Source organism: Humulus lupulus, chromosome 6 (genome assembly GCF_963169125.1).
Source record: "Humulus lupulus chromosome 6, drHumLupu1.1, whole genome shotgun sequence".
Taxonomy (NCBI): domain Eukaryota; kingdom Viridiplantae; phylum Streptophyta; class Magnoliopsida; order Rosales; family Cannabaceae; genus Humulus; species Humulus lupulus.
This window is the reverse complement of record NC_084798.1, coordinates 159,485,592-159,557,680: the sequence shown is the minus strand read 5'-3', so window position 1 is coordinate 159,557,680 and position 72,089 is coordinate 159,485,592. Positions and strand designations below refer to the sequence as shown.

General features: G+C 37.6%; 1 protein-coding gene and 2 non-coding genes across 3 annotated transcripts in view; 2 read left to right on the top strand and 1 right to left on the bottom strand.

Annotated features, from left to right (window-relative positions):
* Positions 1-53,603: 53,603 nt before the first annotated feature.
* LOC133787282 (small nucleolar RNA R71) lies at positions 53,604-53,710 on the top strand. The gene has a single exon (XR_009872312.1). It is a non-coding gene; the product is annotated as a small nucleolar RNA R71 (small nucleolar RNA).
* Positions 53,711-56,908: 3,198 nt separating this feature from the next.
* LOC133787657 (small nucleolar RNA R71) lies at positions 56,909-57,015 on the bottom strand. The gene has a single exon (XR_009872663.1). It is a non-coding gene; the product is annotated as a small nucleolar RNA R71 (small nucleolar RNA).
* Positions 57,016-71,240: 14,225 nt separating this feature from the next.
* The window catches only part of LOC133785606 (uncharacterized), a 2,455-nt gene continuing 1,606 nt past the window's right edge, over positions 71,241-72,089 (top strand). Inside the window, exons 1-2 of the mRNA XM_062224823.1 lie at positions 71,241-71,553; positions 71,834-71,935. Of these exons, the coding sequence (XP_062080807.1) occupies positions 71,241-71,553; positions 71,834-71,935 (415 nt within the window). The remainder of the gene's footprint in view (positions 71,554-71,833; positions 71,936-72,089) is intronic.

Below are 72,089 nucleotides of genomic sequence, written 5' to 3'. Positions count from 1 at the left end.
TTCAAATTCGAGTTTAAAACCAAAATAATAGTTTCCATGAAATATAAAATTGTCTTACAACTGAAAAAAAAACATAACATGAAACATAAAAGGGTAGGTAACCATTTGGTACCTTGTGTTTTTGTAAAGTATCATTTTGGTACCTTGTGTTTATAATAATGTTTATTTTGTATCATGTATTTTGAAATCGTACTTATTTAGCACCCTCTATTTTAAAATCATACATATTTGGTACCATAAACTCAAATTTAATTAATAAAAGGGTAAATACTCATTTGGTACCCTGTGTTTTATCAAAATACAAACTTCGTACCATGGGTTTCTGATAATTATCAATCGATACCCTCTGTTTGCAAAATTACATAGTTTGGTACCCTCCGTGTGTTTAAAATTTTAATATTCCCATAATACCCCTCATTCAATGATTTATTTGATTTTCGATTGTTTTATTAGTTTTAAATGATTTAAATATTTTTTTAGAATTCATAAAATAAAATAAATGTTTAATTAAATCTTTAAAATAATTTTAATAAACAAGATTATTTTAAAAAGAAATTTAATTAATTAAAAAATTAAAAAACTATTTAAAATCCTATTAATTAACTTTAAATAAACCTAAATTTTAATTTAATTAACAAATCAATCCAACTTTGAAACAAAAAAATGTGGGTGAGATTGGGAGGGTGGGGAACTGAGATGGTGAATGTAAGATTGGGAGCATGGGGAACTGAGATAGTGAGGTGAGATTGGGTAAAATATGAGTTTTTTTCATTAAATAAATTAAAATTTAGGTTTATTTAAAGTTAAGTAATAAGATTTTAATTCTAATTTTTCATTGTTTATTAAAATTATTTTAAAGTTTTAGTTAAACATTTATTTTATTTTATAAATTCTAAAAATATATTTAAATCATTTAAAAATAATAAACACAATTAAAAATAGAATAAATCACTAAAATGAGGGGTAATCTCGTAATATTAAAAATTTAAATGCACGGAGGGTACAAAACTATGTAGTTTTGGTAAATAGAGGGTATCAATTGATAATTATCATAAACAAAGCTATGTTGGGAGAGTGAGATTACCACTTGATAGAGTTCAATAAAATATTAGAGTGGAGAAATGCAAACCCTAGTTTTAGAACAAACTCTTTCATCTTCTTGCAAACTTCATACCCTGGATGGAATACCACTTGAATCCTTTTGAAGAAGAAGAATCAAAACCAAGGCTTATACATGAAATGTATCATTGTCCAAATTCTTGATTTCTTAACCCTTCATGGATTCTTGTGGCTTTCTTTAGAAGGAAAGGAAATTGAGGTTGAACAAGCACTTTCATGAAGAATTTCCTAGAGAAATCTTATGATCTTTGAGAGCTAGAGAGAGAAAAAAGGGGTTAGATAGAGAGTTGAAAAATATGATCAAGGTTTTACAACTATAAATGACCATTTTTATATTGTAGGCACTGTCATTAAGTCTAACCAATAGGATTAGAACTATTAAACACATCAATTTGGAGCCAAAACATGTAACTTAAAACTTGAGACAGGCGACATGTTGTCTGTCCTCTGTCTCGAATTTGTTCTTAGCTATGTGGCAAAATGTTACCACTTGGGTTGCGATATGTTGCCTCCCCACTTCCTAAGGTTCCCAAACTCACTCTTAATTACCTCCAAATGATTCCAAAATTTTAGGGTAAGCTTAAATACCTCATTGTAGGGGTGGACATCTGATCCAATCCAACACTTTTGTATTACTCCAATCAACTGCAATTAAAGGTTCGATTTTGAAAATCATCATCCAATCCAATCCAATTAAGCATCAAGATCCAATCCAATTAGTAATTTGATTGGTTCGGTTTTTTAATTGGATTTCGAGTTGGAACCTAATTTTTTTTTTCGAAACTGAGTTGGAACTTGATTTTTAATATTAACTTAAAAATACACAACAAAAAAATCACATAAAACTAAACAATACCATTCATTTAGGTTAAAACTACATAAATTTGTCAACTTTACAAGTTTAATCCAACTAAAAACTTGAAGTAGTATTGAAAATGAGAGAGAATGAGGTGAATAGATTCATATGTTTAGTGTTTTCTCCTCTAATTAGGTGTGGAAGTGTATAGGGGAAGACTAATAGTAAGCCAATAATAATGAATTAAAAGAAATATAAATATTTTTGTAATATATTTAAAAAATAGAAATTATTAAATATATTTAAAATATTTATTATATGTTATTGGATTGGATCGGATCGGTTTTTAATTGGATTTTGACAATATAATTCGCCATCCGATCCAATCCAATTTTTTGTAATTGGATTTGTTTGGTTTAATTGGATCGGTTTGGATGTTGCTCACCCCTACCTCATTGTATCACTTTAGACCCATAAAAATCAATTAGTAATGCCTACAACAAAGAATCATATTTTTACTTTAATTTAAGTGAAAATTTGATAAGGGTATTTTGGATATTATATTTGTTATCCTTTCACATTTAGATAATGTTAATTTCAAGTGTTTTTAGGTGTTCTTAGCTTTGTTGTACAAGTCTTTGATTTTTAAGCCATAAAATATTTTATATGGTATTATTGATGAATTTGATATATTTTTGTGGTTAGGAATGGATGTGCAATGATATGACTCGAGAAAATGAAGTTTGGGACAAGTTTGAAGTGTATTGGAAGTCCCTAAACTTGAGGTTCGAGCTTAAAGTTGAAGATTACGAAGAAAAATCACGCAAGCAAATTTTGGGATGTGGCCGCAGTGTAACGTCCCCAATTTGATAATAGGGCTTAGTGCGTCGATTAGCATGTCAGGAGGGCATAAATGGATAGATATGTAGATTTAATGGTATATATGTGTTATTATGTGAAATATATGAGTTATATTAAAATATAATTTTTTATGCATGTTTATGTGTATTAAATGTGATTGTGGGCCCATTTATGTGAAAAATGACATTTTCATAATTTTGACATGTTAAGGGTATAATTGTAATTATATGTTGCATATGATTGGAACCACATCATTATGTGGATATATTTGTGATGACAAGCTTAAGTTAATCCTTTAGAGCAATTTGGCGAAAAAGTCACAACGGGGATTTATACCCGGCTTAGGGTGAGCCAAGAGGTATTTTGGTAATTTTGCATAGGTTAGGAATTAGTGGAATATTATTGGAGGAAATAATTGTATTTGTAGGGTTAGTAGCTTAATAGGGAACTTAGGACGTTAATTTAGGTTTAGCGGGATTAGTGGTGAAATGACTGATTTGCCCTTGGTGTGTACCTTGGATTAGGCTTTAGATTGAGGGTATGGTGGTCATTAGACCAAGGCCGCAGCAGCCTAAGGCACCCAAGGTTTGGTACTCACCACTTCACTTGGTTCTCTCAACATTTGGTGTTAGACTCTCAAGCTTTCTCCCAAAAGATCAAGGCACTTAGGCTTGATCAAGAACTTGAAGGATTTTGGGTGAGGATCAAGGGGATTCAAGGCCACAAGGAAGGGATTGAGCTGCCAAAACCTTCAATTAGCTGCTTGGAAACTCGAAAATTAGAGAGGTAAGGACTTAGATACCCCATTTTTCATTTCAGTGTTGTGTTCTTGAGCTTTAGGGAAATTGAGTTTGGATATATGGATTTTGGGGATTTGAGGTTACTTAGGTCATAGAATGACATTAGCAATTGGTATTTAAACTAAATTGACAGTTTGTTTGCTGCTGGAAGTCTTGATTTGTAGAGTGATTCTTAGATTTTGGAGAGAAGCTTGAGTTTGAAACTCAAGAAGTGCAAATTATGTTTTAATTTTTTTTGATATGTTTCTAAGTTGTATGAAGGAATTTGTGGCCTTAAATCTGCTGAAATTCTGAATGGGTCAAGTTTCAGGTCTGATTTTCAGGGAGAAGTCGTAAGTATGAAATTAGGGGAAGTAAGCTTCGGGGTAATTTTTGGGTTTCTGGTGACCTAGCGCGACCGCACTAGTGTCCTAGAAACCAGGGGATTTGATTTTATAGTTTTGATTTCTGGGTTTCAGAGTTAGGGGTGTGACCGCGCTGGGCTAGGGCACGACGATGCCAATACCTCAGAAAGCCTAAACTTTCTACAATCATGACCGCGCCAGGTTCCCCCAAAATGTGGTTTTCTTGTTTTAGGTTTAGGACTCGAGGAGTCCGGGAATCCATTTGATGGCCACTTGGGGGCTCGGGGATGTTTCTAATGTCCCGACACTAGAGAATTGTAATCTTAAGGATAGGTTTTAGAGTGAGGCTCGGGATTTGAAGTCAATCCCCAATAAGAGTGTGTTTATGTTGTGAATAGATTATCTCAAGGCTCAGGATCAGGATCGCACTTGAGGCCTTATAGTCTATCACACAGAATTTGAGGTAAGAAAACTGCACCCTGTTTGTGATTGGGGCTTGGACCCCTGTAAATGGACTTGACTGTGATTATAATTGTGATTTCTCAATTAGGCATGCTTGCATATGTTGTATTTGGTTGCATGTTGTGCAATACATATACATATATATGTGGTTATATTTGTGCTGAAATTCCGGCCTAATGGAGCTGGCACTGACATTAAGCGTGCGGAACGCAACCCGGCTTAAGTGAGTCAAGGTCGGCCAAAAAACCAAAGGACTCGTGCTAAGGGCACCGAGTCTAAACGTCACTTAAATAAATATAAGTGTTGATTGCACTTAACTAATTATACCGATTTTTGAGATTGGAATGTGTATTTGATTGTGCAGATTGTCATTGCAAGCTTGTTGCTTATATCCCATTATTTATGGCATGTTTGATTCAATTAAACAACTTATATGTTGTTGCTCCTTGTATTCGTTGATTTAAGTTTTCTTGCTGAGCCTGGCTCACGGATGCTATTTGGTGCAGGTAAAGGAAAGGGAAAGTTGGACCAGCCGTGCATTGGAGAGCTTTAGGGGTGGTGTGTACATCAGCAGCTGCTCGACCGCCACGGCTGGGGGATTTACATGGACAAGAGCCAAAATTTTATATTTTCACTTAGTTTGGCTACAGTTGTAATTATTTTGAGGGTTGTAATTGCCTTGTAAACACTTTTTTGGGATCCCGTGTACAAACTCTTACTTTTTAATGAAAAACAACTATTTCTATGATCAAAATATTTTAACCCTAACCCATTAATTAATCTTAGTAACACATTTATATCCAAACAACTTGATTAGCAAGTCTTGCACTATTTAAAATACACAATGTAACGGTCTTGGCTATTTAGGACGTTACAACTTGGTATCAGAACAATCTAGGTTTAAGGGTTCCTGAAGACTGGCTGGGCATGTATACTCGCCGCTAAAGACAAGATCGACTCATGGTTTGGCAACTATATATGTGATTATATGTTTGACTATTTAAATGAAATATGAACGCCTTATCTGCTTGTTTAATAGGAAGTGTTGGCGCGGTTTTTCGCCAATAGTAGATTAAGAAATCAAACAAGAAAAATATTAGTGCTTATTTGTAAACCGTAGGGAACTATGTGAACAGCTTCTCACACACACAATTTTACGTGGTTCAATGGTTAAAATCCACCGAGTCCACAATACAATATTATTACTAACTCACAATTTCTGCAGATTTTCTGTATTACAAAAGGCAGACCCCTTTCCTGTCTATGATCCCTGATATTTATAGTGGAATTTCTTGGACAAGTTTGGTTAACCGTGTGCATAAATATGGTAAGCATTTAATTAAGATAATTACCATTTACACAGGGATACGATTGCCTATTTAAATTACTCATGTTATCTCAGACAATAAATGTGCAATATATACTGGACATTAATGAGTGTATAAAGAGCCTCCAAGTCTTTCAGGATCCTTCACTATGCGTCATGACTAGGTTTCCATGAGCTAAAATCTTCATCAAGCTGGTGATTGAAGAGTATCTGAACCTTAGTTCGGATTAAGTTCAGAGCACCCTAAAGAGGATCTGGGCACTACATGTCTCGAACTAGATTATCATCCTGTGAGGCGATCTAATAATTATCTGCATGTCGTACTGTCAATTCCTAATTCAAGCTACTCACATCATCATTAGCTAGATGTTCTACTAGCCAACTTTTTCCACATGCTTATCTGCCAACTGTACCCCTAGCTGAGTGGTTGAATCCATGCTAATTTTTAGGGTACAACATTTTCCCCCAAGTTCCTACTCGTGTTTGATGTCATCATTTTCTGACATGCATAGTAGGGGCTTTTAGGCTTCTATCATGTGAAATAGTGCCTGCCCACCACTCGAGTGTTGAACACGTGGTCACATGTAATTGGCGTCTATTCGGGTTTCGAGGACAGTGACAACTGTCCTTACAACTTTTTTCCACCGCACGAGTCATTCAATCTTAGCCTTTGGATCCTGAGCTGACCCGATCGAATGGCTTAAATTGATTCCCAAAGCTTACATAACTATCTCCTCATCTTGTTTTAATCTTTCACTCTTTATTTTCCAATGAGTTGTTTTTACTTAGAAAAATATATATTTTCAGTACCGTTTCGTGCTCTAGCCATGTCTTAGTTCAAATAGGGATCATTTTAGCTAAAAGAACATATTATACCTATTTAGAAATAAGGTGCTTGAACACTGGGAAAATTTTATGGGTTTTGTAAGAAAAGTTTTGCTAATGAATCGATTAGGATACCTGTTTGGATATAGAAGTTGAGAGGATTTTAGGTTTGGCTCTAGGTAGCGTAAGGGTTACGATTCCTTAAGCGGTTTTTCATTATACCACTTTCAAAAGAAAAGTAGAAATTCTAACGGGTCTGACATGCAAATCCTGAAGTATCAGGGAATTTCCCAATTCTATAGCATGTGGCTTAGGACTACGCGTGGAAACACGCATTGATACTAGGACATAACTTATCTCATGTAATTTTTGAATCGCCAAAAATAAACCACACTTAAACCCTTAGGTCATTGTACCTTTATTGTCATAGCTAGTCATTATTTTAGTCCGCCACTAATAGGCCGCTTTGTTGTCAGGCAAGCTAGATCATGGCCCCACAAAAGAGAAACATTGCGAGCTCCTCTACCCAGAATAAGAATAAGGACAAGCAGATCTCGTCTAAATCTTATATTCCTCACTTTGGCCCAGTAGTGGAAAGGGAGACTGTTGTCGACCCTGACGCCTTTTTCAAGGCCGAGCAAATCGTGTCCCAAATAACGACACAGGGGAAAGTGAACAAGATACTGCTGAGCCATGGATCTAGATGGGGATTGACATCCTTATTGCCTGACCTACATTGGAAGGAGAGCGGAGCTGCGCCTCACTTCAAGATGACGGCTTGGAGTGATGAGAGCCTGAAGGCAGGTACTTTCCTCCCCTTAGACCTATACTTCGCAAATTTCTTGAACTACGTCGAACTGGCTCTGTTCCAGCACCCCTCAAACTTGTATCGACTTTTGGCAGGGTTAAAATATTTACTCTTGAGGCACGAGTGGGAGGTCCCTACTTCGATTGATATTATGTACTGCTTCTGCCTCTATGCCAGTCCTGATCAAAAGGGGTGAGGTGACGGCTTTTACTACCTCACTCGCATCCCAGACTCGGTCTCCGTTATTGACCTCCTCAGCCATCCAAATGACTATAAACACCAGTTCTTTATGTCAAATGGGTTCAAGAACTGCAATTACTGATATTTCAACCGCCCTCGTAAGTCTCCTAACTTTTTGAACTACGTACATGAACTCCCTTATCATTTTTTTATTAAGTTTCATCCTCCTAACCGAGTTCGTTCTTTGCGTATCTATATATCAAGAGGATAAGGCGATCTGGGACCCTTGGAGGTCAATATGAGATGATGTCCCATCTTCCTTTGAAGGAGAAGGAATTCTGACAGGTAATGAATGATGCTACCATGTGTTGGTATTAAATGATCAAATCAAATGTACGCAACGAAATATATGGACCCATTTTAATAAATATTAATACTGGCCAGGATCATACACATATATAAATATTAAATCACATACAAATAGATCAGGGATTACGTCTTGTATCCTATCAAGTGTTCTTGAGTTTTTTGGTATAAATCAACGATCTTCATATCCAGTGTTCTGAGATCTCACACCCTGATCTTCTAGACCAATCCTCAAACACACAAGGACGTGTGTGGGCACGTAGGATTCAAAAGGTTGATTTATGTGACTCTCTAGATGTACTCAACACATGAGATCTAGAGAGTTTTGAGAGAGAGAAGGTTTAAAATAGTTTTCAAGTTTAGAGAGAGAGCCTGATTATCTTTCTGAATATCACGTATATCAAATTTATAAAGATATTTAATCTAATTAAATAATCTTTATTTAATTCAAATTAAAACAGATTATATATTTTTATTTAATTATCTATTTAAATCATATTTAAAAAGAATAATTAAATAACTGATTAAAAAAATTTATTTGAAATTCAAAATTCAAATCCCAGGGATAAAAAACCCTGATGCTAGGCGCCACACACTCTACTGTACAGTGTGTGTTGCCCAGCCCTATTAGGATTGCCCCAATTTTCTTATTTGTTTATTTCATCAACTTTTAAGACAAGACATTTGTTCCAACATAAATATCAGTTAATTCAAAATTAACTTTATCTTAAAATATTAATTATAAATTAAATAAATAAACATCATATTATAAATAAGATATTTATTATTTCTCTCTTTATATTAATCCAAACCAGATTAATATTAATTTTAACCTTTAGTTTTCAAAATAAAAACTATATAATTAAATAATTCATAATTAATCAATTACCCATAATTATCAAATAATTATTTCCTTGCCTTGTAAAATTAATTCCTTTGCAATTTAGTCATTTCTCTTAAAAAAATATTTCTTTTGACATCCTTACCCTTGACAGTGTAGGACAGAGGTGATATGGGGACTATGGACCTATATTACGAAGCTCGAATAAACCAGGTTATTAATTAAACTCTTAAATCTAATAATCTTATTTATTAATTCCATGATTACTCCACTATAAATATGGAATCGCACTCCAAGTCTTTATAGAATTATATTTACAAAGTTTTCTCTAGGAGTCCATTGATATAATCAATATATGTAGTTCTGTCCTCCATTATTAGTTCGTTAATTAGAGTTGGTCAAAATTACCGTTTTACCCTTCTAATTACCTCGTGATCCTTAAGTACCATTAATTCACAAGCGAATAATTAATCTATAATCTAATTATAGATGTGAGCTCAATAACTATTCAATTCCAGAATCAACCCTTAAGGGAACCAATATTCGACCCGTTTAGGAAAGCATGGATTCCATTATTGTAATTCATGTTCCCAGCCATCCATGATATTGAATCTCCAAAACAAAATTAATTAGCCTCATTATTCTAAGAAACCTTAACGAGTGAATCAAAAGATCCAATAAACATAAACAGGAGTTCATGAATACTCAGGATTTAGACTGATCTACAAATGATCATCTATTATGACAATAATTAAATATTTACGTCAAACGGAAAGTTTATAAAGATGATTAATTCTCATCGATCTTGTCATACATAATCTCTATTATATAAAACAACTTTACTAAGATGTCTATCCACATCAGTAATCCGAATCTAGATTACTTGCATCTCGTATGATTAGTAAACCGTACTAATAACCATTCATTAAAGATTCATTACTTTAATATATTACTGAGTATTTTATTCATTATATATGATCTTAATTCTTTTGTACTAATACAAGATCATATTCTCATGAATGAATATTGAATTTTCTTGATATTATTATATAATTAATTCAAACAATAATTATAACATTCAAATATAATAAAATTATACTTTTATTTAAAACCAATAAAATGTCTTTACATGCTTTTAGGGCATTAATCCTAAAAATCTCTCACTTGCCCTCAAAGCAAGTGAGGCATTTCCCTTAATCCCATATTGTGCACGTGACCCATGAACGACTTTGCAGGAAGTGTCTTGGTTAACAGGTCAGCCAGGTTCTGTTCCAACGCTATCTTCATAACAGTCACATCACCTCGGTTTACAATCTCTCTTACCAGATGGTATTTCCTTTCTATATGCTTCCTTCTCTTGTGGCTTCTAAGTTTTTTGGAATTAGCTACTGCTCCACTGTTGTCAGAGTACAAGATTAGTGGCTTATCCATATCTAGAACAGCTTCCAGATTAGTGTATAACTTCCTCAACCAAACCGCTTCCTTAGCTGCTTCATGAGCTGCTATGTATTCGGATTCCATGGTTGAATCAGGTATGCTGGATTGCTTAATGCTTCTCCAGACAACAGCTCCCCCACCAAGAGCGAACACTGACCCAGATGTCGATTTTCGACTGTCTTTGATTGGAAATCAGAATCAGTGTATCGAGTAGGGTTTAGCTCACCCCCTGAATATACCAGCATATAGTCTCTCGTTCTCCTAATATACTTGAGAATGTGCTTTACTGCAATCCAGTGTTCCAAACTAGGATTTGATTGATAACGACTTACAATTCCAACTGCACAACATATGTCGGCCCTAGTACACAACATAGCATACATCAGACTCCCAATTGCTGAAGCATAGGGATACTTTCTCATATCCTCTTCCTCGTGAGGTCTCTTAGGACATTGTTCCTTGGAGAGAGCAATTCCATGTCTGGTCGGCAATTGCCCTTTCTTGGAATTCTCCATAGAGAATCTTTCAAGCACCTTATCTATATAATTAGCCTAAGAAAGTGCCAAGAGCTTGTTCTTCCTATCCCTTAGAATTTGGATTCCCAGAACATAGCTCGCCTCGCCCAAATCTTTCATTGGGAAATTTTCAGCTAACCAATTCTTTACGTTTGACAATGTCTCTACATTGTTCCCAGTGAGCAAAATGTCATCAACGTAAAGAAATAAGAAAACCACCACTTTTCCTTTGATATATTTGTACACACATGTTTCTTCAACATTTTGTTCGAAGCCATACACTACACCAAATACCCCTTTTCATAACATATGAATATAAGACTACTGAAAAAGTATTATGATACTTAAAATAATAAGTGGCAAAGTAAAAAAAATGGCGGTAATAATTTTGGGAGCCCGCTATAACTTGTCAAAGTTATTTTTTTCCTCTTCCTTTTTTAATTACAAAGCTCGAAAGAACATACTCTGAAGAGGGAAAGGGGAAATATCATTGTTCGAATCCTCCGTCTATAGTGTCTCCAAAGTCAGTCCACTCTGTCTACAACGTTCAAGTCTTCGGCATTTCCAATCTTCTACAGAGTATGTTCTTGATTCTAACAGCTTGTGTTTGTGGTATTGTTTCATAAACCTTATTTCTGATTTTCCCTTTTCCCTCTTCAGCAACCCAAAGCCTTATACATTGAGCTAACTTCTCTCAGTTTTATTCATCTTTCTCTTACTTGGTCTGAATCGAAAAAAACAGAGTTTTCTTATTCTGTTCAGCTTTTTTGGGATTCTTTCTTCCACAATAAAAAGGTAACACAACCACAAATCTTTTGTTCTTTTGTACTTGTACTTAAGTATGTTTTTCTTTGCTTTATGAGAATTTTTGTTATTGTGATTATGATTTGTTTTTAAATAATATATTTCTTTTAAGTTGATCCCTAAGATTTATTTTTTGTAGTGTGATCAGTCTTTTTTTGTTTTGTGCATTGTGTCAAATACGCTTCACCAGTACAAATTTGTTATGATGCCTTTCTTTCCACTCAAGAGTAAAAAAAAACATTCAGACCATAAGCAACTTCTGAGTGCGAACTCCACCGCTCACTACGGTGCCACTCCTTTGGCTTCTAATTGTTTTATCTAACAACTTCTCAGCACTCGCTCCAAGTTTTTATCTGAATATTTTGGTCTTTAACCCCTGTTTGTACTTTAAATTTAGATAAATCTATGCATTCATTTTCATTGTCTATCCTACTTCAAATTCTTAGGCCAATTTATCTTTTAGTTGATAAGATGATGCAGTAGCTTTGATATTTAGAAAGTAGTTTGATAATCATATATATTCATATTGTTGTTAGTTTGTAAATTATAGTTCTATTTAGAAATAGCTAAAATCTGTTTGAAAAATATCCTCAATGAGATGGTTAAAAGTTTATGGGTATGAATGTTATTTATAAATATATATATATATATATAAATTCTAATAAACCATGACCAAAGGTGAGTCTAAGAATAAATTTTTGTAACATTTTCGGCTGAGTTTTCATGGAAGAATTTATGGAGCTTATGTACATAGATAAGAATTATAGGATTCGACTATTCTTTTAAAATTAATTTATGTACAGCTTGAGTATCATAAATTTAATTATTTTTATTTTTAAATATGTTATCACCTTCTAGCCAGATTTTATTACAATTTCTTTTGAGGAGGAGGCATTTGGTTTCGCAAAATTGGATATGACTAACAATAATCCCCATGGATGTTTATATGATTTACCATGTGTTTCTTTTACTTGTAATTCTATAGTTACTCATAGTTGAATTGTAATAGCATATTTTCAATCCTATATTTTCTTCATTATTTTCCATGTCAAAGCCAATACTTAATACTTGTGAAGAATTTAAAAGAAACATTTAATCAAAAGAAAAAGGCTTCTTGATTCAATATGAAAAATCTTTGGATTGTTCTGCCTTTTAATTTGTATTTGTTGTTATTGCCTTATAATAACTCAAACATCATTTTTATATGAAGGTTACTATTTATTTGTTGTGATTGGCCTAATATAAATCAGTTTGTATACAGGGTCATTTTATTTTTATTTCATTTATTGTTATCTAGTCATAAAATTACATGTAGACTTGTCTGCATATTAAAAAAAGTGAGTTAACTAGACAAAAAACAAAGATGTGATTTGGAGTAGCTTAAGAAATTGTGTGAATAAAGAGGTTTTATAATCTGTAAAGGCAAAAGTTTTTGTTTTCCAGAGTGTTGTCACATCCAAGGAAATTGTTTTATGGTAGAAACTAGTTGTTTTGAATTTATTTCATAAAACATTCCTTTTAACATAACACAAAAACCTTCATGCTAAATACATTATAAAAAATCCCAATCATATATTGTATAAAGAAAATGAGGATTTCAAAATCTCCATACTTCCATCTGCATGGTGAACGAAATTTAAGCAAAGAATATATTAATTTACAAGCAGTGTTTTAGGCCTTTATTAAGAGGGATCAAGGTTTGAAGCTTTGAAATCTATCCAAAGGCATTACTAGTATAAGTTGTAGTTGTAATATCCGATTATTATAGTCCTCTCTTGTAATGGTCATTGCTTGTTCTTTTTAGACAAGTTTTTTCATGTAAAAAAGTTTTTCAACAAAGGTAATTGTTTTCAACACCAAAATTTATTCTGCTTGTTTTGTATTGAAAGCAAAGCTTGTGATCTATCCAAAATAATACATGTAATTGGATAGTTATAATCCATCCAGAAGCCTAAGTAAAGGCAGGAGTGTTGTGAGTGTCTGTTACATGTAAAATTATAAATAGATCATCAACATTTGTAATATTTCCAATATTTGGCTTTAGATCTTTGATTTGGTTATGCATGTTTCAAACCTACTTTAAGCTTGTATATAAATAAAGATCCAATCTATTACCTCAAAAACTTCTAAATTTGATATGAGATCATATATTGCTCTATCCCTTCCTATATTCTTTTTAATTGTAAATATTTGTACAATCTAATAGTTACTAGCATACTTTTTATTTCTTTTTATAGTGTTGTTTCACAGAGTGTCATCCACACACACCCAGCCACTGCTAATTATTTTTTTAACTCATCGTCCTTTCCTTTTTTTATTTTTTACTGTTACAAGCCCAACAACCAAGGGATGAAGCCTTGTGGTTATGATAACATATGACCATGGACTATATTCTTAAAAAATTCATCATATATAGATTAATAATTATCTATAAGTTCCCTATGTTTTGTATTTTTTTAATCAGAAATAAAATAAATTAATAAGGGTAGTTTTCACGTCCCCAACGTTAGGGATTGAATAATAAAACATTATACATATGAGTTGTGATTAGATTTTTTATGTCTATGCTTATGATATGTAGATGGATAAAACTTGGATCAATCTTAACATGTTAACAAATAAAATTATATAGTTTAAGTTTAAGTTTTGGTATTTTATTATTGAAGTATCCTTCAAAATTGTAGAGCTACAAAGGAATATGAGAGAAAAGCTAGGGAGTTTGTGAAAACTGTAGTAATGAATGCTGGTTTTCCGAGTAAGATTCTTTGTCCATGCAACAAATGTCAGAATCTAAGACATCAACTTTCAGATGAAGTTGTAGAACACTTAGTTTTGTACGGCATGGACAAATCATACAAAGCATGGTTTCATCACGGGGAAGATCTAGTTCAAAGTAGCATGACAAAGACAAGTTCTACATATAATTTATTTCAAGCTGCTGGAGTATGTTCAAGTAATGTCAATGATTTGGATGATGATAACAACGATGATGATTTTCATAGTCTATTAGGAGATGTTGAATCTCCATTGTATGAAGGTTGTTTGAAATACACCAAAATGTCATCCATCGTTGAGCTACACAATCTAAAAACAAAGCATGGATTCTCATATGTTGGCTTTTGTGAGATGTTGGAGATGATCAAAGCAATGTTGCCAAAAGATAATCTCCTACTAACATCTATGTATGCAATTAATAAGTTTCTAAAGATGTTTGATCTGAACTATAAGCATATACATGCATGTGTTAATGATTGTTGCTTGTTTACAAAAGAAAATGCTAATGCCCAATTGTGTCCCACCTGTCAATATCCATGATGGAAGCAAAATGAACACACAAAGGAGATTCTACAAGGGCAGCCTGCAAAATTGTTAAGATATTTTCCTATTACACCAAGGTTTCAAAGGATGTTCAGAAATGAAGAGACAATTTCATGCTTAAAGTGGCATTCAACTAATAAAAGAATGGATGGGAAAATGAGCCACCTAGTAGATTCAGAGGCTTGGGCAAGGGCTTGATGACATGTTAGTAGCACATATGGATGTAGTTAGAGAAGGGAAGGCCACATATTTCTCAATATCAGGTCAAGGTTTATTGAGATATAAGGATCGGGTATGCGTGCCAAATAATCAAGGGATTAAGGTGAAGATCTTAGAAGAAGCATGCAATACCCCATACTCAGTTCACCCAGGGTCGACCAAGATGACTCACGATCTTAAGGAAATGTATTGGTGGCTAGGAATGAAGAAGGATATAGCGGAGTACGTGTCTAAATGTTTGGTATGTCAGCAAGTGAAAGCAGAACATCAGTGGCCTGCAGGCTTATTGCAACCACTTAGTATTCCAGAATTGAAATGGGACGACATAGCTATGGATTTTGTGACGGGTTTGCCTCAAACGAATAAGCAACGTGACTCAGCTTGGATAGTAATAGATAGATTAACCAAGTCAGCTCAGTTCCTGCCTGTCAAGACTTCCTATACAGCAGAACAATACGCAGACATTTATGTCCAAGGAATAGTAAGGCTGCATGGAATCCCTAAGATAATAGTGTCTGATAGAGGATTGGTGTTTACATTGAGATTTTGGGGAAGCTTGCAGCAAGCCATGGGTACCAAGTTAAGTCTTAGTACAACATTTTATCCACAGACCGATGGTCAGTCTAAGCGTACCATACAAATTGTAGAAGATATGTTGCGCGCTTGTGTACTTGATTTCGGAGGATCATGGAGTAAGTATTTGCCACTGATAGAATTCTCCTACAATAATAGCTACCACTCAACGATCGGGATGGCACCCTATGAGTTGCTTTATGGAAGGAGATGTTGATCACCGTTACATTGGGACGAGGTAGGAGAAAGGCAACTACTTGGACCCGAAGCTGTTAGAGAAGCTCAGAATGTTGTAGCGCTGATTAGAAAACATATGCTCACTGCTCAGAGTCGTCAGAAAAGTTATGCGGATACCAAGCGGCGAGTTATGGAATTCAAAGTCGAAGATCAAGTCTTCTTAAGGATATCTACTATGAAAGGTGTGAAGCGGTTCGGGAAGAAAGGCAAGCTTAGTCCCAGGTTTATAGGTCCTTTTGAGATATTGGACAAAGTGGGAGTAGTTGCATATAGATTAGCCCTACTGCCAACTCTAGTAGATAGTCACAATGTGTTCCACATCTCGATGCTGCGTAGATATGTGTCAGACCCATCTCACTTCCTCAAGTATGACACGATAGCACTCCAGAAATACTTGAGTTACGAGGAACAGCCGGTTAGCATCCTAGACAGAGGGATGAAGGAGTTACGGTCTAAGAGTATTCCGATAGTCAAAGTCCTATGGAGAAATAGTTTTGAACGGGAGGCAACGTGGGAGTTGGAGGAGGACATGCAAGCTCGGTATCCGGAATTGTTTGGTAAGTAAATTTTGGGGATGAAATTCTTTGTAGTAAGGGAGAATTGTAGAGTCCAAGAATGTTTACTTAGTTAGCTAGTTATTAGTAGTTGTAGTATTTTAGATTTCGTGGATTTTGGTTCAAACTGGGACTTAGTTGGAAACTCCTAGCAATAGTTATGGATTTTATAAGTTTAACCTATAGTTTAAGATTTTTTTTTTTTTTGGTAATTCAGATCTGTATATTGCTCAAAAACAAACACTTTACACCTATCTCAGCACCATATTAGGCCTGTCATTTCTCTATTACAACTGGTCAAACCAATCTTGATCTATATGTTGTATTTTGTTCGGCATATAACTCCTAACTCTACTTTTAATATTGCTTTGAATTCTGCTTACAACTATGCTCACTCTATACACTTTGTGATTCCATAGTGCCTCATTTCTACACCACCATAGGTGATAAACCAGAGCAGCAACTGTAGTTGAATACACTTGCTTTCTGAACCTTGTCATCCTTGCCTTAGCTACCCATCTCAGAATTTTCGGTATTGTGCTTGCTGCTGTATGCCATCCCAACCAGTCCTTGATTTGTTTCAAAGCTTGAAAACACAGATGGCATTCGAAAAATAGATGTTCTCTGGTTTCCTTTTTTGTTCCACATAGCAGACAATATTCATCTGGAACTATTTGAAATCTAAATAGCCTCTCTTTCAACTGCATCCTATCTAGTACCGCAAGCCATAATATAAACCTGTGTTTTGGTAATGCCATCCTATTCCAGACTTCCCTGTACCACTTCACCGACTGTTTAGCAGTAACCAAAGCTTGGTACCCTTCATTCATCATGTACTCTCCTCTTGATAAAAGTTTCAGCATCTGCAGATCCTTTAATTTCTCCTTGACTTTAACCAGTTTCTTCCAATACCAGCTACTTGTGATTGGTGCTTTATAAGTCCACCAATTGGTATCCTTGATATATACAGCATGAATCCATTTTACCCATACGGAGTCTTTCTTTACTGCCACTGCCCACACATATTTCCCCATTGCTGCTATGTTCCATTCCTTTATCTTCCTAAACCCCAATTCTCCTTCTCTCTTAGCTGTACACATGTCTTCCCATGATACTACTCCTGGACTTCTAAACTCAGCCCCTCCTTTCCATAAAAAAATTCCTACATATTGAAGCAATTCGTTGTAAGACTTTTTGAGGTAAGATCAGAACCTGTGCCCATTATGAATGGATGGTAAGAAGGACTGACTTCACCAATGTAACTCTGCCTGCATATGATATATTCCTGGTACTCCATATTTTGATCCTTTGAACCATTTTTTCCACTAAAATATCACAATCAGCTGCTGAAATTCTTGTTGGGCATATAGGAATCCCTAGATAACAGAATGGAACTTTGCTTCTAATAAATCCTGAAGCTGTTGTGAAGTTTAAGATTATTAATTATAACATAAGGTTTGATTAATATTGCTGGTCATAAATATGATATTTATTATAACCTAAGGTTTAGATAGAGCCAATAGGAATATGACACTTGTCATAAGCATGGTTATTAAGGAATTAAGTATTTTAATGATAAAATAAGGAAATATAAGCTTTAGTATTCACCAGAAATTGTTACGGTCGTAGTTTGACTCAGTCAAAGCAGTTATCCAACTTAAATTATGCTGAAAAAGTGCAATTACGTATTTAAGATATTCACGTATGCCGATATATCACAGCTAGGAGCCGATATATCACCTGATGAAGGATACAAAAAACACGTTGACGTTGCACGATTGTACGAATTGAGGCTCGGGACTAGGCCAGAGCTGATATATCGCCACATAGGGGCGATATATCGCTTGGAGTGATATGATTTTTGAAACTTAGTTTTTTTTTATTTTAAAATAAACCTTAACTACTTAGACCTGCCCCTGAATAGTTTTGACCAAGTCCTCAACCTCTGATTGACGAATATTCAAATATTTTCAATTATTTTTCATTATTTTATTCAAAGCAAAATAGGGTTAGTTTCACTCCTTACCTCTATAAATAGGACCTAGTACCCAACCCTTCCACTCACTCTTCAAGCTGTGATCAGAGACTCCAAGGTGCTAGTGATTCCATAGAATGATAAACACTTGGGTTGGAAAAAAGCTTTGCCATTCTTAAGCTTTATAAAATACTTGGGAAGTGAGGATTAGTGTATTTCGGTATTTAAGTCAGACCAATCCTTAAGGTCAATTGTAAAACGCCCTTAACTAGTACTTAATAAAACATTCACATTTTCAATGGTTTATAATAGAAAGCCACTTATTATAAAGGTTTCAGTGGGGTCTTGCTTAAAACATGGAAGTTGGGCCCAAAAGTTTAAAAAGAAAATATCAGTTTTATGTAAAGTTCTAAAACAAACAAAAAGTTTAAGTCCCACTGACAATTTTAAGAAAAATCTCATTAAACATAACATTATTAAAAATGGCATTTAAAATTGATGATTTCTCGTCCATAGGATGCCCCACACCATACACGCCAGGACAACAGAACTCCCCACATCACCACGCGTGCCATAGAGAAACCTATTTGCTACCTAGAAGGGAAAGTAAGGGGGTGAGCTAAAAGTCCAGTAAGGAAGTACAAACAACAAGCAAGTACGATACAACAAATTACAAACACTTTCATTCATCTTTATGCATCATAACATCATCATAAAAATGGCATCAATATCATAAACATATTCACGTCAACATAACGTCGTCATCATATCATAAACATCATAACATAACAAAACATTATAACATAATCATAAACATCACAAAACATCATAACATAATCATAAAAAATTTCTTGTGAACATGGCCCACTAACTTGTCCATGCCACCCTTTGAGGTAAACATGAGTCTCTGGTCCTTGAATAACCTCGATGCGTCCGCCCTTGGAGTTACGTCTTTATATCCTTAGTAACTCGGGTTACGTCTTCATATCCTTAGCAACCCATTTTGATGTATCTCGTTCATCACACTAACATCCATTACATAATACTTGGTTACGTCTTCATATCCTTAGTAACCTCTTTATTTGATGTGCCGCGTTCATCACGCTAACATCCATTCATATCATACAACATTCATACAAGCCAACATATCATCACATTATAGCATTCATAATTCTTAACATTTTCATTCGCACAACAGTCTTACCATTCATAGTATAAAAAATCATAAATTCTATCTAACTTTCTTACCTCAAGTTCAAGCTAAGTAAAACCACAACTTCTCAACGAGCCTATACCATAATCAAAACGACATTCCTTAGCTTCACATAATTACTATTTTGCCCTCTCATATAACTCATGTGTGCATGGGCCATGCACACATGGTAAGAGTTACACACAACATACAAATATGCTTAGTTACACATAAGGTCATAAAAAGAATAATGCTCATTCTACCTATATTGCATGCATGATCCTTCTATTAAAAACTACATAGTTGCAAAATAGATATAATTTTGGACGTAAAAGTGAATTTGCATGTAACATGCATACGTGGGAACGTTGCGTAATTGTGGCATTTAAAACGATAATTCTATGCGTCTTACTTCTATCGTTTTAAAAATAATAGACTCGTAACATCCTTTGTTTACTTTTAATTATCTTCTTAAAATTACTAGGTTGATTACATCTCTCAAGATATTATTTTTATTTCATAAAAATAATTTTATTTAGCCATTTTAAAATATATGTGATAAATCCATTTATTATTTTCAAATTACAAAGAAATAACAAAGGCTTGAAATTTATTTAAAATACCTATGATTATCATGTTTCCTTAGAAAATATCATTTTAATTTTAATTAATAAAATTACATAATTGATGTGAGAAAAATATAAATTTTAAGTGTGGAAAAAATATATTTTGCTTGAATTATTTTTAAGACTTAATTTTATGTAACATAAATTCATATGTGACAATCAAATAATTATTTTTAAGCTTATTAAACTAAACTTTCAGCCACCATTTTATTTAAAAATCACAAGTGAATTAAATTCAACATTTTTCTTAATCAAAATAAAGAAAAATCATAACTAATAAAATAAACACTCATATTATATTAAAAATACCACTTTTAATATTACCATAGTTTAGGAATTTAATTTATTTCAAATACTAATCAAATTCCTCTTATTAAAACACACTTCACATTTTTTTTTATAAAAATTCCAGCAATCATATTTATCATTAAAATCACCATTTTCATTTTTTTAAAACTCATATTTTCATTAAAATATAAAAAAAAAATCTGTGGGTAATTATTTGTGCAAAAACATCATTTTAAGTATGAATTAAAACACCATTTTATTTTCAGAAACACCACATATCATTAGAGTCATTCTTATACATACATATTCTTATTTCATCAATCTTTTCACCATTTAATCACAAAATCAGATCACCATAAATTTTATCTTTTACCTCATGCCTCATAAATATTCATACAAGATCATTCATGTTTAATTAACACAATAAATCACAAATCCTAACATGCTCTTATTATACAAATAATTCAAAGAAAAATAACTAACACATATTCAAATACAACCTTACAAAACCTTATTATATTTCCAATGAGTTCATACATGAAATCCAACAAAACAATAATAACAACATACATCAATAACATAAACACAAATATCCATATTTGCCTTCATATTAAACCTAACATGTTTCTATCATTTTTCATGCATACCATAATTTATTTATTCATAATATCATATACATCCTATCAAAATTTCATGGATCCAATTATCAAGATTCCAAATTATTATTATACTCAAATTACATAGGTCCTAGAATATGGTTCTAACATATTGAAAATCACAAAACATAAAACAAAATATAGAAGGGATCCTTAGACATGCTTAGGTCGAAATGTTCATGTATAAAATCATAAATTATCATTAATCATCATACATAGAAAATCAACACCAAAACCCCTTCATACATTAAACCATAAAACCCTTCATGCAAGATCAAATAACACATCACCAACAAAATAACAAGAACACTAAATAACATATTATTCTACCCAAAACACAAATCCACTTTCAACCATAGTCACTCTAAAAATATCATTCATCAAATACCAATAACCACAAAATTGAGGGAGGGATTTCAATACCTCTCTTGATATAAATCAAGAACCCAATCTAGAAGCACCTCCTTGCTCAAACCCTAGGGGTTTTATTTTTTTGAATATCAAGATGGAGAAGAAGATGAAGACCAAAAGTTAGAAACAACCCTAATCAATAGACTAAAATTAAAAGAAGAAATCCTAAAGTAAAACAAGAGTCATACCCTAGCTTGAACCCTTCTTCTTCTTCTTCCTCCTCTCTAGAAAATGGCAGCCCTTTCCCCTTTCTCTCTCTAGGTCGCCACTCTCTCTCTCTCTCTCTTCTCTCTATGGTCGATGGCACCAAGTGCTTGAAATGGCCTCTTTTCCTTTCTTTCCTTCCTTTTAATCTTAATTCCCTTATAAAACCCCATAACAATAATTAGTAAGTTCCCCAATCCATTCATTCTAATTAAGCCTAAAATCCATTATAATAAAAATGATTTTAAATAATAGAAAATGTCAAAATTCCCTTGCCCAAAATAGCTTCAGTCTCCCAATTTTAGTTTATTTGATTAAGAAAATAAAAGGAATAAATTCCATTTTCTTTTTCCCACTCAATGCCATCCACCTCCCTTGCCCCATTCTTATTTTATTATTTTTTTAATTAATTAATTCTATAAATCCAATAAAAGGCAACTTCAAAGTGTGTAGAAAATTCTACACATGTGCACCATGCTACCATGCACTTGCACACACTAAATCACTAGGGTGCATCACTACCTACCATGCACCTTAGTGCATTCAACCAAATCTCACATAATCACATTTTAAAAATAAAAATAATTACATATCATTTAACAATTTCACAAAAATTCTACCAACAATTCTAACAATTAAATAAAATAACCAACAATTAAATAAAGCAAACAAAAAATTAAATAAAATAAACAAATATTTAAATAAAATAAATTACTACACTTAACACTTAAATAAAATAAAACACAAAATTTTAATAACTAAAAAAAATATTTTGTGCACTACACAACTAAGGTACTCTCATTCTTTAAGTCCAGTTCTTTAAAACTCTTTAGTTTTCTTTAGTTCCTTTTATTCAGATCCTAACTTTTGATATTGGTTTTTGATTAGGTTCTTGAAACTTAAAGATCTTTCTTGGTAAGTTTCTTTTGAAGGTTTAGTTTCCACATTTATTCTTTACTCTTTAGAAATACTCACCATTCTTATTGTTGGTTTTAGGAGTGTTCTAAGTTGCGCATTTGTTCTCAAATATCCTGGTTTTGGTAAGGAAAATAGGATAGTTTTTATATGCTTATATGTTACGATTATGCTATGATATTTTATGATATATATATATATATATATTTGGGGCTTATAGTTGCTTAAATAGCAAACCCCAATACTTTTATGTTTCTTGGGGCTTATAGTTGCTTAGCTAGCAAACCTCAATGTATTTTGAGGCTTATAGTTGCTTAGCTAGTAAATCCCAATGTTTACCATGTACATGGGTTAGAATTATGATATATGTTTTATATTATATGTTTTTATAGTCGTATGTTTATGTTTTATGTTATATGTGTTAGTAGATTTTCCTTGCTGGGCATTAGGCTCATTCCTTTTTCTTTTAGTGTGATGCAGGAAACTAGATACGGAGGCGGAAGGATTCTTGGTGGCTTGACTTGTGTATCGAGGATGAATGGGCTGTGAGTCGATTGAGGATGACGTTATCTTTAGTTTTTTTTTTAAATTATGTTTCTATGTATTTTCCGCATTTAATTTTGTAAACAATTTTATTTAGTTTTAAAATTATGTTTTATGTTTTAAACAATAGGTACCCATACCAAAATTCTAATTTACTTTGTAATTTCCACAATATTATGTTGAAGTTTTAATAAAGTTGTCATTATTTCTTATGTATATGTTCTTCAAAGTAATAGCTATATTTAGTAGTTCTAATGGTCCAAGGTCTTAGAATAGTTGGGTCATTACAATCTGAACCTTCATCTAACATGTCATCATCTATTTCTTCGTAATCATCATTATCTTGAACCTCAAAATTACCTCGGGGAAGATTCATAAGGATTCTATGCTTTTGTTCATTAGTGAATTAAAATTCCAACTTAGAGGTGAACCTAAGTATGAGAAAATAATATCTCATAGTTACCGGTAAATCATCATCATCTATAGTCTCCCATATTTCTTCTAATGTTGAAATTACAAAAGGAAAATCTTTAAAAAGCCTAATTACTAAGACATATTGCTCCGTAGCTCTCATCATAATTTGCTTAGTAGTTTGAAGATGAACTATCTCCTTGTGGAATAAGATTAATGTCTGAGTGATTATTTCTAACACTCCTACAATATTCCTTGGCTCTCTAGTCCTTTTCAATGCCTTAATGGCTCGGATATCCTGATAGGTCAAGGCTCCATCCATTCTTAACTGAAAACATAATGGCTAAAACGTTAGCTAATAACATAAACATAACCATAATAAACATAAACACTTACATTGGCAATTAGATTCGGAGCTTGAGCGTGTGTATCAAGGAGAACTTCATGCATATGAACTATTTCTCTGATACCAAATATAATGACCTGACTATTTCTAAGACCTCGGACAATTAAACACCACTATGGCATAACTACTAATTTGAATACATACATAAGTAATAACATAACTTTATTTAAAACCCAAAATATTGTACCAAATACAAAATAAGGTAAAATATAAAACGTGATATGGATCCCATTGTTTATAAAACATAAATCACTTATTTAAAATACTAAGCGCCGATACATCAAAACATAAATTTAAAGACTTTAAACAATGTCATCCTTGATCTTCCTGCATTCCATTCAATCCATTCATCCTCAACACACATGCCAAGCTTCCGCAAATCTTTCCCGCCTTCCATGTTCATTTTCCAGCGTCAAACTAAAAATAAAGGAATGAGCCTAATGTCTAGCAAGGAAAATCTACTAACAACATATATCATAAATCATAAACATAAGACTATATCATATAGATATACTATACAGCATATGACTATAAAAAAAATGTATATCATATAGGACTATAATATTAATGGCCATTAATTCATTAACATGGTATGTGATAAACATCTAGGTCCTCTATCTACTAATCGAGGTAGGTTAGATCACACTATAGTATATGATAACCCATCTTGGTCCTCTGTTTACTAATCGAGGTAGGGTAAATCATAACTCTAAATCGAAAATGATAAAAATTCTTGGGGCTTGCTATCTAAGCAAGTCATATGCCCAAGGACTACAACATATTTATACATATACATATCATAGCATAAAACATATCATAACATAAATATATAAACACATATAATCTAACCTATTTTCCTTACCAAAAACCGGGATATTTGGGAACAAGAACAGGATTTGGAACACTCCTAAAACAAACAGTAAAACCTTAAGTTTCTAAAGAAAAGGAGATGAAAAGAAAACTAAACCATCCAAGAAGAAACTTACCGAAAAGAACCTTAAGTTTCAAGAAACTTAAACACCTAACCAAGAATCATAAACAAGAGTTAGCATCTGAAAGAAAATAAAAGAAAACTAAAGAACTATGAAAAATTGAACTTAAGGATAAGAATACCTTGAATGATCTTATGACTTGATCTATACCTCGATACTGAAATAACTCTATATCTTACTTCCCAAGTGTTTGGAAAATCTTAGATTAGAAAAGCTTTTTATCCCAAAACCCAAGTATTTCTCTCTATAGTAACCTTAGCAGCTTGGAGGCTCTGAACAATGCTTGAATGAGTGAAGGAAATGGCTAAGTACTAGGTCCTATCTATAGAGTTCAAGGAGTGAAACTAACCCCTTTTAATTTGAATAAATAAATGAATATAAAATGAAAAAGATTTGAATTTTCGTTCAACAGACGCCCAGAACTTGGCCAAAATCGTTCAAAGGCAAGTCCAAGTGGTTAAGGATGTTTTTAAATTTAAAATCCCAAACTTTCAAATTAAATGCACCAGGAGCGATATATCGCCTACCCTGGGCGATATATCACCTAGACCATTTTCTCGAGCCCTGTTTGTTCGTTCGTGCGAAGTCAACGTGTTTTCCGTATCTTCTATAAGCGATATATCAGCATACGTTGATATATCAAACACGTATTTGCACTTGTTCAGCATATTTTGAATTAATTAAACAACTTTTACTGAGTCAAAACGTGATCCTAACAGCTGCTGGAAGGTTGTAGAGCTTCTAGATTAAACTATTCATAAAAAATACTTAAATCCTTAATAAACATGATTATGACAAGTGTCATGCTCTTATTAATTCTATCTAAACCTTAGGTTATAATAAATAATATTTCTAGGACCAGTAATATTAATATTTCTAAACTATAGGATAAACTCATAAAATCCATAATTGTTGCTATGAGTTTCCAACTAAGTCCCGGCTTGAACCAAAATCCACGAAAACTAACATACCACAAACTATTACTAACTACTACTACTATCTAACTAAGTAAAATTTTTGGGACACTACACTTCTGGATAGACTTAGATGGAACAACATTCAATATGTATAGAGCAAATTGAATCGCATAGCCCCAGAATGACAGTGGTAATGATGAAAATCTCATCATTGATCTAACCATGTCAAGTAACGTTCTGTTCCATCCTTCTGAAACACCATTTTGCTGTGGCATTCCAGGTGCTGTGAGTTGGGATTGAATACCATGCTCACATAGATGGTCCTCAAATTCAAAATCCAAGTACTCTCCTCCTCGTTCAGATCGAAGAACTTTTAGTGTTTTACCTAATTGCTTTTCAGCCTTTGCTTGAAATTCTTTGAACTTTGCAAAAGTTTCAGATTTTATTTGCATTAAGTATAGGTAACCATATCTTGAATAATCATCAATGAAAGTGACAAAGTATTCATAACCTCCTCTTGCTTGTACATTAAGTGGACTGCAAACATCCGTATGTACAAGCTGAAGTGGTTCTGTAGCTCTTGAACCTTTAGCAGATAAAGGTCTCTTGGTCATCTTGCCTTCTAGACAGGATTCACAAACAGGGAGAGATCCAATAGATAGTTCTCTTAAAGGACCATCCTTTACAAGCCTATTAATTCTATCTAGACCAATATGGCCCAATCTCAAGTGCCACATATATGTTTCACTGTCGGAATAAGTCTTTTGTCGTTTAATAGATCTAGGATTAGTTATTTTAAATAATTCAGAATTATAAGCAGATTTCTCTTTCTCTTGCAGTTTGTAAAGCCCATCAATAGATTTTGCAGAACGTATCTTAAAAACATATCTCAAAATAACAATCAAATTATTATTAAAAGAAATTTTAAAACCTTGTTCATGCAACATAGAAATAGAAATTAAGTTTCTAGAAAATCTATAAATATAATAAACGTTCTCTAAAATAAGAAATTTATTCTTCTCAAATTCCAGATGGGTTGTTCCAATTGCTGCTGCAGAGACAATCTGACCACTGCCTACCCTCATAGTCACCTCTCCATCAGCAAGCTTCCTCGTCGAACTAAGAATCTGTAGAGAAAAACAAACATGATTATTGGCTCCTGAATCTACTATCCAAGATGAGGAATTGTCTTCCACTAAACAAGCTTTTAACACAAATAAATTAAATTTACCTTTCTTTTTCTCTTTCAGGTCAGCGAGACACATTGGACAGTTTCTCTTCCAGTGACCATCTACTCCACAATGAAAACAAGTCCCTTTAGGGGTCTTCTTTTTGGAGTTATTGGTGTTCTTGTTCTCTTTGCCTTTGGATGACTTGTTAGGCTTCTTTGAATTCTTGTCTTTTTCTTTCTCTTTTTCCTTTCCATATCCATTTTTCCTCTTTTTGGTTTTATCCTTTGAAGCGGATGGGCCCGAATCAGTAACATTTGCCTCTCCTTCTTTCTCATAACCTTTGTTAAGAGATTCATAAGTTTGCAACTCATTCAATAGCTGTGTCATGTTATATTTTAATTTTTTCATGACATAGTTGGTTGTGAAACCTTTAAAAGTTGGAGAAAGCGATTCAAGTATAATGCTCACTTGAGTCCTTTCATCAATGGTTGCCCCATGGATAATGGCATCGTGCATTTTATTGATCATGTCTAACACATGTTCTATGACAAAAACTCATGTTTTCATTTTCTTGGTCATGTAGGATCTGGTGGTCTCATGCCTGCACTGATCTGACTGCTGCCCAAACATATCTTGAAGGAAATCCTATATCTCATAAGCAGTCCCAGTGTCTTCAAACTTCTTTATGAGCACATCGCTCATACTTGCAAGCATATAACCCATTGCTTTGTTGTTTGATAAGATCCAATTATCAAACTTTTCCCTTCCAGTTTTGGCAGCAGTAGCAGGAGGGACTTCAGGACATTCCTCAGTCAAGACAAATTTGTGGTTCTCACATATTAATACAATGTTCATGTCTGATTTTCATTTCATGTAGTTTTCACCAGTCAACTTTTCATAAGCAAGTAAAGAAGATACAGGATTTGAGCTAGACATGATTGCTGAAAATAAATAAATAAACAAAATTGAATTTATGCATATAATAAATATCAGTAATTTTTGGAATAGTAAACGTGATGCATGAATGCAACAACTAAAGAACACATAAAAAATAATTACTAATTCCATGATTAATTAATTTGAACATTAATGGACTAGCCTTAGGGTAGGTCAGACTAATTCCAAATTAATTTTGAGACAAATTCTCAAATTTATAAGTGAAAACTCAAATAACATTTCTCTTTTGACTTATAAACAACCGCTTGTTTGGTCAATGATACACTAGTCCACTCGAAAGCCTAATGCACCATGTGAATGTAACCCATTATTTTAGATTAATGGCTTAATTCAAGAGTGTGCCTTAGGGTCAGTCAAACTTGAAATACATCATTAAATCCTATTCTTGGAAAAGAAGTTTACCTTGAGAATAACACAGTCGAAAGCATTCCTTAGGGGGACACAAGCAATGGTGCCGCGAGGCCCTCTCCATGTTACCTCGGTGCTAACTAATAATGGAGACCATGGGACTTATTGTCATAACTCTCTCTCCCACTCACTATTTTAAAATATGTGTTTTCTCAAAACATCCTATATTTAGTTTGTAAAAATAAAGTGATCTATTTTGACCAAATGATATTCTAATAATTACTAATCCAATCAAGCAAAATCTATGCCCTAATTAATTCAATTTTAGTTTGCTATTATTACTCAGGATATCATTTATTATTTAATAATTTTTTTATTAAATACTAGAAATTAAACTACTTTTAAAATCTATTTCCGCTCTTGAACTAGTTAAAACTATATTTATTATTATATGGTCCATCACATAAAGCATATAATCACATAGGACAATCCTAAGGCATGTTTCTACTCATATGAGATGCATGCTAATTTTAAATATTGTGTGGGTAATATGTATGTCATGTCAAAAATGCATGATAAAGTATTAAACAATTTAATCACATTCAAACATTAAAATAAATAAATACTAATTAAATAAATAAATAAATGCGGGTCGGGTATCTTGGGTAATTCTAGAAAAATTACAACACTTGCAAAATTATACTGTAGTGCACCAAATTTTTTTTTTAGATTATTTAAATTTTGTGCTTTATTTGATTTAAATGTTAAGTGTGATGAATTGTTTTATTTAAGTGTTGTTATTTTATTTAATTGTTTATTTGTTTTATTTGATTGTTTGTTATTTTATTTAATTGTTAGAAATGTTTTGGTTAATTAATTTAATAAGTGAATAATTGTGTAACATGTTATTTTACTATTAGTGTTACATTTTATTTAAGTGTGACAAATGAGGTAATTATGTGAGCTATGGTGGAATGCACTAAGGTGCATGATAGATAGTAATGCACCCTAGTGATTTAGTGTGTGCTAGTGCATGGTAGCATGGTGCACATGTGTAGATTTTCTACACATTTTATGTTTCCTTATTTTAGATTTTATTTAGGTTAATTTATTTATAAAAAAAAAAAAGAAAAGAAAGGGGAAATGGGAAGTGGGCGTGTGACCTAGTGGGAATGGAATATTTCCTTAAGATGGTAAAAAAAAAATCAAGACTTGAAGACCATGATCATTTGGGGATAGGCATGATCATATCTTATCCCTTTGTATCTTTTTGAAATAAAGAGAAATCAAAGAAAATAAAAGAGAAATGGAAACTTACCTTAATATTGTTTGGGGAGACTTTATGAGAGGATTTGTGATAAAGGGGCTAAGAAAGGAGAGAAGAGCCATTGCTCTTGTGTGTGTGTGTGTGGCTGCCGTGACCTAGAGAGAGAGAGAGAGAGAGTGGCGTGTAGAGAGAGAGAGAGAGAGAGAGGAAGAAAGAAAGAAAGGAAGAAGGAAGAAGAAAGTGAAGAGGAACCCCCTAGAGTATGTCTTCTTGTTTTCTCTTTGTTTAATCTCTTTATTTGATAATATGATATTGATTTGTGTTATGTTTTGTGTGTGTTTGGATTCTTCTTTCTCCTCATGGTGGCTTTCCCATAAAAACCCTAGGCTTGAACAAGGGTGTGGAGTTTGGGGTATTGATCTTTTGTGTTCTTGATTTTTACAATCAAGAGAGGTAATGGTCTTTTCCTTAGCCTTATATTGTTTTTGGTTGGGTTGTATATGAGGTTTTTGCTAATGGTGCTAATGGTTGATTTTGGTAGGATTGATGTATAGGATTTGGATTTTGTGAGAGTATGATTTGTGTTTAAGGGTTGTGATGCTGATTTTGCTATGCATAAAAAATTGTAATAATCTATAAATACTTGTATGGTGATTTCGGCCTAGGTGCACCCAAGGGTGTTCTTGATATGTTGTGTGATTTACAATATGTTTGATCCATGTTTTAGGATCTATGATATATGGGTAAGAGAATAAGTGGTAATCTTGATATTTTGATCATGAAATCTTGTTAGATGCATGTTATATTTTGAATGATTAAATTATAAGATGCATGAAAATAATGATAGAAAGATGCTAGGTTAATATAAGGCATATGTGAATATGGTGCTTATAAATTTACTATATGCTATTTTTATTGTTAATGTTTTGTTGGTTTTCATGGAATTGCAACAAATGATTTTAAAAGGATTCATGTGATTATGTTAGTAGAATCATGCATATTATAAGAGCATAATGAGATTTTAGGCATGAATGATTTTATGAAATTTTTGAGACAAAAGTTGAGTTTTACAAAGAATTAAGCTTGCTGTTTTTTTTCAAATAATTGGGTAAAAGTTGATAAAAAGATGAGTTGCATGCATAAATAATGTTCTTGATGAATATGTTAATTTTTATGAAATTAAAAGAGGATTTTAAGTCTCATGTTATGATATTTTACTCAATTAATATCCTACAGAATTTTTATTGAATTTTGAGAAAAAATGAGTTTATAAAATTGAATATGGTGATTTTAATGATAAAAAAATAGTTGCTGGAATTTTGTAATAAAATATGAAGTAAGTTTCACTAAAAATGAATTTGATTAATTTTTGGAATAAATTATTTTTCCTAAGTTATGGTAATATTGAAAAATGATATTTTAATGGTATGAAATGCATATTTTGATAAATAATGATTTTTCTTTATTTTGATTGAGAAAAATATTTATACTCTATTTATTTGTGATTTTTGAATAAAATAAATAGTGGCTGAAAGTTTGTTTTAAAAAGGTTAACAATTGTTATTAAATTGTCACATATGGGTTTTTACTACTTAAAAACTAAGTCTTAAATAAATTAAATCAAAATGTATTTTTCCACACTTAAAATATATTTTTCACATCATTTTTGTAACACAATAATAAAATATATTTTTCTAAAGAAACATGTTAAAATAGGTATTTTAATTAAACCCAAGCTTGTTGGTTAATTCTTGGTAAATTAATATTTATTAAATGAAAATGTCACATTTTTTATTTTGAGCTAAAATAAAATAAAGTTTTGAGAAATTTAATCAACTTAGAAATTTTAAGAAAAATAAAGCATGTAATATGGCCATTGATTTTCAAACAATAGAAGCAAGAAATGTAGAATTATCGTTTTTGAAAACGTCTTTATTACGCAACGTTCCCACGTATGCATGTTACATGCAAATCAACTTTTACGTCCAAAATCATGATTATTATTCAACTATGTAATTTTTATAAAGCAATCATGTTAGAAAAATGGGTAGAACGAGCATTATTCTTTTTGGCGATAATTGCATGTTTTAGTGTAACTGTTATCATGAGTGCATGGCCCATGCACACATGAGTTGTATGGAAGGGCAAAATAGTAATTTTATGAACCTAAGAAACGTTATTTTGATTATGATATAGGCTCGTTGAAAAGATTGTGAAATTCTTAGCTTGGACCTAAGGTAAGGAAGTTAGATAGATTTTATGATTTTATGCTATGAATGGTAAGGCTGTTATATGAATGAACTGTTATGAAATTATGAATGCCTTAATGTGATGATCTGTTGAATGTGATATATGTATGGATGTTAGATACATCAAACATAATGCGATGTTAGATACATCAAACAGATTTCGATGTCAGATACATCGAACGAGTTACTAAGGACATTGAGACGTAACTCCTAGGGCGGACGCGCCGAGGTTATTCAAGGACCAGTGATCTCCTGTTTACCTCATAGGGTGACATGGACAACTAGCGTTCCATGCTCATCATGTATGCTATATGTTTGTGATATGATGATATGTCACATTTATGTTATGATATGATGATATGTTACGTTATGTTATGGTATGATGATATGTCACATTTATGTTATGATATGATGAAATGTTATATTTATGTTATGATATGATGATATGTCATATTTATGTTATGATATGATGAAATGTTACGATTATGTTATGATATACCATGATGTTTTAGATGAACGTTAGTGTTTGGTTGTTTGTTGTTTTTTTTTTCTTACTTGCTTATTTGCTTGTACTTCCTTACTGGGCTTTTAGCTCACCCCCTTACTTTCCTTCCAGGTAGCAAATAGGATTTCTCTATGGCACGCGTGGTGACGTGAGGAGTTCTTTCATCATGGAGTGTATGGCGTGGGGCAATCCTATGGACGATAAAACGATCAACGTAGAACGCCATTTAAATTATGTTTTATTTTAAGGGACTTTTTCCTAAATTATCAGTGGGACTCTGTTATTTAACTTAATTGGTTTTCTTTGAACTATGCATAAAAACCTATGTTTTATTTTAAACTTATGGCGCCAACTTGCATGATTTTAAATAGGTCCCCCTGAGACTTTTATAATGGATGGTATTCTTTTATAAATTACGTTATGCGAATGTTTTGTAAGTATTAGTCTAGGGCGTTCTTTACATATACACAAAAATGTAAGAAACTAAATAAAAACTAAAGAGATCTCTATCTTCAACTTTTGGGCCTTCACAAGTAGTATTGATCCATTAAGCCACTTTATCCATTTAATTTTGAATTCAAATAACTTGTAATTATCTTAAACAAATTTTAAGAATAATTAACTTGGGCTTTAATGCACAATAAGTTATTAGGCCCACTTTTGAATTTGGGCACAAACAATTAATTCAAAATAAAACAATTTTAATTATGGGCTTAAAATATATTAGGCCCACAATTTAAATAGATAACAAAGATGCAAGCCCTAGGGTTTAGAAACCCTAGGACCGGAGGCACAAGGTGGCTCGGCATGGGGAGGTGAGGCTGGAAGGCGCGTTGATGCAGGCGCAGGGGCACGCGGCAGCAGGTGCATGGGCGGAGCGGCACGCACAGGGGCGCGTGCAGCAGCAGGCGCAGAGGCACACGCGGCAGGCGCAGGGGCTCGGGCTTCGGGGCACGGAACCCGGGGCTCGGGCCTCACAGAATATTTTGAAATAACTTAATGTAGAAAATTAAATTACAAAAAATTCCTATGCCCCAAAATGGCTTACATTTTTCATCTAGAAATTTAATAACAATTCCTAAACCCAAAACATCATATAATTAACGACCCTTAAGAATAAACTTTAAACATACATACATCCATCCATTCACACATATTACAATAACATAAGAATGCATATTATGCAAATATTAATGACCGCTCTGGTACTAATTGTTAGGAACAAGTTTCCTAATACGCAGCGGAATTGTGTGATGGGTTGGCCAAATGTACAACAAAAAATTTGTAACATTTTTAAACTACTTTTAAATATGCGGATCCATTAATATACATACATTAATCATAAACAAGAAAAGAATAAAGAACATACCTCTTGATGCCTATCAAGTGTCCTTGCTATCTTTTCGTAAAGTAAACGATTTTCCTATCCAAGCTGCTCCCAGGTACTCACACCAAGATCTTCCACAACTTTCTCTACACCTCAAGAAGTGTGTGGGCACTTAGAGAATAAATGATGGAAAATTTATGATTCAACTTGACGTACTCAACACATGAGATCAAGAGAATAGGCTTGAGATTGGTTTTGTATCTTTTTTAGGGAGAGATAGAAAAGTATCATTCTTTTTCTTAGAGCGAATAAATTCAATATCGTACTTATTTTCTGATAAGTCTAACTTATATGGAAAATATTTAAATTTAAAAAATAAATATGTAACCAATTTACAATTTATCTTTTAATTAATAAATTATCTTATTAATGAATATATCAAAAATTAACTTTTGAATTTTCCATTAATTAATTAATTAATTAAATAAAAGTAAAAAATCTATCCCTGATTTTTATATAGCTACATGCCACACACAGTCCAAGGGCTGTGTGTGTCGTGCATCACCTTATAAATTAGGGATATTTGATTTTTCCACAATTATTTAATTATTTATTCAAATTACAAATCGAACAACCTGATAATTAATTCAAATTTAAATCTATTATCTTTTTCACTAATTATCACATATACTTAATTATTTGAATAAATATCAATCTTTTAAATTCAAATCCAATTTAAACTTATCAGATTATTATCTCTCACTCAAATAAAGACATTTAATTAATTCTACTAATTAATTAAAACCAATTTGAATTAAATACTAATTTCAAAAATTAAATATTTATTTTATTATAATTTCAAAAATTACAAAAAATTAATTATTTATATAATTTTGAAAATTATATAATAATTAATTTTGATAATTACAACTAATTTGTAATTAATTAATTAATCACTATTATCACATAATTGCATATTTGGACCGAAGAACAAATTTATTCTTAAGTTTTTTTACCATTTTACCCTTTATATCAACTCTTGCCTTGAGTAGTGTTGATAGAGCCGCTGTGGGGACCTATGAACCTATAATTCCAAGCTCCAATAAATTTGTGATTATTAATTAAACTCTTTAATTGAATAGCCTTAATTTATTAATCTCATGATTACTCCACTATAAATATGAGACTGCACTCTTGTAATTATAGACATTTCATTTATTGAATACTTTATAACAATAAAGCATCCATTGATATAGTCATTACATACAAATTAACCCTCTAATAATAGTTCATAATTAACCGGGAATAAAATTACCGTTTTACCCTTTTAATTATATCTTGTTTCCTTAAGTACCATTGACTTTACTAGTAGATGATAATTCATAACTAAATTATGAATTTGAGCTCAATAACTTTTCAGTCCCAAAAGTCAACCCTTAAGAGAACCATTATTTAATATCCTACGAGAAGGTATACATTCCATATTTGTATACTATGCCCCCAGCCATTTACATTAATGAGTTCCCAAAAAAAGGTTTCTAGCCTGATCATTATGACAAACCCTAATGACTGAATCAAAGAACTCATATTACATAAACATGAGTTCATAGTAACTTCACGATTAAGATCTATTTGTATATGATCATCAGTTGATATATTTAATTAATACTTCGAAACGATATTTAACTAAAAACTAATAAGCATATCTGGTCTAGTTCTATATTGTAATGCCTTACTACCCAGGGACCATTATGTTGTGCATTTTCAACAGTGCTAAACTCGCTAACTGAGCCATTTGGCCATAATCGTAACTAAATGTGATTAACGGTTTAGGGTTAAAAAATTTGGTTAAAGATATAACATTTACTGTATACATTAGGATCCCAAAAATATATTTTAAAGGTTTATTATAATAAAATATTTACAACCAGCCGACCTAAGCGGCAAAATAGGGTTTATCCCTAGTTCCTCTTTAAACCATCGGTCGTGGCAGTCGAGTAGCCGCATATGTACACATCGTCTCCTAAGCTCTCCAAATCAAGGATGGCCCAGCTTTCTTCTGCCTTTACCTGCACCACATAGCACCCGTGAGCCGAGGCTCAGCAAGAAAACTCAATATGCTCATGAACAGGTAATAACATGTCACTAAATCATAATACGCATGCCTAGCAATAATAGCCCTATTCATGCATGCAAGTGAGTCCAAGTAAATGATTGTGGGCCCTGCCCTCCTGTATGGATGATTATCAAGTCAATCCTAAGTGAATATCAATAATTATTCTGGTAATCAAGCTGGGGCTTGCCACCCAATCAGATAAGTGAATATCAATAATGATTCTGGTAATCATGTTGGGGCTGCAGCCCAATCAGATAGGTGACTATTAAGTCATACTCTGAATAGATCTAAGGTCAAGCATTTCATGCTTATGTTGAAAATGCTTATGTCGATTAGATCTAATCTTTTTGGCTTGTGTTAAACACGCTAATATCGTTCTTGACTCATAAGCCAATACCATACGACCAGTGCTCAATACTACTGCCGAACTTGACTAATAAGTCACAGCTTCACAATCAATACTGACACCATTGTCATTTCTGACTATGGAGTCAGTTCCACTCACAAGTAAGCAATGCACCCAGGTGTATATCATATGTCAAATATCCAAATATAAGACATTCAACATGCTTACTCAACATTCACTAGCATAATTATGATCATGCACATTTACAGAGACTCAAGCTCTGATCAATCTCATATTCAATATTCATTCCATGCCCTAATCAAATGTGTTGCTATGCATTTACAATGAAATCAATGTCTATATATAGAGCACTCAACATGCCTCATCAATAACTATGCATGTCACATATTGGGTGCAGTTTTCTTACCTTTGGTCCAAGCACAGGTTACCAATAAAAAAGCCACAAGCACGATCGTATTTCCAAGCCCCTAGTAATAACCTAGTCACAATCATAATATAAAACCTCATCAAAATGAGTAAATAAATAATTCCAGACCCAGCCCAAGCCTCCGGGACATCGAATCCCACTCAACTGGGTAGTAGGATTGATCCCAGGCCCTTAGAGTTAAGTTCCCACAACTAAAAACCAAATCTGGGCAAAACTTTCCTTAAGCACCGCGGCCCCCAAATCCTGAGCCGCGGCCCGCCTCCAGCAGAAGCCAGACCACCTCTATGCCTGCACCTTGCACAGCGGCGTGCCAAACTTGCACCGCAGCCCTACCTGCCCATCAGCCAACCTCATCCTCTTCATCAAGCCTGGGTCGCGGCGCCCTAGAACAGCGTCGTGACCCAACCACGAACCAGCCAAAATCCTTCATTTTCTTCATTTAAAAACCTTCCAAAAACCTATCAAAACATGTCCAAAACCCAAAATCAAAGTTCCCAAACATCCTAATTAACCAAAACCATTAAAATCCAAACTTCAAATCATCCAAAAACTCATCAAAACATAAAATCCAATTCAAGCTTAAAAACTCTAAAACTAAAAACTTAAAACTTGGATTACCTCTGATTGAATCGTTTCCCAACTAAATCCTCCAGCAAAAAATCTTATAATCTTCCCTAGAATCGCTATGCCTCGATCCTTGCCTGAATCCGAGTCCTAAAACTCAAGTTTCCTTCGAAAATGCGATCGGCGTCAAAAAGGGAACGGGAGAGAGAGAGAACGTATTGAACATTCTTTTTATGTTTCCAACAGGTTACTTCAAGCTTAAGTATTCTCAAGAAAATCCTAACTCAATCTGAACTGGCTACCCTTTATAGGATAACTTAGCCTCAATCTCCAGACTCTCATAACTCAACACATGAGTCTCACCTAACCCATGCCCTCAACATGGAAATATAAAATACACTGTATAGGGCTGATAGTGCCAAAACCAAGGTCAACCCATAGGCAACCTCACAAATCCTATCCAGGATTTCCAACAGTCCTACTAATCTAGGGTTTAACCTGCTCTTATTTCCTCACCTCTTTCCATGGTCATATTATAAGGAAGATACAGTCTTCCACCTGGAACTCCATATTCCTGCATTTCAAATCATCAAAACTTTTCCATTTACTCTGAGATGTGAGCATCCAAGCTCTAACCTTTTCAATAGTCTCAATGATTCTTTGAACTACCTCAGAATCCAGATATAACATCTCACCCATCTCATTCCAATGAATGGGTGATAAACATTTCTTACCATATAGCATCTCATAAGGTGCCCCTCTAATAACTGGGTAACTCTCTCTCTGATTTACCATCAGTCTGAGGATAATGAACTGTACTAAACTCCAACTGTATACCCATCACCTTCTACAACCTTCCCAAGACTTGGAAGTAAAAATAGGGTCCTTATCTAACAAGATAGACTTCGAATTCCATGAAGACGTACTATATCTTTCTCACATAGGGGTCTATATACTGATTAACTGTATTACTTGTGCTTACTGGTAGAAGTGATCTGACTTAAATACTGGTCCATAATGACCAAAACCAAATCATGCCGACCCACTATCTTGGGCAGCCCCACTGCAAAACCCCTCGCGATGTTCCTTACTTCCACTATGGGATACACAAAGGCTATATTGGCTTTACTGATTTTCTGATACTCTATCTTGACCTACTAACAGGTTAAGAACTTGGCCACGTATTCATTATGTCCCTCTCCATCCCAGGCCACCAATATAAAGCTTCCAGATTCTGGTACATCTTTCATGATGCCTGGATGAAGAGAATAAGAGTAGTATGAGATTCATCCAAAATCTCCCATTTAATCTCAGTGTCCATCGGATCCCAAGTCCGATCCCTTTACTATAATAAACTCATACCTGACACTGCATAATCCTTAGCTAATTCAGCTAAGAAATTCTCCTCAATTTTCCCATCTGTGGGTCCCTCAACTATTTTTCCTTTGATCTTCTCTACAAGAGTAACTCACACATAATGTTGGCCACCTGGCCCACCAGTAACTCTGCTCTAGTTCTAGTCACACCGTTCAACAAACATGTTTCTTGGGCAATCACCCTTTTTGTCAATGAGGTATCATAATACCCTTCAAACTAGTTCTCATATGTAAGAAGACTCAGAACACTTCCACAAAGCACACACAATATCCTGCCAGTCCAAGGAAACTCCTGCCCCCTGAGGCGTTCCTTGACCTTGGTCAATCTCCGACTGAGAGTATATCATAATAATGTCGATCAAAATCATCACAAATCCAATTCAAATAATCTTTGAATACTCTGTTCATCTAATTCATCAAAACATAACTTAGCATTAACCAAATCCTCAAAACGTAACTCAGCACTCCCAGTGTCCATACCTAATATAGAAGGCAGCCTTCTCTCTATCCTTCTCCCTGATCTTTAGCTGATAATAATCAGATTAAAGATCCACCTTAAATAATATTGCCTTACTCAATAACTGAGCCTTTAGTTCTTACAATTCTGCTGAAGTCGTTTAATACAGTGCTCTAGACCTGGTTTCGTCCCTGGCAGCAATCGAATTACCATTCTATCTCTTTGTGTAAATGTAATATTGGCAAATCCCCTGGAAACACATCCAGAAAGTCATAGACTAATCCAGTCTGTCCTGATCCCACTGGCACAACCTAAGTGGTATGCACCACACTAGCTAGGGGTCCTATGCATCCTCCTGCAATAGGTCTCCAACTCTAAATACAGATGTCATCAGCATAGTGCCAACTACCACAAGGGTTTCCCACTCTCAAACCCAAAAGTTACTATCATTTCCTTGCAATATATCATTCCCCCACACTTGGCTAACTAATCTATATCCAGGATCATATCGAAGTAATTCATAACCAACCCTATCAAACCAACTGATGAGTCCCTTCTCACCATAACCTAACTTATCAGGACATAACCATGCAATCTGCATATCAAATCTATGCCTCTCTATATGCAACAAGCAAAGAACAACATGGCACCAAAACCAGTCAGCACAACACAAAAATCAGAACTAGAAAGCTGACCAACCACCACTGAGGAACCGACCTCAGTCTCTGACTCTGACTGCATCAGAACGAACACTCAAGCTGGAGTCGAGTTGTCCACCCTTTTTTGCTCATCCTTCCTTCACCTTGGGCAATCCTTCTTGAGATGCCCAACCATTCCACAAAAGAAACATGCCTTTGCTTGGTATTCCTTCCAATGATGCCTCTTGCACCAAGCGCATTTTGGGAAAGTCTCCAATTCTTATTCTTATCCGATCCAATAAATGGAGATGTCTCTGCTTAAGCTCTGTGCTCATCGACACTCTCCTTCTCAATCTGATTTCTTGTGCTCTCAATAGCAAGAGACTTCCCTACCACCTGAGCGTAGGTAGATATTTCATGCACTGGGGTGACCCAACGCCCTGAGCTACTCCGGGATTCAATCCCTGGATAAATCTTTCATTCTGAGCTACATCTGTGGGTACCATATCAAAATCAAACTTGGCCAACCCATCGAATTTGTTAACATTCTCGGTTACCAGGTTTAGACAAAAAAGCTACGCTAACCCTAAGCGTAGGGACATGGAGTTTTAGGTCAAGGAGCACGTGTTTTTGTGAGTTTTGCCACTGCGGGGAGTGATGTTGTTTGGAAAGAAGGGCAAGTTGAGCCCTAGGTTCGTGAAACCTTTTGAGATCCTGGAAAGGATTGGGCAGGTAGCCTATAGATTGGCTCTGCCCCCATCATTATCAGGAATTCATGATGTGTTTCATTTCTCGATGCTTCAAAAGTATGTGTCTAACACAATCCATGTATTGGGATATGAGGACTTGGAGCTACAAATAAACTTGTCTTATGAGGAGCGTCCAGTGCAGATCCTATACAGAAAGGACAAGGTTCTGAGGAACAAGACGATTCCTCTAGTTAAGGTTTTATGGAGGAATAGCAAGGTCGAGGAAGCGATCTGGGAGCTGGAGACTGTTATGCGGGATCAGCAACCCAAGTTATTCAGGTAAATTTCGATGATGAAATTTAAGTGGGAGGGTATAGTTATAACGTCCTAAATTGGTTAATAGGGCTTAGTGTCTCGATTAGTGTGCCAAGAGGGCATAAATGGATATATATATATATGTGTGTGTGTGTGTGTGTGTGTGGATTTAATGGTATATATGTGAGATTATGTGAAACATATGAGTTATATTAAGATATAATTGTTTATGCATGCTTATGTGTATTAAATGTGATTGTGGGCCTGTCTATGTGAAAAAGGCATTTTCGTAATTTTGACCCGTTAAGAGTATAATTGTTATTATATGCGGTATATGATTGGAACCACATTATTATGTGGATATATTTGCGATGACAGGCTTAAGTCGATCCTTTAGAGAAATTTGGCGAAACAATCACAACGGAGATTTATACCCAGCTCGGGGTGAGCCAAGGGGTATTTTGGTAATTTTGCGAAGGTCGTGAATTAGTGGAATATTATTGGAGGAAATAATTATATTTGGAGGGTTAGTATCTTAATAGGGAACTTAGGGCGTTAATTGAGGTTTAGCAGGATTAGTGGCGAAATGACTGATTTGCCCTTGGGGTGTACCTTGGATTGGACTTTAGATTGAGGATATGTGTTGCGAAAATTAAAGCTATGAAAGTGCACACAATCACAATTTTTCATAAATCTTGGTAAGACCAAGTATCGTCCTACAAAGACTGGTTTATCAACTACCAATTAATTAATTCTTGATTTCTATTTGGCTAACAAAAATTGGATTTGTAAAATTTTAAAATCAAGAAAGCATTAATAAATGTAAATTGCACAAATAAATTAATAACAAGAACACATTAATGAAATTCACCAACGTGAACAATTAGAAATTCTAATCTTCTCTACCATCCACCCTATTATTCTTTAGCGCAATTACCCCTTAAACTATTCTAACTAAAAAGATAGGCATATACAAAAGTATTAACCATTCAGATTAAGAAATAGAAAACTCGACCTAATGTGAATTCCCTATATTTCTATGATCAATTCATTCAATAGGAAGCAATAAGTACAGTCCTAAATCACATAGATCAATTTAAAACTCTCGTTCTAAATTGACATCTACGTCTACTCAATTTTAGCATATTCAAATTTTGATTCAAATTCATAAATCGTATGTAAAAGGTGTGCAATCAATCACATACACAATAAACACAAATTGAGTAAATTTTAGATGAAGAAAAAATAGACAAATGCATTAAATCATAATAAAGTTTCATGAGAGTCAATTGGAAACCCTAATAATGAAATTAGTTAATAAACATGACTATGAAATCCATAATACTAATGATTAACATAAATAAAGAAAAAGAAAAAGAGAAAAAGAACTCTAGATCTGACCCAATCCAATCTTCCCCGGAATGGCTCCTCTGCGTTTTGTTCCTCTCCTCGTTGTTGTCTCTCACTCTCCTCTCGAAATTAGGATTAAAACCTAATTTTTTTCTTCAGAAGCAATGCGGGCCCAACCCAACATTTCAAGCGTCGCGGCCCGTGTCAATTTTCTAGGTAGACAAAGCCTTCAACGTCGCGGTCCTCTGTTCCTGTGCCACGACCCTCTGTTCCTGCGTCACGGTTCAGCATCGTAGCATCGCGACCCTTAACAACTTCTTCAATTTTTGTGCTTTTGTTTGCAGCCTTCAGCCACCGCCCACCATTGACACACCCATTAGGGTTTGTGTCATGCAAGGTACACCTTAATTAATGTGAGGATTATTCACCGAAAAACATATAAAAACACATTAATTGAGGTTTATTTATAAGCTAAATCCAAGGTACACCCCAAGGGAAACTATTTAATGTGTTTTGATATGTTTTTATGGTGTCTTGACCTAGGTTATAGTTGGTCTAAGTAGTATGAAGGAATTTGTGGCCTTAAATCTGCTAAAATTCTGAATTGGGGTCAAGTTTCAGGTCTAATTTTCAAGAAGTTGTAATTTTGAAATTTGGGGATGAACACTAAGCTTTTGGGTAATTTTTGGGTTTCTGGTGACCTAGCGTGACTGCGCTAGTGTCCCAAAAACCAGAGGATTTAATTTTTGAGTTTTGATTTCTAGGTTTTGGAGTTAAGGGCGCGACCGCGCTAGGCTAGGGCTTGACCATGCCAGTACCCCAAAAACCCTAAACTTTCTAGAAGCGCAATTGTGCAAGGGTGGGCGCGACCATGCAAGGTGTCCCAAAATGTGGTTTTTTTGGTTTTAGGTTTAGGGCTTGGGGAGTCCAGGAATCCATTTGATGGCCACTTGGGGGCTCGGGGGATGTTTCTAACGTCCCGACACTAGAGAATAGTAATCTTAAGGATAGAGTTTAGGGTGAGGCTCGATATTTTAAGTCAATTCCTAATAAGAGTATGTTTATGTTGTGACTAGATTATCACAAGGATCGTGATCAAGATCGCACTTGAGGTCGTATAGTCTATTGCACGGAACTTGAGGTAAGAAAACTGAACCCTGGTTGTGATCGAGGCTTGGATCCCTGTAAATGGACTTGACTGTGAATATAATTGTGATTGCTAAATTATGCATGCTTGCATATGTTGTACTTGGTTTCATGTTGTGCAATATATATATATATATTTGTGGTTGTATCTATGCTGAAAGTCCGGCCTAAGGGAGTCGGGGCCGACATTAAGCGTGCGGAATGCAGCCCAACCTAAGCGAGTCGAGGTCGGCCATAAAACCAGAGGACTCGGCCGAAGGGCGTCGAGCCTGAACATCACATAAATGAATAGAAGTGTCGATTGCACTTAACTAATTATATCGATTTTTGAGATTGGAATGTGTATTTGATTGAGCAAATTTTCACTAGAAGCTTGTTGCTTATATCTAGCTATTGATTGCATATTTAATTTAAGTTTTCTACTTATATGTTGTTGTTCATTCTATTCGTTGATTTAAGTTTTCTTGCTAAGCCTTGGCTCACGGGTGCTATGTGGTGCAGGTAAGGGAAAGGGAAATTTGGACCAACCGTGAGTTGGAGAGCTTTAGGGGCAATGTGTACATCAGCAGCTGCTCGACCGCCACGGCCGAGCGATTGACAAGGACGAGAACCAAAATTTTATTTTGACACATAGGCTGGCTTTGGTTGTAATTATTTTGAGGGTCGTAATTGCCTTATAAACGCCTTTTTGGGATCCCGTGTACAAACTCTTACTTTTTAATGAAAAACAACTATTTCTATGATCAAAATCTTTTAACTTTAACCCATTAATTATCCTTAGTAACACGTTTATATCCAAACGACTTGCTTAGCAAGTTATGCACTATTTAAAATACATAGTGTAATGGTCTTGGCTATCCAGGGCGTTACACGCGGCCACCAACATTCACTAGTCGCGGCCTGGGAGTCAGAGAGTAGTGGGCAAAGCCACCACATTCTCCTGGTCGTGGTCCCCGTGCGTAGCTGTTGCGATATTTTTTTGCTATGCAAGTGCACACAGTCGCAATTTGTAATAAAGTGGTAAAAACCAAGTATCGTCCTCAAGGACTGATTTATCAATTACCAGTCAATCAATTCCTCTTTCTATTTGATCAATTAAAATTTGTTGATTTTTGTAAATACAGCAAGAGAAACTATAAAGTGCAGAAACAATAATTGAAAATTAAATGGAATAACAACTAATAGTAAACCTTTGATTTAACCATTGAAGAAACAATTAGGATATTTAATCTCATCAGTTATCCTCCCTATTATTCCCTAATGCAAAGTATGAGTTCTTCTTCTTTTTACCTAATTCAATTAACAAGTTGATACAGTAGCCTATAATCATACTATGAATTATAAACTCAACCTAGGTGACAATTTCCTATATTTCTATGGTAAATTGAACCACAAAGGTAACATTAATCTTGACAACTTAATAAACAGTTACACAATTAATTCAGATACTTTCGTTCTAAATTAGAATTATGTCCAATATAACCACAGCAGATTTAAATCTCACTTCTCAGATTTTGACTTAAAAACATATATATATGACTATAGATGGCCAATCAATAATCAATCTATAAGAACATGTTATATGGAATTAAAGAAGATTGAAGAAGAAAAGAATTGAAATTGCATTAGTTCATAATAGGGATTCAAGTGATTCAATTAAACATCCTAAACAGAGAATTAGTTCATAATCATAATGCTACTCACAACAAAAATTAAAGATAACATCAGAAAGTAGAAGAAAAACATGCAGATAGAAGTACTCCAAGCCTTCAGCCTTCAAGCCAGAACTTCTCTCCCAGTCCGTACGTCCCCTTCTTTTGTGTTTTTCGCCATATTAAAACCTAGGACTCAATTTTTAAAAGAGGCGGGCCGCGGCATTACATGCACCATGCCGCGGCCCGTGTCTAAATTCCTAGGTGAAATGCTTTCTCCATGCCACGGCATTAGTCAGCCATGCCGCGGCCCATGTCAACGAATGCTAGGTTGATGCCCATCTATGTCGCAGCCTTCTCTAGCCATGCCGCGACCCGAGGATCTCCTTCAAAACAGTGGTTCTGTTTCACCACCTAGCCGCGGCTCTACTTTTCTCATGCTGTGGCTCTTAAGGGATTTCTCAAATTTTCAAGTTTTCATCCCAAAAATTCACCGACACTTCCAAATTATGTTGAGATCCATTCTTTCTCAAAATATGTTGAAAAACTTGGTTATTTCTTCCCTTTCTTTGACATTTTCCTCCAAGTGCTCAATTCTTCCTGATATTTACAAAGATAAACAAACAAAGCATAAACCTGCACTAAATGAAAGAAAAACGAAATAAAAGACTACTTAAAACATCACCTAAACATGACAAATACTAGACTCAACAAACTCCCCCAAACTTAACCTTTACTCACCCTCGAGTAAAGACCAAGTTAAACTAACAAAAAGAAACAAACACAAAATGAACAAGCTAAACCATCATTACCATCTACACTGTTTTGCCAAAACTCATGAAATCTCAATTGCAATATTAATAACCAGAATTTCAGCTCAATTGCCTTAAAGTCCAATTTGTAAAGTTCAATTAGGGAAATCAATAATATATCACGAAAATGACTACAACACTTGGACTCTATCATATATGCTCAACTCATTCCAGACAATTCCACAAACCAATTTTTCAATATGCTTGCATTACTTGACCTTCTCCACTAATGTCAATAACACGTGTTTTGAAATCAAAAGGACTTTCACGGGTTATAGCGTTAGGCTTAGGCAAGGGTAGATGAAATTGTCATTTAGGCTCAACATTACCATAAGCATATAAACTTTACACCCAATCTTGATATTCACAACACAATTTAACACAACCCAAAGATCCTCTTTATTTCCAAAGATTGAGAAATTTAAACACTAGAGTGTTTTTTTTTTTTTATATACTATCTTTCCCCCAAACTTATGCATTTTAATGGGGACATCAAAAGAAAAGTAGTTTCTCTCAAATCTCTTTTTTTTCTTTTTTTTTTCTATTGCCAACACCAATACACAAGAGTAATACCCATTATAAATCAATCCCCTTTTATATTTTATAATCTCATGGTACAAATGTAGGAACTGAAAAATAATGAAGTATTCGGTTAAGCTTAAACAAAGTGTTTAACAATAAAAGGTCGACTTTTAGGCTCAAAGAGGGTATCTAGGGAAAATTAAATCAAGGTTGGCTTGAAAAGCACAATCGATCCAATAAAATTGCCTAAACCACTTTTCAAAACACATGTCATCAAGGATTTTGCCTCAAAGGCCAAATAATGCAAGTTCTATCAAATTCAAATTGTCATACCACCAACCCTAGTCAAACATATATAATAAAATCCAAAATGTTGCATTTTCAAAACATATTAAAAATTTCCCACAAAACTTTTAAATTAAACTCTAAAACAATTGAACCAAGCACACAGTTGAATTCAATTTCCTTTTCACGAGCAAAGACAAAGCAACAACAGACAAGAATGATGGCTTAACAGTTACACTAAACAACACAGAAAATAACACAAAAGACTAAAAGCTAAACTAAACAACGCACAAAACAAAAATAAAACAAAATAAGCTCCCCCCCCCCCCCAAACTTAAGATGCACATTGTCCCCAATGTGATAAAGAAAAGAACAAAGGAAGAGAACTAACCGGACGCCACATCAGTATGGCGGAGGAGGTGGTGGAGGCAGCCACTGGTATGGAGAGTAGCGGTGGAGGAGTGAAGTAATTATCATCAGCAGAGCTCATAGTCCACCTCGTTACTAAGGCATTCAAATCCTCTATGTGAACCCGCCCATACTCATTTTGTTGCACCATGAAGTCGTTATAATGCTGATTTTGTGCATGATTCGATTGGATTAAGTATTGGTTCTGCTGAATAAGATAATCCAAGCGAGCATGCGTGCGCTACGTGTGCTCATCAATAGGTCCACCAATTGCCAAATTCGAAGGTGGGTTACTGGGACCTGCTTCATCTGCTTCTTCCTCCTCAGCTTGATCAATGTCCACTGGTTCATCAGCCCGGCTACGCTTATTATGCTGGCCAGAGGAAGGCGGCATAAGAGAAGCCGAAGGGAATGCCGAAAACATAGTCTGATTGATTGGCCCCATTGGCTTCCGGACTAGATCACTTGGGTAGACTGGTACCTCATAAGTGTTGCATAGGGTCGAGAGGAAAGTACCATGGGCAACACCAACTGTAGTATTGAATTTGCTGATGTTGCGAATGCTGTAGCGAATTATTCGGCCCACATCAACTGTCATTTTGGTCATGATAGCATAAACCAACAAGCAGCGCTCTCTATCAACAGTAGAAAGATGAGAGGTCGGCAATAAACGTGAACTTACAAAATAAACCCATGCCTTCGCAATTGGATTGAGCTGCCACCTGTTCATGTCTTTGGGCTTTCCATTATGATAATTGAACCGAGCACCTTCCATACTCAGAACTGCAGCCACAGCATCATAATCTGGCTCATCAAAATGGGCCAACAGCCAATGTTCGTCCTCTTGTGCAGACAATGAAGGGAGGTGCAGTAACTGGTTAAATGAATAAGATTCCGTATGCACCAATTTACCCCTAATAAAAGTTTGCTTTTCTGCATCAAGATATGGGAAGTTGGCAAAGAATTCAAACATTTGAGAGTAGTTGGCCATTCCCACATAGGTAGAGTCGCAGAAGAAACTCAAATCCCCTTTCCCTTACCACAAATTTCTTATGAATCTTTTTAAACAAATCAGCTGCTTCCTTATTGACAAATAATTGCGTGTCATAATCAGCCGGGGGAGATGGTGTTGGTTGAGTGCGGGATGAGGAGGCTTTCTTTGAGGGGGTACCTCTCGGAGGATTTCTCTTAGGACCCATTGTTATTCAATACAAGGACAGACTAAACCCCCAAATTGGTTTTCAAGAACTTGAGTACAACTTCCCTTGGTTTCACTCCCCCAAAAATTTCTAACAAAATCAAACAGCCCAGCCACTAATCCCAGAAAAACAATTGACAAACCCCTTAAATGTCTCACAAGAAAAGCATAAAACAGTCCACAATACCACAATGTAATCTATTCTCCAATCAAAAGCACTAGAATAGATGTGAGACACTTACTTGAATGGCACAAGACTTCTCCTTTTTATCTCTTTGGCTGATGAAAGTCTCAAGAATTGAGAGAGAAGAGGAGGCTTGAGTAGGATGGAAAATTGTGAAAGTGAATGAGAATGATGGCTAATTTAGGGTTTTTTACCCCAGATTTCGGACACGGGCCGCGGCATTACTTTGACCATGCCGCGGCCCGCATCAAATCTCCAGCCTAGAATGTCGCGGCATCATGATATTCATGCCACGACCCTCCTCTCTTATCTGGTAAAAACTGGGTTTCAATGCCGCAGCCCGCCCCCTAAACTTCAAAATTCGTGGGCCTCTGGAACCCCCAATGTCGCAGCATTATATGGATATGCCGCGGCCCTTAAGGATTCTCCATTTTTTTTTCTGATTTTTTTGAATTTTTTTTATTTTTCACGTTTTTCACGATTATAAAAGTCCAAAAATAAACCAAATATCCATTGTTTACAAATACAAAAGTAAAATAAATAACACATAAAACATAGGGTGCCTCCTACAAGCGTTGTCGTTAACGTCATTTAACCAGACGTTGAACCCCTCTTCAGAGAGGCTTCAGAAGGAGGATAGACTTTGCTTGATCAAAAGTACCACCCAAGTAGGGTTTCAATCTCTGGCCATTGACTTTAAAGGAATCACCTAAGTTACCCCGAACTTCTACAGAACCATAAGAAAGACCTGAACAACAGTGAATGGGCCTGACCATCTTGACTTCAATTTGCCAGGAAAAAGTCTCAATCTTGAATTAAAAAGAAGTACCTTCTGCCCTGGTTGGAACTCTTTCCTGATTAAGTTCTTGTCATGCCAAGCCTTTGTTCTCTCTTTATAAATCTTGGCATTCTCATAAGCCTCATTTCTGAACTCGTCAAGTTCATGTAGTTGCAACAGCCTTCGTTCACTAGCGGCACTCCAATCAAAATTCAACTTTTTCATAGCCCAGAATGCCCTATGCTCCAGTTCAACTGGTAAATGACACGCTTTACCAAACACCAACATGTAAGGAGACATGCCTATTGGTGTTTTGAATGCAGTTCTGTAAGCCCAAATTGCATCATCTAACTTCTTCGACCAATTTTTCCTCGAGCTGTCAACGGTCTTCTCAAGGATGCTTTTGATTTCTCTGTTTGAAATTATAGCTTGCCCATTTGATTGAGGATGGTAAGGCAAAGCTTTTCGATGATATACTCCATAACGAGCCAGCAATGCATCAAGTTGCTTATTCACAAAGTGTTTCCCTTCATCACTAATAAGAGCTCGGGGAGTGCCAAATCTAGTAAAAATATGTTTATGCAGAAAATTAAGCACAGTTTTACCGTCATTGGCTCTAGTTGCTGCAACCTCCACCCATTTGGATACATAATCTACTGCCAATAGAATATATTCGTTGTTGTAAGATGGTGGAAAATGCCCCATGAAATCGATGCCCCATACATCAAACAGTTCCACTTCAAGAATCCCTTGTAAAGGCATTTCATTTCTCCTCGAGATATTACCAGTTCGCTGACATCTATCACAGGCCTTAACAAAAACATTGGCATCCTTGAATAATGAAGGCCAATAGAAACCACTTTGTAATACCTTGGCCGCCGTTCTTGATGCTCCAAAGTGCCCTCCGCATTGTTGAGTGTGACAGTGATTAAGAATGGACTGCATCTCTTCTTCAGGAACACACCTTCTGATAATCTGATCAACACAATGCCTATAGAGAATAGGCTCCTCCCAATAGTAATGTTTCACCTCAGAAAAGAATTTCTTTAATTGCTGCTTTGACATTTCAGGAGGCACAATCTTGGCAACCAAGAAGTTCACTATGTCAGCAAACCAAGGGACAGCTAAAGTCTCACTTACCCTAAACAACTGCTCATCAGGAAAGTGATCATTGATTTGCACTGCTTTCTTCTTTCCAGTCTCCTCCACCTCAAGTCTAGAGAGATGATCAGCTACCACATTCTCGCTACCCTCCTTGTCACGAATTTCGATGTCAAATTCTTGAAGCAAAAGAATCCATCTAATCAGGTGGGGCTTGGCATCTTTCTTTGACATCAAGTATTTAATGGCAGAGTGATCAGTGTAGACAATCACTTGTTACCAATCAAATATGGTCTAAATTTGTCACAAGTAAACACAATAGCTAGCAGCTCTTTTTCTGTAGTAGCATAATTCAGCTGAGCATCATTTAGAGTCCGACTAGCATAATAAATAGACCTAAATACCTAGTCAATTCGCTGTCCCAAAACTGCCCCCACTGAATAGTCACTGGCATCACACATAAACTCAAAAGGCAATTCCCAATTCGGAGCTATCACAATTGGAGCAGAAATAAGCTTTTCTTTCAAGAAATTGAAAGCCCTCAAACATTCATCATTAAAATCAAAGACAACTCCATTCATAAGCAGATTTGAGAGAGGCTTGGACATTTTAGAGAAATCTTTTATGAATCTTCGATAGAACCTAGCGTGACCAAGAAAACTTCTAACACCTTTGACTGAAACTGGTGGAGGCAGCTTTTCAATGGTAGAAATTTTTGCTCTATCTACCTCAATTCCCTCACTCGAAATTTTATGGCCAAGAACAATCCCCTCTTTCACCATAAAATGGCATTTCTCCCAATTCAGCACCAAATTTGCCTTCTCACAACGATTCAGCACGTTCTCCAAGTTACCCAAACAGAGGTCAAATGATGAACCAAAAACAGAGAAATCATCCATGAATATCTCAATACACCGTTCTACCATATCTGAAAATATGGCCATCATGCACCGTTGAAATGTTGCAGGGGCATTACATAGTCCAAATGGCATTCTCCTGAAAGCAAATGTGCCATAAGGACATGTAAAAGTTGTTTTCTCTTGATCCTCTGGTGCAATAGCGATCTGATGATACCTAGAATACCCATCCAAGAAACAGTAGTAGCTATGTCCTGCCAATCTATCAAGCATCTGATCAAGGAAAGGCAAAGGAAAATGATCCTTCCTTGTTGCCTTGTTGAGCTTGCGGTAATCTATACAAATCCGCCACCTCGTTACAGTTCTTGTTGGAATGAGTTCATTGTTCTCATTTTTCACCACTGTCATACCACCCTTTTTAGGTACCACTTGCACAGGGCTCACCCATGCGCTATCAGAAAATGGGTAGATCACTCCAACATCCAACCATTTAAGAATTTGCTCCAGTACTACTTCCTTCATGGCTGGATTGAGTCTTCTCTGGGCCTCTATGGATGGCTTGCTATTCTCCTCCAATAATATTTTATGCATTACTGTCGATGGGCTTATTCCTCTAATATCCGCCAAGGTCCACCCAATGGCCAATTTATGCTCCCTTAAAACCCTCAACAGTTTCTCCAATTCTATCTTTGACACGTCAGCCGACACAATGACAGGTAAAGTTTCATTCTCTCCCAAGTAAGCATACCGCAGGTGGTCTGGGAGAACCTTCAATTCCAGCTGTGGTGGCTGCTGAATGGATGTTAGTGGTTTATCAGGCGCATCTGCTAATTCTTGAAACTTCTTCTAGTATGGCAAGAAGGAGTTGATCCAGTTCACACAATCTCTTATCTCAGCATCATCATCATCATCGACCTCATCACCCAATAATACTGCCTCTAAGGCATCACTACTCATCCTTCTCTTCGAAACTGCCTTTTCTATCACATCCACACTAAAGCAACTGTCACTAGCCATCATATACTTCATAGACTTGAAGACATTAAAAACTACCTCATCTCCTTGAACTCTAAGCTTAAGCTCTCCTTTGTGAACATCAATAAGAGCTTGGCCTGTGGCTAGAAATGGCCTACCGAGAATAATTGGAACATATGTATCCTCCTCCATGTCCAAAACGATAAAGTCAGCTGGAAATATGAACTTATCCACCTTCACAAGAACATCTTCAATAATACCCCGTGGATGTGTCAACGATCGGTCTGCGAGCTGTAAAGTGATAGTTGTTGGTTTTGCCTCCCCCAAACCAAGTCTTTTAAACACAGATAAGGGCATCAGATTGATACTTTCCCCCAGATCACATAAGGCGTGCTTGCATTCAAACTTGCCAATGGTGCAAGGTATGGTGAAGCTCCCCGGATCTCTCAGCTTTTGGGGTAACTTCCTTTGTAAAATCGCACTGCACTCTTCAGTGAGTGCTACAGTTTCATAGTCCTCCATCCTCCTCTTCTTTGACAGAATCTCCTTCATAAATTTCACATAGCTAGGCATCTGCTCCAAGGCCTCAGCGAAAGGAATGTTTATGTGCAGCTTTTTAAACACCTCTAAAAACTTAGAAAACTGTTTATCAAGTGTAGTCTTTCTAAGCCTCTGAGGGTATGGAACTTGAACTGGCTGCTCATTAACAACTGGCGGACTTTTTTCTGAAAGCTGGGTGCCTTGAGTAACCTCTGAATCAGACTGTTCACCCATCTCTCCATTTTGAACCACTGCCTGTGGAGATCTAGACTGCTCAATTTGCTTCCCACTCCTCAGAGTAATTGCCTGAACTTGCTCCTTAGGGTTGACTTCAGTATTACTAGGCAAATTTCCCTGCGGTCTGTTATTGAGCATATTGGCCAACTGCCCAACTTGTGTTTCCAGGTTTCTGATAGAAGATCTAGTCTCTGTCATAAACTGAGTTTGAGTATTGGTGATGGTCAATAATGCAGCTTGCAGTTCATTAGGCCTTTCAGGTGGAGCTTGATTCATTGATTGTTGAGGCCTAGGCTGTTGTGATGACGAAGCTTGATGCATAGGTGGCTGAGGCATGTTATTCTGAAATTGGCCCTGAAACTGAGGTTGCTGGCCTTGATTATTCTTCCAAGAAAAATTGGGATGATTTTGCCACCCAGGATTGTAAGTATTGGAGAATGGATTATTGAGTGGCCTTTGAAAGTTTCCCACTGCTTGAACTTGAGCATGATCCATCGGAGTGTTATTATTCATACTGATAGGGCACTGATCGACAGAATGCAAACCACCACACATTTCACACCTCACTGCCATCTGAACCGCATTAGCAGATACAGTGCTCTGTTGTAACTGTTTCATCAAGGAGGCTACTTGTGCTGTTAGAGCAGTGATTGCATCCAGCTCATGCACCCCAGCCACCTTTCTGACCCCTGATGATCTTTCCTCAGACCACTGATGATTGTTTGTGGCCATGTCCTTTAGCAGCTCATAAGCACCAGTTGCACTCTTGCTCATAAACGTGCCACCCGCTGCAGCATCAATAATGGTTATGGTTGTAGGACATAAACCATTGTAAAAAATTTGTACTAGCATCCACTGTTCAATGCCATGATGAGGACATCTTCTCAAGTGTTCCTTGAACCGTTCCCAAGCTTCATACAATGACTCTCCATCATTCTGGCAAAAGTTATTGATCTCTCCCCTCAATTTAGCAGCTTTGGACGGAGGGAAGAATTTTGACAGAAACTTCAGAGCTAGATCTTGCCAGGTGACAATAGAGTTTGGTTGCAGCGTGTTCAGCCAACTTTTAGCTCTGTCCCTCAGAGAGAATGGGAAAAGCCTCAGTTTAATTGCGTCATCACTCACCCCATTGTATCTAAAAGTTCCACACAGCTCCAAAAAATTAGACAAATGGGTGTGAGGATCTTCAAAAGGTAACCCATTAAATTGAACAGAAGATTGCACCATTTGTAGAATAGCTGGCTTGATTTCAAAATTGTTAGCCTCTACAGCTGGTGGGCGTATACTATTTCGTACTCCCGTCAGAGTGGGCAGTACATAATCTCTCAGGCTCCTCTCAGCATTGTTCTGAGCCTGACCCCCTTGTACAATTCCAGGAATTAAAGCATTCCTGCCATCCCCTTCATTCTATGCCATCTTCACAGATTTCTGGGCCTCCCTCTTGTTCTTTCTGTTTTTCTTGCAAGACTTTTCAATCTCAGGATTCAAAGGAACAAGATTGTCTGCTCCTCTTCTGCTACGCATATAACACAATTCACCTGAGATAGATAAATTAAGAAACTAAACAGATTAGAACAAGAGAAATTAAAATCAAATTAGAATAAAAATTAATTAGACTGATATTGATAATTATTTTCAGTCCCCGGCAACGGCGCCAAAAACTTGTTACGATATTTTTTTGCTATGCAAGTGCACACAGTCGCAATTTGTAATAAAGTGGTAAAAACCAAGTATCGTCCTCAAGGATTGATTTATCAATTACCAGTCAATCAATTCCTCTTTCTATTTGATCAATTAAAATTTGTTGATTTTTGTAAATACAGCAAGAGAAACTATAAAGTGCAGAAACAATAATTGAAAATTAAATGGAATAACAACTAATAGTAAACCTTTGATTTAACCATTGAAGAAACAATTAGGATATTTAATCTCATCAGTTATCCTCCCTATTATTCCCTAATGCAAAGTATGAGTTCTTCTTCTTTTTACCTAATTCAATTAACAAGTTGATACAGCAGCCTATAATCATACTATGAATTATAAACTCAACCTAGGTGAAAATTGCCTATATTTCTATGGTAAATTGAACCACAAAGGTAGCATTAATCTTGACAACTTAATAAACAGTTACACAATTAATTCAGATACTTTCGTTCTAAATTAGAATTATGTCCAATATAACCACAGCAGATTTAAATCTCACTTCTCAGATTTTGACTTAAAAACATATATATATGACTATAGATGGCCAATCAATAATCAATCTATAAGAACATGTTATATGGAATTGAAGAAGATTGAAGAAGAAAAGAATTGAAATTGCATTAGTTCATAATAGGGATTCAAGTGATTCAATTAAACATCCTAAACAGAGAATTAGTTCATAATCATAATGCTACTCACAACAAAAATTAAAGATAACATCAGAAAGTAGAAGAAAAACATGCAGATAGAAATACTCCAAGCCTTCAGCCTTCAGCCTTCAAGCCAGAACTTCTCTCCCAGTCCGTACGTCCCCTTCTTTTGTGTTTTTTGCCATATTAAAACCTAGGACTCAATTTTTAAAAGAGGCGGGCCGCGGCATTACATGCACCATGCCGCGGCCCGTGTCTAAATTCCTGGGCGAAATGCTCTCTCCATGCCGCGGCATTAGTCAGCCATGTCACAGCCCGTGTCAACGAATGCTGGGTTGATGCCCATCTATGCTGCGGCCTTCTCTAGCCATGCCGCGGCCCGAGGATCTCCTTCAAAACAGTGGTTCTGTTTCACCACCTAGCCGCGGCTCTACTTTGCTCATGCCGTGGCTCTTAAGGGATTTCTCAAATTTTCAAGTTTTCATCCCAAAAATTCACTGACACTTCCAAATTATGTTGAGATCCATTCTTTCTCAAAATATGTTGAAAAACTTGGTTATTTCTTCCCTTTCTTTGACATTTTCCTCCAAGTGCTCAATTCTTCCTGATATTCACAAAGATAAACAAACAAAGCATAAACCCGCACTAAATGAAAGAAAAACGAAATAAAAGACTACTTAAAACATCACCTAAACATGACAAAAACTAGACTCAACAGTAGCCTGCCTAGAAACATCCTATGGTCGTGGCCGTGGCCACCATGAATCAGTGGTCGCGGCCTACAATAACATTTTTCTTAAAATTTTAATTTTTAAATGTAATGGGCTATAAAAGGGATTAGGGTTAACTTTGAATACAACTTTGGATTGCGAATTTTAGAGGCTAGAGCAGCAGCGGAGGAGAAAAGACATCAGCATAAACATTCTTCAATCTAGTTTTTCGTTCTTCTCAAAATTCTTTTATTTTTATGAATATGAATGTGATTATGGAGTAGTTTTCTTTATAGTTGAGGGTTATTTCAAAATCCTAGACATGAGATCTTGAATGCATTGATGAATTTTATTCCTTTTATTCCCTTATATTAAATTGCTTCTATTTTTCTATTTGAATGTTATGAATCTTGTAAAATCTTGTTTAGATGGCCACTAATTAGGGTTTTGCATTGTTCTACTATCATCTTACAATTAGGATATTGTGACAGGTATTTTTATTGTGATGAAAAATAGAACCTAGGTTAAATGAATTGCATGCTTAATGAATTTATTGCATAGATTAATATGTTTCCATAGAGTGTAATATTTTTACTATGTTAAATAGATCGCATGCTTGATGGGTTTATTGCTGGGTAAAAAGGGTTAATTAAGAGCGCTTAGCTTTAATTAATTATAATAGGGGAACTGGCATAATTGATTGCTTAAGTGTTATCTGTGGGGTTAATAGTTTAATTGGGAATAGGGAATATTATTCGTCATTGTTGATAGATTGTCGAAGGTGGAGAGTAATTCTTGGCTATTTCTTTGATATCGTCCTATCCTTAGTTATATATTCTTTTATTACCATATGTTTACTACCATCTTTCTATGGGCTATCAGGAGAGGACCCGAATAAGCATTTGACAGAGTTTCACATAGTCTGCTCTAGTATAAAACCAACGTCAGTAACTTAAGACCAGATTAATTTAAGAGCATTTCCATTTTCTTTGAAGGATGGTGCTAAGGAATGGCTCTATTACCTTCCTCCTGGAACTGTGAATACCTGGAATGAAATGAAGACAATGTTCTTGGAGCGTTACTTCCCAGTATCTAAGGTTGGTAGTATAAGGAAGGAAATCTGTGGTATTTGACAATAGACTGGGGAGTCATTATATGAGTATTGGGAGAGATTTAAGAGGCTACGTGCTAGCTGCCCCCACCACCAAATAAGTGAACAACTTCTGATCCAATACTTTTATGAAGGACTATTTCCATAGGACAGGAGCATGATTGATACAGCAAGTGGGAGAGCACTGGTGGACAAGACTCCTACTGCAACTAGGAGTTTAATTTCTAATATGGCAGCCAACTCCCAACAGTTTGGTGTTCGTCAAGAAGTTTTAGTTAAGGGAGTAAATGAGACAAACTCTAAGGTAGAGCAGCAGCTTGCGTAGTTAACTAGTATGATTCAACAAATGGCTTTAGGTCAGCGATTGAGACCTTGTGGCATATGTCCGTTGGTGGGGCATCCTATTGATGCATGTCCCACACTTCAAGAGGATAATAATGAGCATGTAAATGCAATGGGGGGTTCCCTGGGCAATCTAGGCAATGGTATGACCCTTATGCTATAACTTATAACGAAGGATGGAAGGAACATCCTAATCTTCGATATGGGAATCAACAACAAACTGTACCTACTAGACCACCAGGGTTTCCTTATCAACAAAGGCCACAACAAACCTATGCACCTCAGCCCCAACAACCTCTTATCTCACAAGCTCAATATCCATCAATGACGGATATGCTAAAAACAATAGTGGCCTCGAATATATAGACTCAAGTAATTCTTCAAAGTGCTCAAGCATCCCTGGAAAATCTAGAGAACACTATGGATTAAATAGCCACTTCATTAAGTCAAAGTGAGCCACAGTATCAAGGAAAATTACCTTCACAACCTGATCAGAATCCAACAGAAAATGCTAATGCCATCACATTAAGAGATGGCAAGACTTATGATCCACCTACTATTCCATTAAGTTCAAATGATGCAGCATTACCTCCTACCCAATCCGCCCAACAAGACAAAGATGAATTCCCAACCACAACATCCAAACCCAAACCAACTATTCCCACTTATGTCACTACTCCTCCATTTCCTAGTCGTTTGAGAAATACAAAGAAAGATGAAGCTGAACATGAAATACTAGAGACTTTTCGCAAGGTTGAGGTAAACATTCCCTTACTTGATGCCATTAAACAAGTACCTTGATATGCAAAGTTTTTAAAGGAATTATGCACCAATAAGAGGAATCTAAAAGGGAATGAAAAGGTGAGTGTGGGGGAAAATGTTTCAGCAGCACTTCAAAAGAAACTTCCTCCAAAGTGTAAGGATCCTGGCACCTTCATTATTCCTTGCACTATTGGCAATAAAAGGATTGAAAGATGTATGGTAGAATTGGGTGCTTCAATCAATGTAATGCCTTACTCTATTTACACATCTTTGAATTTGGGACCACTTGAAGAAATGGGGGTGATCATATAATTAGCGGAACGTTCAAATGCCTATCCAAGGGGAGTAGAAGAGGATTGTAGATGCACAAAAATTCCACCAAGAAAAAAACCTCTAGTCCCTACATGGAACACATGGTTAAAGGCCACTTAGTCTTGTTAGCGGGTTCGTGCCAATAGGTCTCACGAGACCACATTCTGGCCAAAAATCTCAAAGCCTCGTAGGTCTCTGCCCTTCTGGAGACTAAGTCACCCTACGCCCAAGTGCCACCATGTTGCACCTCCACGAGACCCGCGTGCTGACGTATCGGCCAGGAGGGCCTCACATGCGCTGGTGTCACAGCCAGGAGAGCCTCGGACGCTGCCAGGAGGGCCTCGCGCGTGTTGATGCCTCGCATTTGGAAGGCCTCGCGCGCACTGATGCCTTGTGCCTAGGGAGCCTCGCACTTGGAAAGGACTCGCGCTAGGAGACGGCTCGCCATGCTCCACGCAAGGAGGCGCCTCATGCCTGGAAGCGGCTCGCGCCTCACCACGCCTCACCATGCTCCTCGCCCACAAGCGTCTCACGCTAGGAGATGCCTCGCACCAAGAGGAGCCCCACACAAGCATCTCGCGCTAGAAGACACCTCGGGCCAGGAGGAGCCCCACGCAAGGAGGCACCTCGCGCCTGGAAGCATCTCGCACCTCACCACGTCTTGGCCGCACACCCAAGGCCCCGCGCCATGGGCCTCACAAGACAATGTCTCACCCTTGCCTATAAGCGCCACACACCAACAATCCAAAGGCTCCGTCTCGTGCCTCGCCCAGGCCAGCGTCTCGTGCGCCCAAGGCATCCCAGGTGGCCTCGTGCCTGGAACCTCAAAACGGTGTATCCTATGAGGACCTATGTAAACTCCAACGTTTAGAGGTAAAAGAACAAGTATAATTTGAAAAGATCATACAAGTACGGAGCTCATACGGGGTACGACCTGTAAGACCCCGTATGTCTGATCCAAATACTCATGCCAGACAAGTAGTGGGATTACTAGGAGAGGGGACATGGCCTGTATGCTTCTAACTAGATGTCAGAGTCGACACCACCACCAGCACCACTACGCCTGGTGCCACTCCTCTGACATTCGTACAAAATAATTAGTGGAGACATCCTCACGGTATCTTACCACGTACTGGAGCCACCACCACTACCCCTGAGACCACTCTCCTGACAGTGTACTTGTGTACCATCTGGTCCCCTGGACCACAATGTATCAGGGGCCATTAGAGCCCACTACAAAAGGAACCCCACTTCCACATGGAAGGGGGTTGGAAAAAACACTGTAGCTGGACACAAAAGAGAAATACAAGTTCTTTCCTCCATTTTTCTTCTGCAACTATTTTCTAAGTTTCTGTTTAGATTTTTGAAGTTCTTCATTTATAAGCACTATACTTTAATTTTTCTAACTTAACTTTATTGACGAGTTCTCACCGTCAACAGTTTGGCGCTGTCTGTGGGAAGAATAATTGCCAAGCCACTATTCTTCCATCGATTCTGATAAGAAAGAGATGCCATGATGTTCGAAATGATTGAGAGAGTCGTGAGAGGTGGAGGTCCATCTCGACGGAGATCAGCTAAAAGCCTCTATGAAGGATCCTCCTCCACTCGCAAACGTGAAGGCCCCAAAGGAGCCTGAGGTTCACGGAGATGAAAGGGAAGCCCCATCCCCGACAGTCCCACCTGAGGACGATTGTCCAAGGCCAGCAGCTACCCCAGTAAGGGATGCCAGTGAGTTCCTGCCTCCAAGGCCACCGCAGGTGCCAAACTCCGGTCGGCAGGATCAAAGCCCATCGGCGCGCAGACATGACAAGCACCCTCGAGTCCACTCCATGAGCTCGAGTTCTAGATCTCGATTCTACGAAGATGAGATACGTGAACTTCACACTAAGAACCAAAGGCTAAAAACCACCCTGGAAAACAAGCAAGAGGTGTTAAATGGCTTGTTGCAAGGGAGATCAAACGTAACACTCCCTAAGCGAAAAGAGAGGTCAAGAGGAGGCAGAAACCACTGTCCCAGTAGACGACGGAAGGACTCGACTCTCCACCAGTAACACCCCCCGGGGGGACAAGCCATTGAGGATGAGTTCGACCATGAGTCGCCAGAGGCGGTGATGATTTCGCACAAACATGAGTCGCCCTTCATCAATGAGGATACTACAAAGCAAAATCATCACCGCCTCTGGAGGACAAGCCATTGAGGATGAGTTCGACCATGAGTCACCCTTCATCAAGGAGATCCAAGCCATCCGGCTCCCAGCCAACTTCAAGGAGCCCCATATGACCCCATATGAAGGAAGCACAGATCCTAAATACCATTTGGATGCATTTAACGACCTGATGAAGTTAAGGGGGATTAGTAGCGGAGCCAGATGCCATTGCTTCGCTGTCACATTGAAAGGACCTGCCTACAAATGGCTCAAAAGACTTAGACATGGGTCCATCAAATCTTGGTAACAATTTTCCGATGAATTTCTCCAGCAACACCACGCCGTGCTGGACTACACGATGTCGGGCAGCAGCCTCGCCAATGTGAAGCAAGGAGAAAATGAGAGTCTAAAGAGCTACATTCACAGGTTCAATATGGAGGTGGCCAAAGTAGGGATTTTGACCCTTAGAGAGCTAAAAATGGCCATCACAGCCGGAGTATGCCCGGGAAGCAAGTTATGGGATAACATGCTCAAGAGGGAGGTCACAGATTTGGACGACTTCTACGAGCTAGCGTAGAAATATATTCGCGTGGAAGATGGTCACAAAATCCTCAAGACCGGAAAAGGTCAGTCGCCACCAAAATCCTCGATCCGTGAAAGCCAAAGTGGCGCAAAGAAGAAGAGGGTATATGAAGGAATGAGAGATGATCAACCCCGGAAGCATCAGCGCACTGATGAGCACAGACAGGGCCCCTACACCTTTTATACTGACCTCACCCATGCTAGAGAACATATTTTCGTCACGAATGAAAACTAGGTCATTATTCAGAAGGCCCCCGCCAATGAAAAAAGACCGGTCCAAAAGTGACCCCAGCAAATATTTCCAGTATCGCAAAGATATCGGCCACACCACCGCGGAATGCAACCATTTGACGATAGAAATCGAGGAGCTTATACGCAAGGGACATTTGCGTAGATATGTCTGCAAGGAGAACCAAAGGTCGGAAGAAGAAGCATCCTTGCCGCGGGCGCGAGAGGTGGCCCTAGAAGTACAAGGAGAGGTCAGGACCATCTTTGGAGGGCCAGGATTCGGGGGCGAATCAAGGGGCGAGATAAATATGCCAGGGAGGCCAGACAAAGTCCACCACCGTGCATCTTAAGTTTGGAGCAACGCCCTCCGAAGAGTTTTAAGGGTGAAAATGACTCAATAGCCTTCACTGAGGAAGACGCCTAGGGTGTATATTTCCCCCATAATGACCCCCTAGTGTTGACTGTCCAGCTCGCAAACATGAGGGAGCATCGGGTCTTAGTGGATAACGGAAGCTCTGTGGACATCTTATATCGCCCAACTTTGGAGAAGATGGGACTAAACATCCGGCTCCTAAAGCCTTGCAGTACCTCCTTGTATGGATTTACGGGAGATTCAATACAGCCCCTAGGGGCGATCGAGTTAGCCTTCACTATAGGAGAACAACCCAGACAAACCATCATAATGGAAAACTTTGTTGTGGTAGATTGCGCCTTAGCCTTTAATGCGGTATTAGGGAGACCTTCCCTACGAGAATTGAAGGCGATAACTTCTGTGTACCACTTAGCTATGAAATTCCCAACTCCCGGGGGAATAGCATGCATGAAAGGAGAGTAGAAGGAAGTGAGGGAATGTTATAACACATCCCTCCGCACGGCCACAAAGCCATCAGTGCCTATGGTAATGGTTGTGCATGAAGGTGCGAACTCACACGAGTTAGACCCATGAGTCGTAGAAGAACCTAGAGTCGAACCAGTTGAAGAGCTGGAAGAAGTCATGGTCATGAATGAGCCGTTGAGAAAGTTGAAGGTAGGGAAAAACCTTATGGGTGATGTGAAGGAGAAGCTAGTAGAATTCTCGAAAGCCAACCTCGACGTATTCGCCTGGAGTCACGAGGACATGGTGGGGATAGACCCAGCGGTCATGTGCCACCACCTGAACATCGACCCAAAAGCAAGGCCTGTGAGGCAGAAAAGGAGAGCGCTGGACCCAGAGAGATACGCGGCCCTAAAAGAGGAGGTTGACTAGTTAAAGGCAAATGGGTTTATCCGAGAGGCATTTTACCCACTATGGGTATCAAACCTAGTGCTAGTCCCGAAGCCCAACGGAAAGTGGAGGACTTGTGTGGACTTTACTAACCTCAATAAGGCCTACCCTAAGGACAGCTTCCCGCTTCCTAGGATAGACCAGTTAGTAGACGCCACAGCGGGGCACGAATTACTTAGCTTCATGGATGCATATTCCGGGTACAACCAAATACCCATGAACCCGGCTGATGAAGAGCACACTTCGTTCATAACAGACAAGGGGTTGTATTGCTACAAAGTGATGCCTTTTGGTTTAAAAAATGCAGGTGCTACTTATCAAAGGCTGGTGAACAAAATGTTTGCAAATCAAATAGGAAGGAATATGGAAGTATACGTGGACGATATGCTGGTAAAGACAAAGAAGAGGGGAGAACTTACCATCGATCTCATGGAAATGTTCCACACCCTTCGAAAGTTTAGAATGAAGCTAAACCTGCTCAAGTGCACCTTCGGAGTTTCGTCAAGAAAGTTCCTGGGTTTTATGGTGAATTCCCGAGGTATCGAAGCTAACCCTGAAAAATCAAGGCATTGTTGGAAATGAGCCCACCACAAAGCAAGAAGGAGGTGCAGTGCTTAACAGGGAGAGTAGCAGCCCTCAATAGGTTCATCTCCAGGTCTACAGACAAATGCCTCCCTTTCTTCAACATCCTAAAAGGGAACAAAAAGTTTTCTTGGGATGATGAATGCTAGGATGCCTTCACTAAGCTAAAGTAACACCTTGGAAAACTACCCCTTTTGGCCAAGCCAGAAAAAGGGGAGAGGTTGTATTTGTATCTAGCTGTATCAGAGCATGCTATAAGCGCCGCCTTGGTCAAAGGAGAAAAGAAGCACCAGCAGCCCATGTACTATGTGAGCAAACAGTTAATAGATGCAGAAGCACGATACCCAGAAATAGAGAAGTTAGCATATGCCTTGATAGTAGCTTCTCGAAAGTTGAGGCCCTATTTTCATGCTCATGCTATCGAGGTGCTCACAAACACCCCTCTGCGTCAAGACTTGCACAAGCCGGAGACTTCACGAAGGTTGTTAAAATGGTCGATTGAATTAAGTCAATTCGACATCACTTACACCCCAAGGACCTCAATCAACAAGCAGGTACTTGCAGACTTTATAATCAAGTTTGCACACCGACCCCATGAGGAGGGAGAAATAGAAGAGAATGAACCGGCGCATGAAGAGGAAAAGCACCCTGAAGAATGGAGCCTCCATGTAGACGGGGCATCTAACGAAGGAGGAGTCGGTGCTGGCATAGTAATGATGGGACCTAAGGGGCTCAAGATGTATTGTGCCTTGAGATTTGGATTCGAAGCTTCCAACAATGTGGCAGAATACGAGGCGTTGTTGGTCAGCCTGTGGCTAGCTAAGGAGTTAAAGGTAACCCATTTGCATATCTTTAGTGACTCACAGCTGGTGGTGTTTCAGGTGAAGGGTGAATACCAAGCTAGAGGTCCAAAAATGGTTGCATATCTTGCCAAGGTGAAGGGGTATTTGGGTCAATTCAAAAAATATACCATAGAATAGATCCCAAGGGAGCAAAACACAAACGTTGATGCACTCACGAAACTCACCTCCACACGAGACGAAGACACGCTTGAGTCCATCCCGGTCGAATACCTCCCCAAGCCAAGCATAGCAGAGGAAAGGATCAACATGGTCAATAACACTGAGGAGTCATGGTTTGCACCCATCATTAGGTAATTAAATGATAGGACCTTGCCTTTGGACAAAAAAGATGCCCATAAACTGACTTACAAAGCCTCTCAATACACCCTAGTAGATGGAGCCTTATATAAGAGAGGCTTCTCTACCCCGCTCTTGCAGTGCGTAGATAAGGGAGAGGCTTTAAAATTTTTACAAGAGATACACGAAGGGGAATGTGGAAATCATGCTGGGGGGCAGTCCACGGCAAAAAAGGCCATTCGCTAGGGGTATTATTGGCCTACCATGGAGAAGGATGTGAGTGACTTCGCGAGAAGGTGTGACAAGTGCCAGAGACATGAAAATTACCCCCGACAGTCACCAAATGAGCTGGTGAACATGACCAGTCTGTGGCCCTTCCCTGTGTGGGGAATTGACTTGATTGGAGCGTTGCCAACATGAAGAGGAGGAGTTAAATATGCGGTGGTAGCAGTCGATTATTTCACTAAGTGGGTGGAAGCAGAGCCTTTAGTCAACATAACGGCTAAGCAAGTCACCACCTTTGTCAACAAGTATATCGTCTACAGATTTGGAGTACCCTACAAGATTATCTTGCACAATAGAATGCAGATTGAAGGAGGAATATTTGAGGAATACTACAAGGAAAAAGGAATCAAGAGGAGGTTCTTCGCAGTAGTTCACCCACAAGCCAATGGACAAGCAGAGGCCATCAACAATATCCTAAAAAGGAACTTGAAAACAAAGTTGGTAAAGTTGAAAGGGGCCTGGGTCGAGGAACTCCCCAATGTACTCTGGGCCTACAGGACCACCCCTCGTTCCACCACTAGGGATACGCCTTTCGCCTTGGCCTATGGCTGCGAGGCTGTCCTTCCGATAGAAATGAAGATTAACTCCATATGCACACAAGCATATAATGACTAGGCTAATATCGCAGCATTGGTCGGGAATTTGGACCTGGTGGAAGCCAAGAGAGAAAGGGCACAACTGAGGTTAGCCACATATCAGCAATGAGCAACGAGGTACTACAACTCAAGGGTGCGAGAGAGAATTTTCAGGGTAGGAGACTTGGTACTGAGAAAATTACTCCCCAACACGTGAGACCCGGGGGCGGGGGTGCTAGGGGCGAACTGGGAAGGACCCTACCAAGTCGCTCAATGCATACCACCAAACACCTATAAATAGGCTCCCATGGATAACACCGTCATACCTTGAGCATGGAATGCGGTATACCTCAAAAAATACTACCAGTGAGACTTCTGCACCCGATGCAAAGAAGACCTATGTTTAGTGTGTTCCTTGTTATGTTAACTTAGTAGATAGGAATCAAAGAGGCTACCCGGGTAACCTCCCAATTAGATGTAACCCTTTCATATATGTCATTAGAACCCGCCTGCTATGAATGAAACTGTTCGAAACTTCACTTGTTATTTTTCTTCTCTATAGCATCCACCAAAGTGCCTGCTGGAATCAATTCCACCAAGCACTTGGGGGGTAGGACAGGAGGCAAAATATATAGCAAAATATATATCAAAAGGATCCTAAAAGGACACCTGATATCAAAAGGATTCTAAAAGGACCCCTTATATCAGGATCCTAAACGAGACCCTTATATATATATAAACCCCTTATAAGTCAAAAAGAAGACCTTGTAAGGTACCACTTGAGTTCACAAGGATTAGCTACCCTTATGAACATCAAGGAGGCCAAAAGGTCCTACAAGAAAAGCATCTAAATAGGACTAAATGCTTCCACAAGAGGAAGTTCCTCAGGGGAAGCACCCTCCGATAAGCCTAGAGTGGCCACCAAGCCGTCTAGCCAAAAAGGGTCCTAAAAGAGACCCTTGCAAAAATAGTACTATGAATAATGACGAGAAGGACATTTCTCGCAAGAAATAATAAGTGTGCACAAAACTATATAAAAGGATAACTAGAACCCAAGGGGTCAATATATCCTTATAGGAGCAATCAAGAGGCACCAAAGAAGGACCTATTGAACCCCTTCACATGGGGCCCAAAGGACCTCAAGCCTGATAAATAAAAAAGAGGACCTATCAAACCCCATTGTACGGGCTCAAAAGGACCTCGAACACAAAGGAATAAAGATGAATGATCACATATGTATATATAAAAAAATAAGAGTTTTGATAATACAACAGGACTCGGAGAAATTACAAGCAAAATAGGGCTTAAATGAGCATACAACCGCATTGGACTAAATGGCAAAAATCGTAGAATGATAATCTCAAGGCCTTCTGCCATGGGCGTTCACTCAGCCGCCCGGGCAACGGCGTGAACATTGAAGGAGGAGAAATCGAAGTTAGGATTCTACCGCCATACTCCGTAGAGGGTGCGCTCTATGGATCTATACTCAATATCTACCTTGTCTACCTCTAAGGAAGCGACCCTCCCTTGCAACGCTGTGACGGTAGCCTTGGCACCCTCAAGTTCGGTCTCTAAGCAAGTGACCCTTTCCTGCAGCATCGTGGCCTTGGCAATCGCCCTCTTCTTCTTTTTTGATGAGGAAGATGCCTTCGCCAGGGCCTTCTCTAGCTTAAGACGGGTTTCAGCAAGTTCCCTCTCAAGCCCCTGGACCTAGACCATAAGACGGTCCCTCTCAGCATTCGACGTGGAGAGGTCTTAAGCCGAGTCAGAAAATCGCTGAGCCACTGTATAGGTCTGCACAAGAAAAATAACAATAACAATGATAATCAACAAAAAAAAGAGAGAGAAAAGGGATAAGGTTGATGTAAGATGCATGAACTCACCCAAGCGGCAGAACGCGCAAGAGTCTCCCCAAGCTTCGACATGGAAAAACTCCCAAGACCACTCCAATCAGCCTCAGGAAGATCTGTGGCAACCTGGACATATTGTCGCCCATAAGAGGCCACCATGCGGCCCACCCAGGGCACCCCTTCTGAGCCAAGGGCGCTTGGCTAGGTAGGGACAGATGACCCGCTCGTCGAAGGAGGAGGGGGCACATGAAGATTGGAAAAATGAGCCTCCGATGGACCAGGAGGGGGCATAGGAAGATTGAAAAAATGAGCCCCCGATGGACCAGGATCAAGGGAAGCCTGGGGAAAAGCATCAAAGTCCTTAGAATAAGGACAGACAAAACCCCTCGGCATGGCCTGTTGATTCTGGGAGTGGGAGGCCATGTCAAGGTCTGTAGGGCCTAAAGGAGGGCACCCCCTGGGAGATAAAGATGTTCAGTGGGGTTGCCCATGTCCTAGGGACACCCCCTCTGGCACACGCTCAGCTTCACCCCCGTCCGAGCAAAGTTCAGCCAAAACAGCCTTTTTCTTCTTTGTTCCAGAAATAGTCCACAACAACCCAGGCTCCGAAACCGAGGACAGCTTGTGAAAGTTGAGTTTGGTCACGGTGAAGAAATGTACAACCATTTTATCTGTAGGGTCAGCCTCAAGAAATTTATCCACTGCATTCACCTCCGAATCAACAACTTCAGGCGTGGCGAAATGCTCTCCACAATCAACACAGTTACCGACACAAACATAAGTTCCAAAACAGCAAGTTCCAAAATAAAAGGGGGGGCTTGAAGTACTTACTAGGAGAAAAACGAAAGTGCTCACGAACATAGAGGAGACCCTTCACAAAGAAGAAGTCTTGCTTCCAAGACCCTGGACTGGATACAGAGCCCTCTATCAAGGAGACCAAAGTATTGGCTTTTTGCAGGAAATAAAAGCCCTTGGATTTAGGAGAGGGCATGAGGCTGTACATGAAATGCACCTCTTGGTCCGTAGGAGCACGCTCGAAACGCTCCATATACGCGATGAAGAGGCAACTCAAGGTCAGTCAGCTGTTGGGCGCCAGCTGGAGCGGAGCAAGGTCAAAATAATTGAGAACCGTGACAAAAAACGGGTGTAATGGGATTGTGCCATCCGCTTTCAAGATATGCTCACTCATGGCCACGTAACCCGAACTTAGGCAATCAGCCTGGCACTTGTTCGAAGGAACGTATAACGTGTATTCCAGACAAACACGGTAGTTCCCCATTATCTCCAACAGTTTATTTTTAGACACATGGGACACTAGAGTGGATGCCAACAGGGGGCCAGTGTCTTGATCATCAGCAGTCACCTGCTGTCGAGCTCTCTTCAACATATCTGTAAAACCAAAAGAAAAAGGTGAGGTGGAAACAGGGCACTTTACCCTCCATTTTTTCTTCCTAGCAAGGGTCTTCCACCGAGGCACCGGGTGTGAAAGCACTAAGCAAGGGTAAATCGAGAATAAGGGTTGAGGAGAAGACGGGACGGCCCCATGACAGTCATTAGGAGAAAACGAGGTAGGAGGCTCAGGCAGGAGATTTCCCTCCATAAACTTCAACTCCATCTGCAAATCTAAAAGGGTCACCATAAGGTTTGCTACATGGTCGTTAAGGTCAAGGGGGAAAGGTACTCCGTCTCCCCTCAAAACTGAGTCTATTTCGCTCTCTACCACCCAAATTTTACGCCTAAGTTTAGCCATATGCTCAAGATGACAAATACGGGCCTGCCTTAAGGTGTCGTATTCATGGTGAGGATTTTCCTCGGGGGACTCCAAGGCTGAAGACAAGTCAACAAACTCAACCCCCGGAGGAGCGTTGAATGGACCTTCACATGTCATGAGACCTCATCCCGAACGCAAAAAGGGTTCACGTATAAATGAGAGGATTGCTACAAAACACAAAGGAATGGGCTCAAAACCTCTAGGTACAAGCGCTCTAAATAACCCACTACGGGGTATGAATAAGGGCATGCAACTGGATTAACTCACGACAAGCTCAGGCCAAAATACCCCCTCCCAAGTGGTGCTAATTTGGACCCAATAAACATAAGGGAGAAACAAAGTATACCTCAAGCAAGTAAAATTGGGCGCTGCCATGGTCAAAAGGAGGTCAAGGGCCAAAAGCACCGTCATGGTCAAATAGAGGCAAGTGGTCGAAAGTACGCGTTTGCAAAAACAAAGGAAAAGGGTGTTTTAGTCCTCAAATGCCTGCATGGATATGGACATACAAGAAATGAACTCCAGTATAAAAAAAAAAAAAAGGAAAAGATAAAAAAAGTGAGGTTGTGGGGGATTGAACCCCTTACCTCTTGAAAGGAGCAAGGATCTAAAAACCACTAAGCTAAGAAAATGGAGTGTAAATAATGGGCTAGATGTGAAGGCTTATTTATAGGCGCCACAGGCTCATCTTGACCATCAAACCTAATGACTGATCAATGGCCAAGAAGGGAGCTTGACATTTGGATTGGGATCCACGAAGCAAGACGATAGGCTCACGATCAATCTCAAGAAATCACAAGGATCACCACTAACACCACCCATGTTTTCAAGACACCGTATTGAAAAGTCTACCAGAGCGCCTAAAGGCCTTCTCCTAGACTGGGGGCAAGTGTAGATGCACAAAAATTCCACCAAGTAAAAATCTCTAGTCCCTACACGGAACACATGGTTAAGGGTCACTTAGTTGTGTTAGCAGATTCGTGCCAATAGGTCTCACGAAACCACATTCTGGGAAAAACTCTCAAAGCCCCATAGGTCTCTTCCCTTCTGGAGACTAAGTCACCCTACGCCCAAGTGCCTCCATGTTGCACCTCCGCGAGATCCGCGTGCCCAACGGGACCATCCAGCCACATATTCAGCGAAGGAGCCTCGCGTACTAACGACTCGGCCAGGAGGGCCTCACGCGCGCTGGTGTCATAGCCAGGAGGGCCTCGCGTGCTACCAAGAGGGCCTTGCGCGCACTAATGCCTCGTACCTAGGGAGCCTCACGCCAGGAGGAGCCCCACGCAAGGAGGTGGCTCGCGCCTCACCACGCCTCGCCATGCTCCTCGCCCACAAGCGTCTCACGCCAGGAGACGCCTCGTGCCAGAAGGAGCCCCACATAAGCGTCTCGCGCCAAGAGACACCTCGCGCTAGGAGGAGCCCCACCCAAGGAGGCGCCTCGCGCCTGGAAGCGTCTCGCGCCTCACCATGCCTTGGCCGCGCACCCAAGGCCCCATGCCATGGGCCTTGCGAGATGATGTCTCACCCTCGCCTTGCCCCGCGCATCATCCGTGGGATGGGCCTCACGAGACTGTGTCTCACCCTCGCCTACAAGTGCCACACGCCAATGACCCAAGGGCTCCCTCTCGCGCATTGCCCAGGCCAGCGCCTCGTGCGCCCAAGGCATCCCAGGTGGCCTCGCACCTAGCACCTCAAGACTATGTATCCTATGAGGACCTACGGAAACTCCAATGTTTAGAGGTAAAAGAACAAGTATAATTCAAAAAGATCATTCAAGTACGGAGTTCATACGGGGTATGGCCTGTATGACCCCGTATGTCTGATCCAAATACTCATGCCAGACAAGTAATGGGAGTACTAGGAGAGGGGACATGGCCTGTATGCTTCTAACTAGATGTCAGAGTCGACACCACAACCAGCACCACTACGCCTGGTGCCACTCCTCTGACATCCTCACGGTATCTTACCACGTACTGGAGCCACCACCACTACCCCTGAGACCACTCTCCTGACAGTGTACTTGTGTACCATCTGGTCCCCTGGACCACAATGTATCAGGGGCCATTAGAGCCCACTACAAAAGGAACCCCACTTCCACATGGAAGGGGGTTGGAAAAAACACTGTAGCTGGCACAAAAGAGAAATACAAGTTCTTTCCTCCATTTTTCTTCTGCAACTATTTTCTAAGTTTCTGTTTAGATTTTTGAAGTTCTTCATTTATAAGCACTATACTTTAATTTTTCTAACTTAACTTCATTGATGAGTTCTCACCGTCAACAAGGATGTATTGGTTAAAGTAAATGAATTAGTGTTTCCGACAGACTTCTACATTCTTGCTATGGAAGATGACTCAGTTCCATGCTCTACACATTTTTTATTGGGAAGGCCATTTTTAAGCACATCTAAAACTAAGATAAATGCTCATGAGCGAACTTTGACCATGGAGTTTGATGGTGAAGTGATTCGCTTTAATATTTTTTAGGCTATGAGGTATCCAAGTGATGTTCATTCAACTTATTCAATTGATATTCTAGACTCATTGTCACAAAGAATTCTTGATTTACATGGAGAGGATGGTTTAGATATTGTTTTGAGGGAACCAATGGACTTGAAAAAAGAAAATGTCAATACTGAAGTAAAGGAGACCGTGGTTGCACTTAATAGTGGTGGAGAGGTTTCTAAAGAGGTACTGCTCTTAGAGTTGATTGTTTCTCATGAGCAACTTCAACCATCTGTTAAATCACCACCCAAGCTTGAATTAAAATCACTATCGGAGCATCTGAAATATGTTTACTTGGGTGAGAAAAAGACATTGTCGGTCATTATCATGACACAACTTACCCAAGTACAAGAGGATCGTTTGATAAGGGTACTTCAGGAATACAAAAACAGCCATAGGGTGGACCATAGCAAATATCAAGGGAATAAGCCCAACTATATGTATGCACCATATTCTCCTTGAAGAGGGGTCATAGCCTTCTAGAGAAGCTCAACGAAGGTTAAATCCACTTATGATGGAAGTAGTTAAAAAGGATATACTGAAGCTCTTAAATACGGGTGTGATTTACCCTATTTCAGATAGCAAGTGGGTGAGTCCAGTTCAAGTAGTTCTTAAGAAATCAGGCATCACTGTGGTAAAGAATGATGAGGATGAGTTAGTGCCAAAGAGAGTCCAAACAGGTTGGTGAGTTTGGATTGATTATAGAAAGTTGAACATTGCAACTCAAAAGGACTCCCTTTCTCATTCATTGATCAAATGCTTGAAAGATAAGCGGGACACGCTTATTACTTCTTTCTTATTGGTTATTCAGGTCATAATCAGATTGTTATTGCT